Source organism: Vigna angularis, chromosome 2 (genome assembly GCF_016808095.1).
Source record: "Vigna angularis cultivar LongXiaoDou No.4 chromosome 2, ASM1680809v1, whole genome shotgun sequence".
NCBI lineage: Eukaryota > Viridiplantae > Streptophyta > Magnoliopsida > Fabales > Fabaceae > Vigna > Vigna angularis.
Genome location: NC_068971.1, coordinates 32,374,965 through 32,443,633, shown reverse-complemented (window position 1 = coordinate 32,443,633; position 68,669 = coordinate 32,374,965). Strand labels below are relative to the sequence as shown.

At 32.7% G+C, this 68,669-nt stretch overlaps 2 protein-coding genes across 8 annotated transcripts; both read left to right on the top strand.

Moving 5' to 3' along the window:
• The first annotated feature begins 16,709 nt into the window (after positions 1-16,709).
• Positions 16,710-24,727, top strand: LOC108328193 (glycerol-3-phosphate dehydrogenase [NAD(+)]). Of its 3 annotated transcripts, none has more exons than XM_052872141.1 (12): positions 16,710-16,836; positions 22,015-22,091; positions 22,183-22,255; positions 22,387-22,604; positions 22,691-22,798; positions 23,042-23,105; positions 23,196-23,233; positions 23,318-23,438; positions 23,513-23,567; positions 23,652-23,700; positions 24,106-24,251; positions 24,346-24,727. In XM_052872141.1, the coding sequence occupies exons 1-12, from the start codon at positions 16,743-16,745 to the stop codon at positions 24,371-24,373; spliced, it is 1,071 nt and encodes a 356-aa protein (XP_052728101.1). In that variant the 5' UTR covers positions 16,710-16,742; the 3' UTR covers positions 24,374-24,727. The 3 variants fall into 3 exon arrangements, with proteins under 3 accessions (XP_052728101.1, XP_017417504.2, XP_017417503.1); XM_017562015.2 differs by having other exon boundaries at positions 24,327-24,727; XM_017562014.2 differs by lacking the exon at positions 16,710-16,836 and having other exon boundaries at positions 21,933-22,091.
• A 12,555-nt stretch (positions 24,728-37,282) lies between these two features.
• On the top strand, positions 37,283-68,268 carry LOC108329350 (sister chromatid cohesion 1 protein 2). 5 transcript variants are annotated; one of them, XM_017563522.2, is made up of 14 exons: positions 37,283-37,381; positions 37,472-37,634; positions 39,278-39,530; positions 39,625-39,668; positions 39,756-39,802; positions 50,856-50,914; positions 51,040-51,755; positions 51,874-51,988; positions 57,209-57,345; positions 57,418-57,629; positions 66,133-66,166; positions 66,269-66,293; positions 66,381-66,513; positions 67,857-68,268. In XM_017563522.2, the coding sequence occupies exons 2-14, from the start codon at positions 37,517-37,519 to the stop codon at positions 67,950-67,952; spliced, it is 1,989 nt and encodes a 662-aa protein (XP_017419011.1). In that variant the 5' UTR covers positions 37,283-37,381; positions 37,472-37,516; the 3' UTR covers positions 67,953-68,268. The 5 variants fall into 5 exon arrangements, with proteins under 5 accessions (XP_017419011.1, XP_052729054.1, XP_052729053.1 ...); XM_052873094.1 differs by having other exon boundaries at positions 51,874-52,003; positions 66,272-66,293; XM_052873093.1 differs by having other exon boundaries at positions 51,874-52,003.
• Positions 68,269-68,669: the final 401 nt, after the last annotated feature.

The following is a 68,669-nucleotide window of genomic DNA, read 5'->3' as shown; positions in this document are numbered from 1 at the left end:
AATTGAAGATCTTATGATAATGATCAATTATATGATATCAGTTCTTCAATTAGACGATAAAAAAAGGAAGAATTCTTATAAAGAAATCAATGAATGCAATGTTATTTATGATATATAAAATCTAAGTAAACAAATGTTAGGGTATCCATTATACTTTAGATTAATAACAAACAATTTATATTACCATTCCAAGTTTTTCATTATTAATAAATTAAAAATATAAAACATCATGGAGAAATAGAAACTAAAATGATCGATTAAAAAAATAGAAGATGTCAATTTTAAATTTATTATTTAAAATTCTTAATATTCTAATTGAAGAGTAGTTTCAAGCACTTTCATTCAAAATAGTTATTCTAATTTGTGGATAGAAAATAATCTTAAAATGCTAGATCAGTAACACTCTAACTACACTATTTTTGAAAAAAGAAAAAAAGAAAAGAGGAAAGAAATTAAATCTTCTAGCCTGTTAATGTTGAATCATATAAAATAATAGTTTGAAAGCTTTGAAATTTTGTCATGCATTTACACTAGAAATTTCTGCTTTCTAGTAATAACACTAACACCATCAAGTAAACGCGTTCAAGGCACCAAACTGTACTTGTGTTTAGTGTATATTCAATGTTTTATATAAAGTTTACAGTTTTCTATCCAATTTGCATTCATATTGTGAATTTACGACTTATCTCCAACCTAATTGATTTCAAATGTTAAATCATTTTAAATATTTAGCACAATCAATTTTAACATAATTAATTTCGAATTATCTTTAATTAATCATTAATACTTTAAAATTTAATTTTATTAGTCTAAATTTATCTGGTACAATATGGTTCAAAACCCCAAAGTCTTGATTATTTTTTATTCTAAATCTTTCTAAAAGAATGATTCTTCTATTTTGTGTGTAGTGTATGGAATATATTTCATGTGTACCACAAGACATTATTCTAAAGTAATTATTTCATTTTATAATTTTTTTATAAAGTAGTAAAAAATATAAGAATATTTTACATTATTTCTTTAGATTGACCCAGTATGATTGATGACAATTATTTACATTAAAATAAAATAAAAATAAAAAATAAAATTTTCTTAAAACCTAAGACTTATCTAACTCTTTTAAAATCATATAAAATTAGTGTAATACTTTTTTGGTTTAGTTATGTTTTAAATTATTAATGATTGTGAGGGTCGCGTGATTATACCATTACATGAATGTTGATTTAAGGGAAAAAAATTGTATATGAATACTTTACTGAAATTAACACAGAAAACAAAACACCGGTTAATTGTAGATTAGTCAAGTTCAATCTCATTATAAAAAAGTGAATCAAAATACAAAATAAAAATAAATAAATAACTAAAAGTATTTGGATTAAAAAATAGTAACCTGCTTTAACATTTAAAAACAATTTTATCTTATTTTTTATTTTTCTAAAAACTATAATATTTTCATTCATTCTTCTCTTTAACTTTTCGTAACAGCTTAGCATGTATAAAGTTGATTTTTCTTCTTTCATTTATAACTTTTTCAAATTCATTGGCTACCATTTAAGAAATTCAATTTATTTTTTATACTAGCTATTTTTACAATCAATTATAAAATTAATTATATTTTTTTTTGTATTTAATATGAATATTTTTTCTAAATGGTCCTCCTGACTCAGTTTTTTATAAATATTTTTATTCTTTGAGTTTATATAGTAAAATAGGTATAAGAAGATTTACTCAAAAACATTCTCACTCTGTGCTCACGAGACACTATCAAACAACTTCATTGAAAGAGTTTCTAATTATCGTTAACAAAAAAATTTAACCAATGTCGAACTTCTTTAAGAAAAAAATTTGAGACTTTTAAAATAATAGAATTAAAATAACTAAAAACATAATTGGATAAGAAAACTATTACACCTACACATTAATAATTTGGTCTCCTCTTTATAAGGTATCATAAAATGTACAAATCAACAACAACGATATATCTAAGAAGGTTCTCTAAGAAAATGGGAATGGGTTTGAGGTTGGTGGAGCAAGATGAAGATTTCAATGGGAAAATGATAATCATGAGTCTAGAAATGTTAGATTCGTTTTTAACGAGTCAACCCAGTTTTGAAATATGATAAATTAAAATAATTATTTTACTAAGACGAACCTAATTATTTCAAGGTTTAAATTTTCGGATCATCTTCGTATTTATATGGAAATCTCAAATGGGTCATCATATTTTTAACTGTCTCAATTGGGTTCATATATTTGCAAAATATCTCAATTGGATCCAAATATTTGTAAAATTGAACTAATTTTGCCATAACTATTAAGTTGTCACAAACGGTGTTAAAATGTGTTGAGATGGATATACTGAAGTGGATATTTTATTAAAAAAAATATGTTGTCACTGATGACATGAAATTTAATAAATTAAAAAAAAAAGTAGAAAAATTATGCAAGCAGAAAAAAAAGGGGGAAAATAGCCTGCACTCAGAAAAATCACATAGACCCAATTTGAAAAACCCTTCGAACCCTCGCCACTACCCTCATCATCCTCGCCGTCATACTTCTTATCCATCTCAAAACCAGTAGAAAACTGCACAGGAAACACCAATTGACCATCAAATTCATCTTTCTTGTTTCAGTTCTGGATAACCGAAACCGCAGCTCGTGGCTCCAGCAGACGAGTTCAAGGAACTCATCTGCAACTCGAAAGTAGTCCGGAAACTCTGGTACAACTGTCTCGGTGTAGTCATCTGGTAGGCCAAGGTCCCACCGCAAGTGCTCAATGAGTGGCAATGGGATTTTGTGGATTCTTGCAATCATCAAGAGTTTCAAGAGCCTGTCAAATGATTGGTGTTTGAACTGGTGTGATTGGTATACGAGCTGCTCCTCGGTGTCGATGTGTAGGGTTTCTGGTGTGAGGCGGATGTGGGGTTGGAGGATGGTGGGAGTAGGGAGGAACTCTTCGAAGACGGAGGGGTATTTGCGGATGAATTCGGTGGGGCGGAAGGGAAAGTGGAGGGTGCTTTTGATGAGTGAAAGAGGGAGGGATTTGGAGGGTTCGCGTTTGATGAGGGTTTTGAGGGAGATCAAGGGTTTGAGGCTTTTCTCGCGCTCCACCGCATGATCCAGGCCGCGGTCGCGGACGGGCTTGAATGTGCCATCAAAGATGGTTCGGAGGTGGTGGCGCTGCTGGTAGGGAGGAGGAGGATGGTTTTGGGTTGGGGTGCGGCGGGACAGGAGGACGAGGAACCGCGTTGCGCTGGGTTGAGGCATTGGTGGCAATGGGAGTTTGCTGACACAGAGAGGGGAGATGGGGCTTTCTCGGATGTTCACCTGATTCATTTTGGAGGAGGAGCTTGCTTTTGATAAGGCGTAGATACCAATCATTGCCTTCCACCGATGCAAACAGGAAATGCCACCACAAATGCCATTTGGTTGCGCCATCGCGAGCACTTTCCTTGCCCCAGATAGAAGATCAAAACGAAGAAGAAGAGAACGACCAAGGGTTGTCATGTCATAATCTCTTAAATTAAATAAAAATTCCACGTAATAAAATATTTTGACATCAGCGTATTAATTATGCAACACGTCAGCACCAACTAACGTTGTTTGTTACAATTTAACGGTTATGACAAAATTGGTTCAATTTTACAAAAAATATGATCCAATTGAGACACTTGAAAACATTAGGACCTAACTGAGATTACCATAAAAAGACGAGAACCAAGGAATGGTTTAAACTTTATTTCAATATTTTTGGCTTTTTTAACCTATTTTATGAAACTTAGTTTGTTTCTTATATTGTAAAAAGAAAAATTGAGTATAACAGTTTATAGTTATTTTAAATTAATCTTTTATATATTGAGATTTAAATGCCTAGTTTTTCTATAAATTGTTATTTTTAAATTTTATTATTTTATGAATTTATTATTCTGTAAAAACTTATTTTAGTCGCTTCCTCGTCATGCTTAAACACCATCATGGTGTTGACTCGATACCCTGACATGATATTAACGTATCATTATCACGTAATTACATTATTGATACGTTTTCATGTTAAAGATATAACACTTAAAAATGTTAAAAATTAAAGCTATAAAATAAACTGGAGAATCTAAAAGTTTAAAATATTACAAAGACTAAGTTTGTTTTTAACACAACTTATTATAATAATTAGATTATTATTAGAAAAAAGTGTCTTTATTCACAAATGTGCACGCTTATCAAAGTCTCATCAGGTGGCACCCCTTTTCGTGCGATGTATTTATTGAAGGGTGAGTAAAACTAAGAGAGACAAATTTAATTAAATTTATTTGATAAAGAGGAAAAAGAGAGAGAATTAATAAAATAAGTGAATCACACATATGATTTACTGTATTTTTCATTTGTTTGTATACTACATTGGAAAGCTGAATCGAATTCGAAATCAATTTGATCACTTCAATTAAATATACAATATTTAAAAATTTATATTTGATATTCAGTTTGTTTACTTCTAAAATAAATTTGAGAAGAATAAATGAATAAATTTAGAAAAATTTGAAAATAAAATTTGTGTTATTTATTTTAAAGATTTGAAGGTCAAAAGAAAAATATTTAAAAATAAAGTTTATGAATGATTTGATAGATAAAAGTATATTTTAATAAATTAAAATATAAGATTATAATTTTATCTTTATAATTTAAATTAATATATTATTATTATTATTAATATTATATTTATTATTATTATTATTATTATCATTATTATTATTATTATCATTATTATTATTATTATTATTATTATTATTATGGTTAGAAGTTTCACGTCAACTAGAGATAGACCAATTTATAATATATAAGTGAGTACAAACCTCATTTTATAAATCGATTTTAGTAGGATTGAGTTGGACTTTCTTTTCTAATATATTATCAGAACTTGATTGTCACATATAAACGTCATTTGAGTGATATCTCGAAATTGTAACTCTCTAAACAATCAATCAAGTTATCACCAATAAAAATACAGTATCAAGATGTAGATCTCCTATGGGAAGAAAATTCTGTCCATTCAACATGAGAATAACAAACTACTTTTATATACTTACTAAATCATATAACAACTCTTTTCCAAAAAAATCTTTTAAAAATAATAATTCAATTTTACAACTAGTCTTATTATTAAACCATGACTTCAACTTCCTTGAAACTTCCATATTTGCCATTTCAGTTGCCTATCTCCATTTTTCCATGTTCATCCTTGGGCATTCCTGTACCAACATAAGAAAAGCACATGGATACAATTTGGTGAAAACACACAGCTACAATAAATAACATCATATCCCTTTCCATCTCCTCCCCACTCCAAATATCTTCTCTCTCATATATCTCCGAACAGCAAATTTATGGTAGTGACCAACAAATTCGTGAAAATGAACAAAGACTAAATGATCGGTTAGTCAAATTCAAATTATTTCCAGATTAATTTGATTAAATTATTTAGATTACGGATTTATTTAGTTAGTTTCTTTTAAAAAAGTTATTTTCAATCTTAAACTTAAAAATGTAACACATATGCTTTTAATATTAATTATTATAATGAATTATTAATTTTATATACTTTATTATTAAATTTTAGCAAAAAAGAATCATAGCAAAAATAGAATTCAAAAATTTAAATATATTTATGAATTTATAAATATTAAAATATAAATTTAAGTTATATATTTTAACAATTCTAATTTATTATCTAAATTTAGTTTTTGATTTATCTAACATTATTCATCTATTTGATTCGATCTAACTAAATTTTCAAATTTATCTCGAATTTTGTCGTATTAGATAGGACAGGGACTTTTTCTCCACTAAATTTTACATCCTTTAAAAATGGCAATTATTTTTTACTGAATTCTCTTGTTTATTCTTTTCTTACTCTCCAAAGACATCAAACGATAAATTCTCCATTTTTAGTTTGAAATCCACCCACTAACATTAAATATTTGTACCGTATAGCACTGTTGTTATAGTTATATGGACTGGGTCGTCTTTTTTGACTGGGTTTTATAATCATTTGAATTTTTTTTTTCGATGGGTGACAGTTCAATTTCAGTGCTGAAAGGACACTATGAAAGTAACGTTTGCGTTATAAAATAGTCCCACCAACATACAAGACTTATAATTGCGTCTATATATTATCCATTACAAAATTCTTTTTTATAATGGACTAGTTTGTTTGAGACAAGATCCACAATATTCCATTATCCATCCGATCATATTTCAATTAAATGCACTTTATCAATAAACAACAATGAAGTACAAAGGACGCTAAAAACTGGTCCAAAAATTTCTAAAAATTACTACTTACTATTTAACAATTACTACTTACTATTTACCAGTCAATTATATGGTTGTTTGATAGAATACATTCAATATTCTTATCCTATCATATCATAACATTTATAAGGTGTTACTTGAAGACGACAATATTAAGGTTTAATACAAATTTTAGTTCCTAGTTTAGTTAAGTATTTAAAGTGGTCTTATTTTTTTTTCAAATGTTCACGGTTATACCATATTATGTAAAAATGGTTTGAGTTGGTCATTTTTGTTTACGGTAACGCTAACGGCATAATGATGTAACAATTGTGACTTGTCCAATTTTTTATTATGTGATAGTTGTGACCCAATTGATGTGGCAATGTTAATGTAAAAGGAAAGGAGGATACCCAGAAACCAAGGAGCAACACCAACACCAACCATCGTGTCGCTACGGTGAAACTGAAGACGTCGGCGGTGCCGTCGGTAATGCTCCCATCTCGTTCTTCTTCTTTGCGTTGCCGTCAGTGACACTCTCATCTCGTTCTTCTACAATTGTAACAAATGTCCTCTTTTCATTCACCCATCATTGACAACGTAATCTCATTTTACGATAAGGAGCACAAACTCACCAGCTCCCATTCCTCGAAGAAAAATGAAGAACTAGCTTCATGATAATATTAGACCCTCGCTGCATTCGATCTTTTAGGAGTATTGTGAGTGTGTTCAAGTCCAAGATATTGCTCCCATGCGCCATATATATCCCTTCTCTGAACAATGAAAAACAAGATAAATTAATTTTGCACAAAACAAGTATTTTTCAGGATTTCTCACAGTAACAATCATAACCAAAAGGGAAAAGAAAATTGGCATACCTGAAACCGAGTGGAAACAATATCTGAATCTTGAAGATACTCCGAACGACCTTCCTTTTCCTATAACAGTTCCTTGCCTTTTTGTGATGCCTTTACATTGCTCCTTTGGATTGATCTTAGTGTTGGCAGTGAACTTTGGTTCTTATTGATTTGCCAACTATTGTGCTAGATGTCCATTCACTCCACAAAAGGTGCAATGGCCCTTAACGCCCCTTAAAAGGAAGCTCAGGCACCAAATCCCTAGATAGGGGCGCTTAGAGGGCGCTTGAGGGCGCTCGGGAGAGTTCCTCTTAGAAAAAGGATGCTCATGGGGCGCTTAGCGTTGCATCAACTTCTAAAATTCAGCTATTTGGACTTTGGTAACCATCTACACAAGTTTAAATAGTTCCTACAACCTCTTAGGCACTAAGGAATATCTAAGAACAAATCTAACTTGAAATGACCACTCAAAACCCCAAAATACTCATTCTAGACTACTTAAACCCAATTCTACTATTCCATACACCAAAACAGCAAACTCAATTAAGGCCCCAAACTTCCCAAACCTATCCTAATTCTTTAGTTCAGAATTTCACTACTCAAAACTCCAATTTTAACAATAAAAACACCCCTAAAACCCCAATAATGAACTACCTCTAATTACCTATCAAATTTCAATTTAATAATACCTTTAGCAAGTCTCAAATGACTTCATCACAGTTCTATAATAGTGGTTCTCTCACATCAACCCCCGTTTCTCAAACTCACCTATCAAACCCCCCTTTTTAAACTTAAGATCCAAGTCATTGACTCTTCTTCAATCCAAACACTTTGAATCCCATTTTCAACAATCATACAATTTCATCACACACAATCATAAGAGTAGAAACATTGAAACACACCATACAAAGCATTCAACATCATACAATCATTTATCATCATCTAAACACAAAGATTATTAACAACCAACTAGTTATTTCACTGAAATCATTTTATCATTCATAGAGATACTAAATTCAAACCACAAACATAATCTAAAACAAGGTCTAACTTACCTTAACTTACAAGGAACTTCCCAACTCTAAGAACACCTCACTGATTGCTTGAAACACAAGGAAATTCTATAAACACCTATGAAACACCAAATTGAAAGTGAAAAGAGTCCTTAGGACCTCGGTTTACAAAAGAACCAAAGGAGAAACATATTTGTTACATGCAAGAAAGGATTCTTGGACAGAATCACAAATTGAGAATGAACAAAAACAGGGATAGAAACTTACTTGCTCTAGACAAAGAACTGATCGGGTAGATGTGTAAATTATTTTGTCGTGATCTTCTAAGTATCTCCTGATCGTCAAAAAGATTATTTAGGAGTTAAAACTCTTAAAGAGAAAGTAAAGAACTCTAGAAAAGTGATTTTTGGACATATGGTACGTTTTAAAATAATGAAACTCGTTTATAACAAAACTATTTATAAATAACTCATTTAATATTAAAATAATCGAGTTTTATTATTTTTATACTACCACCACTTTTAAAATATTATTTTTTGAGATTTTACAATCATATTATCTATTGAAGAAGAAATATTAAATGAAATTAATTATGATAATTTAATAAATAATTTTTCATCAAACAAAGCTCAAAAAAAGAAATTTTAAATATAAAATAAATTTTAAATAAAAGGTCTCTTGTTTTATGTTTGTTTAAGCCTCTCGAATCGCTCCTTATTCTATAGTTTATACATGTATAAAAAAGTGTTCAATAGTTATTAAAAACATATATACAATTGTTATTGTGTGAATCTAAATTAAAATTATATATATTAAAATTTTTAACACAAAACATTATAAATTATTGTCACCATATAAATATTACTTCTTAAATATTTTATTGTTAAGTATTTTAAAGTATTAGTATCATAAAGTTACAATGTGTGATTCCTTATAATAGTTTATCATAATAAAATAAATAATTAATATATTATTATTAAAATAAAAATAATTTTTGTAATAATAAATACAATATATTTTAAAGTATCAAGCTACCATATTTTTCATCGCCTTTCTATTCCCATCACAATTTACCAATCTAAATAAAGCCTATGATAGTGATATCTCCAAAATAGTTCAAAAAGGGATTGTCATGGACACAATGTAAAAAAACTTTTAAAGGTAGTGTGATTGTTTCTTTGAACTCGAACTTTCAAATAGTTCAAAAAGGGATTTATGGACAATATGTATTTTCGTTATCATACTAAAGCACCTATAAGCATTGAATGTAAAAGTTACTAACTAGCATAACCCTATATTGGTTTGCGGAAATATCTTGAAAAAAAAAGATAAAATATTATATTTATATTTTGTTTTCTTAAAAGAATATTTTCATCTAATGTAAAAAAAATTCCATATTGCAGTAATAGTTTTTGTTCCGATCAAATGTACTTTTTAACCTAAAAAATGAATTGGACGGCATTCATTCCATTTTGTTTTCACATAGATTTTAAAATTTATAATAAAACTTTTCAAATACGTTAAAAAAACATTCTGATACATCTTTTATTTATTTATTTTTATTCTCTTCTATTATTCATTTAAGAAAAGTTTAGAACTTTGAATCATATTTTTTCTTCGTTTTTTATAAAAATAATGTTAATAATATTTTTTTGACAATATTTTAACACTTTTTACATGTCATTTTATAATTAATCTAAAATTATTTTACAATTAAAAATAATAATCATAAAAATCAACATAAACCGATAACAATATAAATCAATATCAAAATGACACATTAATAATATTAGAATGTTGTAAAAAAAATAATGTAAAAATATGATTAAACATTATCATTTTTTCACTCTCCATTCTCTTAACTTTTATAATAATTCTTATTTTCAGTCACGTCAATTCCTAGTGGACCTGATAAGTCCCGTCAATTCCAACCAGTCCTGACTGGCGTTTTAATTACATCATACATACGTTTGGCATACGGTAATGTAAGCAAGCAGAAATTTCCAATACGCTTTCGAACTGTATTGCTCGTGTTCAGTTTCAAACTTTCGCACCTCCATCTTTTCTATGCTTCTAGATGAACGACTCCCACAAAACAAATCGAATTTCCTTTCTCTATTTTTAAATATACAAATGTATTTTCAATAGATATGTAGATAAGAAAAAGATCTGTGTTAAGTAAAATATCTGTTTTATTAAATACATAATAACATCATAACTCAAAACTGAAATAAAATATGAGAAAGAAGGATAAAACTAACCATACATAATAATACATTTTTGTTAAATAAAATAAAATTGAAATATCTTTTTTTTTTTAAATTGAAAAAGAATAATAACGCGCTTTGTTATAAATAAAATATATAACTATTTAGAGAATAAAGAGAAATTATTTTTCTTTCTCTTAATTTTTTTTCTCGTACATTAAAGTGGTAGAAAATAAGATAAAGTGGTTTTCACAATCAGATGTTAATCTTCTAATAAAACAACATTGCAGTAATTTTTCAATGGTATGCACAATGGTCTAGTGTTTTGAATTGAGATGTTTATTGCACATAAAATTAACAAAAAGAATATAGATAGAATTAAAATGACTTAAATAGTCTTCAATTGAATTCAATTGAATATGTAACTTAAAATAAAATATTTTCAATAAATGTTAGAACATAAAAACAATAAAGGAGGATTTTAAAATAGTAAAGACAAAAAGAAATAAACACAAACATATAAAAAAAGTTTGATTCTCCCGCTCTTCTTTAGTTGAATTTTTTATTGGTTATTATAAGATTGTTATTCATTTATGTATTTAGGTAATTAAGTATATAATGTGAAAGATGAGTTTTACCATGATAAGTGATTGTACAAAACATTCTGACAACTTAAGTTACTACAGTACGTTAGATAACAATTAATGTTGTAATTTAATATGACTTTTCTACTTAAATGAATAATTTGAAGAAGATTTGTAATAATTAAAGTTATCGAATTTAGAAATTAAAAAGGCTTAAAAAATAATTTTTAATTGCATAAATTATTTTTAAATAGTTTAATGTTTATTTTTGTAGCTGAAATTAAAGTTTTATTCATTTAAAATATGGAATTAGTTAATCCAAAGTTACAAAATGAGACCCAAAATCATAATTTTGAAAGAAAATTACAAATAGCTAAAGACACCCCTGTTTTTACAAGCATACACCCCTTCTATCATTAACTAGTCAAGTACTCTAAGATATTACCACGTGTCCCAATCGACCACACACAGATCTGACCATTGTGAAGCTACCACATCATTAACCTTGCCACATCAGCCCTGCCACGTCAGCATCATCTTCCATCTCCAGAAAACCCTAATTTTCCCTCCATTAGAACTCTAGCCTTCTTGTACTGCCACCATCGTTGTCAGCCGCTGTTTCCACCACCCCGAGGGCAGATCGTCAACCATGGCAACACCTCCATTCTCGCATTCATCATCATCATCTTCTTCGCGCAATAGAACCACCAACGTCCAATCTCACACCGCAACCATGTTCATCTTCTTTGTACCTCCATTGATCTTCAACCAAGAACCACCATAGGTTCATCTTTTCCGGCCATTCGCATATGAATCTCGCCCAAAAACACCAACAAGCATAAAATTAAAAAAACTTTCCCATCATGTGGTATCATGAGCCTTAGATTTTTGATCTCTTAGGAATTGCATACCTAGAGAGAATATACTAAATGACATTTAAGAGAATGGGAAAGAAATTAAAAATGGAAGAGATTAAGGAAAAGGAAACTTAGGAATTGAAGATGCGCCACTTGAACAAGCTTCCAAGATAAGCATCAAGAGGAGGACCGCCACTTGCTTGAACAAGATAAGGTCTGCCCAAATTTGGGACTTTAGAGACAGAATTCTATCTCAAAGAAGATTGCAAAAGTGCAAATCAACTCAAATTCATTGAATCAAGGTAAGGTGTACAAAAAGGAGACCCCTAAGCCTTCTTATATAACCTTTGGAGTGAGCTAAGATGCAAGATCTAGGAGATGTGGGACTTTTGAGGGTGTAGTCCGTCCAGCAGCTGCTGCAGGTCTTCTAGGGACTTTTGAGTCCCACATTGATCAATTCTCTCCACTCCAAAGGGTTTATAAGGCAACTAGTTCTCCTATAGTTCAAAATATGACAACTAGCTATGCCACTAACTCCTACACGCCTAGAATGCTCACTTTCTCTTCTCTTCTTTTTAAGATCAAGCCATGGATAGTCCCACATTGCTTGCTCTTAAAGAGAAAGAAGAGTTTATAAGCAATTATTCACAAGAACTTAGAGAAAGAAATCAAAAGGCAAATACACGCCTAAAGGAAACCTATTCTACTATTTTTTATGCTTGTTGTCACTTTGAAAGCTCTTCATTGTTGCCCCATTTATGATCATATCAGCAATACCATAGAAATCCTTCCAACACGAGTTTGAGAGCCACCGTGATCACTTTGCGGCGCAAGCTTCCCTTGCCTTGCTTTGAGTTGCTACAACTTCGAGCTTTTCCACCTCGTTTGCATCAGAAACCCTATTATGGAATAACCCAACAAAACCATACATACATTCATAGGGAAAACCCAACACAACTACGATATAAACCCTATCACCATGCATAAACATATTCTCATACATCCACATGCATTAAAACAACATTACCTTTCAAGATAATAAAAAGCAAACCTTATTCATCATACAAAAAAATAAGAAAACAAACAAAGGTAAGCTTTCTCATACCTTGGTCAATACTAGGGTTTAATCTAACTTCAAAAACACCACAAATCCTTCCTTCCACTAAGGTTTTCTGCAACTCTTCCTCCTTTTTCCTAGAAAACGTCTTTTCTCTCCGTTATCTCTCTCAATTTCATTTTAAGATATAGAGAACAATGTACAAACCCTAGTTTCCCCTTCTCCTTTTATCTTCTTTTATTCTATCTATATCTTTTTGGCTTTAATAAAATCTCTCACTTTATTTCTAAAACCTACTAAGATTTTCTCTCATATTTTATCTCAACTACTTTGTAAAATATATCAACAACTATCTCTTCCAAAAAGATTCACGTAATCTTTTAATTTCATATTTGAATTTTATTCTTTTACTTTCTACAACCCCTAACTTAATTTCTGCACCATTTAATGAAGGTGAAAAAAAAACCTTTGCCCCTAGACCAAAAATACACTTAAAATCTAAGTTTCTCATTTTCTTTCTAAAATTGAACCCACACTCATTCAATCTTAAATCATCCTTTTATCAACAAGTCAACACAATACATTGATACTATCACACACACACAATCACCAAAATAACAACATACTAATCATGTGTTCTACTAATCAACAATAACATTAAATAATAAACATAACAATTATAATCATAAAAAGAAACACCTAAGCATTACACACTAATTACCAAAAATTAATACTTAAGTATCATAACCACTTTATTCTCTAACAACTACAATTTCCTCAGTCTTACATATGTAATAAGATACAATGTATTTGTTCTCATCTCTTCACCTTTCATAAAAATTGTAAAACCTTAAATCACCTTCCAAATTAGACAAACACCTTTATCTTGTTATTCACATACACAACAAACAATACAAACAACCCCGCACACGATACGTCCAAAAAATATAATAATAAAACGAAATAATTCACATCCAATGCACACAAAAAGAATCAAACATGTGAGCTTCAATCCATAACAAAGAGCTCTAGCCAATTGTGCTACATTTTACGGTGTAGTTTATCTTTTATTATTTTAACTAATGTCATCCACACCCATACCACTCTTCTAGTTATTTATTTTTCCTGGGTCTTACACAACTCGTTTCAATCCTTAGCCCATTTTGGTTTGTCTCAACCTTTATTTCGACTCAAATCGTCATGACCTTCATCCTAGATCGACCTATGTCGACCTGTGTGTGATGATCCAACCATTCTCGAACTTTTGCATGAGAATGTTATCTTTAACCCAACTAGCATTAAGTCAATCCATTTTTGGTAAGAATAATTTCCAAGTAAGCATGTAACTGATTGTCTGAGATCTATGTCCATGGTTTTTTCCGCCAACTTTGAGACAAAAAAATTGATTTAAAAAAAGGCTCACGGTAAATTTTGTATGTTTCTTTCATTTTTTTTTTATAATTATAAGAGACTTAAAATAAGTTGAAAACTTTATTATTTGACAAAAGAAAATGATTTGTTGACACTAAAAGAGCTACTTGACAACTCACTTATAAAAAGTAGTTATTAAAAAAGTGAACTTTATGTATTTATAAAAAAAAGAATTTGATGAGTAAAATAACAATAATAAAATGAAAGATGGTGTTGTGGTCGAAAATATGAGAAATATTTCAAAATGAATATGTAACTCACTACTTTTTTATATTCAAAATGAATATTTTTTTCTAAAAAAAAATCTATGGTTTGATAGCGTCCTCCTCGAGCTAGGTTGGGCCAAAGCGCGAAGATGAAGCTATGGAGGTGGAATTTAATAACATTCAAATTCATCAAGTGATTTTACAAGGAAGGAGACCCTTCTAAAAACTATCCACTCTTAAAGAGACATGTGACAATCTTCTTTTACAAAGTTTCTCCACTCTTAGAGTGCCATGTGGCAATCTACTTTTTGTAAAGTTCCTCCACTCTTAAAGTGCCATGTGACAATCCACTTTTGCAAAAGCTTTCCACTCTTAGAGTGACATGTGGCAATCCACTTTAGGAAGAGTTTCTTCACTTGGAAAGTGACACATGGCCACTTCCTTTTTAAGAAGTGTCTTCACTAAGAGCTTGCCATGTGGCCATCATGTCCCATGGTGGGACACACTCTTTTAAGCTAATATTACAAACCATACAATACTTGGCCCATTATACAAGGCCTAAAAATATACCCTATACTACTTGACCCTTAATACAAGGTCTAGAAATACTTCATGATAGCCCAAGTAAATAAGAGTTTAGCTCCTTCTTTTGGAAATGATTTTAATCCTTCTTGAATTTGTTTGGCCATGCTTCTTGTGATTGGACCCTTAGCTAGGAGTTTGTCATCATGGTTGGTCCTGACCTACGGGATTTTTGTAGATATTTTTGTTCTATGAACTTTTTCTATTAAGGACTTTTTGGTCATGTGGATTTTTCTAACCCCAACCCATATAGGTCAAGGCCAAACCATGTAAAAGAGGCCAAATTGACGAGTGCAAACTTAACTTGAAGATTGGATTAAGAATTAGGTTTTTCACTCCAAAAAATAAATTGATTACAGTTTTGAAAATAAAATAAATAAAAAATAATTAAATATATTTTTAATCTCTAAATTTAAACATAAAATTAAAATATTTATTTTTATTTCAAACTTCATATTTATGTATTTAAATTTTGAAAATTAATAAATATAATAATTTTAGTTTAATTTTATTAATTTTATTTAGACTTATTAAACACATATTAAAATTATGTTTAAGTTATTTAGACTATTTTCTTACATTTTAATTTAAATTTTATTTAAAATACGGTTTAACAAACTTAAAAAAATTAAAATTAATGTCATTAAATTAATATAATTATATTAATTCACTTTTAAATTTTCAAACCAAAATCTATTAAAATTAGAAAGAAAGACGAATTACAATGCATGAACTAAAATCATACTTAACGTATGAAAAAAATTGACGGAGTTGAAACTTGCAACTTGGAGAGATTCGTCATAAATCTTGTTCTGAACTTGCGAGGATTTGAAACATACAAGTAATGAGATAACTATATAACTTATAATAAAATCATCTTATTTTAATCATGATCCTTATATTATTTTAAAAGAGTTTTTGGAGATTAGAACTTTTTCTTGACCCCTAATAAAAGTCTAAAAGAGAGCTTTATTGAAAGGTGAACCAAAACTAATATACAGAACATCAATTAAATTAAATTTGACAATATTTTTTTGACAACATTTTAACATCATTTACGTATCATTTTGTGATTAATCCAAAATTATTCCACAATCAATAATAATAATCATAAGGATAATGATACTTTGACAATATTTTATTGACAACATTTTAACATCATCTATGTGTCATTCTGTGATTGGTCCATGTTAATTTTTATGATTATTATTATTGATTGTGGAGTAATTTTGGACCAATCACAAAATGACAGGTAAATGATATTAAAATGTTGTCAAAAAAATGTTGTCAAAAGTATCATTATCCTAATCATAAACATCAATATAAACCAATCACAAAATGACACATAAATAATGTTAAAATGTTGTAAAAAAATATTGTTAAAGTATCGTTAACCACTACATTTACAACTCTTATCAGAAACCTATATATATAATGATATTCACGCTGAACCAATAAAAGGTACGCGATAACCGCAATTAACTGCTAGAAAGTTTGTGACAAAACGTGTATGGCAATAATTTCATTTCCCTTCCTTTATATAATGTTTTGTGCAATTGGATGTTCTTTAAACTGCGTTTTGTTGTATTGTTGGCCACAGTTTTGGATTTCCTCTGCTTCTCTCTTGTTTTCCCTACCCCTTGCGCTTAAACCAAACATAGCTATGTATAAAGTCACTGTTATTGGTAGCGGCAATTGGGGCAGTGTTGCGGCAAAGCTTATCGCCTGCAACACCGTGAGACTTGATTCTTTCCATGGTAATTTTCTTTTATATAACTATCTCTTCTTTTTTCTATCTCTTCTTTTTTCTTTAAATGTACCATTTTCTAAAACTTTACTTTTCTTAATCCATACAAATAAGAAAGTTAGTTACTGTTTGATATTTTTTTATAGCTGTTTTATAATGAAATTCGGAATTTAACTTTGTAAAAGAGATCCCTCTTTAATATAAATAATTTAATTACATGATTAAAAAGACAATGTTACCCGTTATTAATAAAAAATTGACACATCTCAATAATTTAATTACATATAAATTGTTAAAGAATATAATTTATACATCTCAATAAAAATATACTTTTAATTTCTTCACTAATATCTTTATGAAGAATACTTCTCAATATTAAATGTTTTTTAAAAATCATATGAAAAACATGACAAACATATTTGTATTTATTTGTATGTATATATTTATAATCCATAATTATATGAAACGATTATATATTTTTAGTATACCCTCTAAATTTAAATTAAGTAAAAATACTTTATTTAGTTTCTTACACTACACAAATATTCAATTTTACCATATATTTAATTTGATGTTACGGGTGAATTTAATTCCATTTAAATACATTTTTTACGATTACAAAAAATCGCCAAAATAAAACAGGTTGATAATTAATTATCGACAGTTCTTTCAAAAAATCGCTGCTATTTTACAACCCAACTACTTTATCTCAGTACCAAAAACATAGTAATTTATAGAGATTAAAAACAACTATAGATGATATTTCTTATAATAAAATAACTGAAATTTTTACTTGGCAAAAATAATTTGTGACAGTATTTTATTAAAATGTTGGTATTTTATCTGTATAAGTCAAATAAGCTCTATATCATCATTTTGTTAGATTATAAAAATCATTCAAAGAACGGTACAATTAGCAGAGTATGTTTATAAAGATATACTTTTTAATAAAAAAATCACTCAAGATCATAATTCTGCAATAATCTTCATGTACATAAAGTATTAATTAATAATTGAAGATAAGATAAGAAAAATAAATTATCTGAATTACAGATACACAAAAACATCTAACTAAATTTATTCATCAAAGCATTATTACACTGCATTAAGAAACAAAATAAATTAAATTGCGGATGGATTTGGAAATAATAGCTTCAGTGATGCACACCAATGTTTCTCTGTGCAAACTTAACTTGAAGGTTGGATTAAGAATTAGGTTTTTCACTAAAAAAACTGTATTGATTACGGTTTTGGAAATAAAATAATAAAAATAGTTAAATATGTAAAATTGAAATATTAATTTTTGTCTCAAACTTTATATTTATGTATCTAAATTTTAAAAATTAACGAATATAATATTTTAACTTAACTATACTAAATTTTTTAATTTGTTAAACACATTTTATAATTATGATTAAGTTATTTAGACTATTTTTTTTACATTTTAGTTTAAATCTCACTTAAATTATGATTTAGCAAACTTAAAAAAATTAAAATTAATGTCATTAGGTTAATATAATTGTATTAATTCACTTTTAAATTTTCAAATCAAAACCTATTAAAATTAGAAAGAAAGACGAATTACAATGCATGAACTAAAATCATACTTGTTCTGAACTTGAGAGGATTTGAAACATAGAAGTAATGAGATAACTATATCTGTAAGAAGCACTATGGTTCAATCAAAATTTAATGGAGCAAGAGCTCCTATTAAAGTGATCCGAATCGATAAGGGAAAAAAAGAAAGGAGAAAGCAAAATATAGCAGAAAAATACGCATATAGCTTCAAATTTTAAGATATGATAAAAGGTTTAAATGTACAAGTAAATTATTTTGATAATTAGATCGATCAAATTATTAAAAAAAGTTTGAAAATGTTAATATATTATGAAAAATATAAAAAATTGTAACGTGTCATTAAATAATATTATTTTTAACGGTTTATTTTGACTATAAAAAAATAAACTACACTAATAAAAATATAATAACTTTTAGTGTCCTCTTATCATGTTCATAACTAATTATCTCTTATTATTTTATTTATTCATTTTTATTACTTTTACGTTTTTAAGTCTATATCCTATTTGTTCTCTCTCTAATTAGTCAGTTTAAATTCTTTGATTTTAAAATTTAAACAAAAAACATAAAAATAAACAAGTTATATAAATAAACATATATTGAATTTATATCTAATCAGAAAATTAATATGTAAAATAAATAAATAAAACACAACAATTAAATCCTAACTCAACAAAAGGAAATAGTATTGACAAACATGCAAACACATCCATTACACTATGTTTTTGCAAGAGCATAACAATGTATAACAATTCCTTAATTAGCATTGGTATATTAAGTTTGGTTTAATTATTTTTTTGTTCAAAAATACTGTGTTTCAGTTTTTTTTGTCTTAATTTGTTTAGATACTTTTAGAACTCATTTAATTTGGGCATTTTATTAGTACTAGAGAAATGGTGTTAAAGTGATAGATAAGGTTGACAATAGGTCGGATTGAACACAAATAATGCTTACTTGTAACTCAACCCGCATGCAAAAATCGTATGAGAGCTTCTTCCTATACCACCACACTCTTCTTCCTACACCACCACATTTCACATTTACTCTTCATTCGAGAGTTAAAGATGGTTGGTAAAAAAATCCACTTTGCACCAATGTCCAACCACCCATTAAGAGGGGTCCCCACTATAAAATGTAACGCATCCCCACTATAAAATATAACGCATCCCCACAATAAAATGTAACGCATCCCCACAATGGAGATCACATTTCCTCTTCACTATGCTATTTCTTTGCTTCTCCACGTTGTGCTATTGCATTCGTGCTTGTTGTTGGAGGTCGTGGTTCTTTGTTGTCTCTTTGGGCAGCAACTTCTTAAAAATAGTGTAAGAAGGTGGTCTGGTAATGGTGGTGGTTGAAGAAGAGGAAAAATAAATAAAGCTTAAAAAGTTAAATCAATTACATACATATAAATATTAAATCAATTACATACATATAAATCTATAAATAAAGCTTAAAAAATTAAACTAATAAAGCAAAAAGAAAAACGAAAGGCCAAAACAAAAATGAAAGATCCGTTTGGCCTTCATCGAATGTTAACATTCGTCAACGGCCAAACGGATCTTCCATTTCCGTTCTGGTCTTCGCGGTTTCACTAATAACAACATAGATCATACCAGAACAACAAACAAAATGGACACAAATCCTTTTGACACAGCACAGATCATACAAAATTACAGTACCATACAAAATGGAGAGAAAACATTAACTAGAAAATGAAAAGGAATAGGAAACCAACTTGAAGAGAGGAAACCAAGCACGAATCACACTCCTTTTCGAAAACCTCAAACACAGTGAAAGCAAGGTAATGGAGGGGAAGGCAAAATAATGGAGGGAGGAAACGAATGTCAAGGAGAGGAAGATGAAGAGAGTAGGAAGAAGAGAGAAAGAAATCTCTGGGATGTGGGGATATGGGGTGTGAGGTAAGCGCAATAGTGAAAGGGAGAGAAGATTAGGGTTTTATATTAAATAGGATAAAGTAAAAGAAAGATTTATTGAAGGTTAATTTTGGAATAAAAAATAATTGAGATAAGGGTGTGGTGGTGTATGGAGAAGAGTGTGATAGTGTAGGGAGAATTCCTTAAATTGTATCCATTTTACACATATACCTGCATAAAAAAAATTACAAATTTTTTACAACCCGCGGATACTTAAAGATATCTGTTTTCAACTCACAAATATTTTAAAAAAATACACTTGTATCTACTTTATAAGTGAATACTCGTATACACGAATTTATTTCTATCTCTGTTTATTGTCATGTGGGAATTTTTGTTTTTTAATTATTTTTATTTTTTTATATATTCTTGTAAAAAAGTTTCATGTGTCACTTCAAATTTGTGTTACCGGATATGACATAGTCTCATTTTAATCTTTAATTTTCTTTTCTGATTCAATGATTCAATTACGATGAGACTGAAACAATGTTATCTTGAGACAAAATTTTTATATTTATAGATCTTATGTTATTATTTTTATTAAAATTGATATTTTTATTAAATATTTTTTAAAATAATTTTAAATTACTTTAAATTTAAATTGAAGTTAACATTAATTAAAATTTGAATGTGATTACTGAATTTAATTTGAAATATAACATAAATTGAGCAACAAAACAAATATATAAGAAAATTAAAATTAATAAATTGAAAAAGTATAATTTCTTGAAATTATTGAATCTAAATACTTTATATATATATATATATATATATATATATATATATATATATATATATATATATATATATATATATATATATAATTTTATTATTTTATAAATTGTTATTCAAAAATTATTTCTTAGTATAAATTTTAAATTTTTTTTAAAATATTTGTTTAAAAATATTTAATAAAAATATTAATTTTAATAAAATATAAACATAAAATTTATATAAAAATAAATTTTATTCGAGTTTAAAAGGGTGCATTTTACTTAAATTGGAATTAAATTGAATAAAAAATAAATTTGAGATCTAAATTGAACGTGACATTGTCATTTCAGGTTACTATATTGTCGCATTAACAACATTATGTAACACAATTTTGAAGTAAAATTCTATAACGAATTAAAGAATTAAAATTCTTTTAAAAAATTACAAAACGTAACAACGATAAAGGCTTAACGAAAAAAACTAATTAATCATTTTTAAAATGACAAGATCAAATTAAGAAGAAGAAAAAGAGACCACCACCACGACGCTTCTCCACAAAAACAAAGACTAAGACTTTGTTTACTTTGAAGACACTGATGGAATGAATTTGAAGATAAACTTTTTATTGTTTATTTGAATGAATTTGAAGAAAAATGAAAGTGTATTTGGAAGTAAATTTTTTTAATCAGTCACATCAATCAAATCTTATACTAATTCTCACAAATTTTATTTCTAAATTCACTCTCACTTACCTTCAAATTCACTTAAATAAACAACAAAAGGTTTATCTTCAAATCCATTGAATCACTCTCTCCCAAATCTATTCTAAGTGAAATAAAGTTTTTACCGGGTAGAATCGGACTCTATACATCTCCCCTCACCATAAACAATATCATTTCAATTCTATTTGTATGTTAGTTTTCGTATTTCGATAAATGAATTCTTGGGTTTTAAATCAGATGAAGTGAGAATGTGGGTATTCGAGGAAAAATTGCCAAGCGGGGAGAAGCTCACAGATGTTATCAACAAAACCAATGTAAGGCCAGTCAAGCGTTTCATTCCCATTTAGCATACATTGTTTGTTTTGTTTAGTCAATATTAAATAATTTACTGTTGTTTTTTGCCAGGAGAATGTTAAGTATCTCCCTGGGATTAAGCTTGGTAAAAATGTTGTTGCAGATCCAGACCTTGAAAATGCAGGTACCAAAAGAGCCAAGATTTTTATTAGAGAGAACCCAAAACTCCATAACTATGTACCTTTGTTCGATTTTGATTTCTAAATTGTGTTTTATGGATAACTTGTATTCTGCTCTGAATGGTTGATTATGCAGTTAAGGGTGCCAACATGCTGGTGTTTGTAACCCCACATCAATTCGTGGAAGGAATATGCAAGAGGCTTGCAGGGAAAATAAGGGCAGATGCAGAGGGAATTTCTCTTATCAAAGGGATGGAGGTCAAGAAAGAAGGGCCAAGCTTGATCTCAAATCTCATTACCAAACAATTAGGAATTAATTGTTCAGTTTTAATGGGGGCCAACATAGCAAATGAGGTACCAAGATACAAGACTGTTTAATCTACATACTTGGGGAAACTTATAAATAACAACTGAGGCTGTGATGTTCACTGTTTGAACAGATAGCAATGGAGAAATTTAGTGAAGCAACAGTTGGATATAATCAAAACAAATCAGCAGCAGATAGATGGGTTCAGTTGTTTTGCACTCCTTATTTCAATGTGACAGCTGTGAGTATATACGTTGATATGCAAACAAAGTAGTGAAAAACTTGGACAATTAGTTTTGAATGGGAAAAAATCTGGCTAAATCCCTAGGAATCTTATGAAATCAGTAATAGCGAAAACTATCCTGATGGAAAAATCATTCAATTATAATGGTTATTCCTACTTGTTTACAAATCTTGAGTAATTTTAAACTTGTAAGTTATGAGACACACTTCAAGCATGTGGTTTTTGCATTATCATTACTAGGTCCAGGATGTTGAAGGCGTCGAACTCTGTGGAACTCTGAAAAATGCTGTGGCCATAGCTGCAGGTATGTAGTACAGTTCATTAGTGTTTGCAATTCATTCTCCCCCTTTGTAGTTAATGTTAATGATCAAGAAATTGGATGCAAATGGGACAGGTTTTGTTGATGGCTTGGAGATGGGGAATAACACAAAAGTAAGGATTTGATGGCTCAGAAAATTTCTTCCCCCTTCCCCCAGCTTCTTGTTGTAGGTTTTCTTATTTTATACATATATGTAGGCTGCAATAATGAGAATTGGCCTGAAAGAGATGATGACATTTTCAAAGATGTGTTTTCCATCTGTTAAGGATAGTACCTTTTTTGAGAGCTGTGGTGTAGCTGATCTTATCACAACATGCAGTAAGGCTTCACCTTATTTTTCAACGTTTATTTATCGCGGTTCGGTTTCATTAAAACTGTATTATTTATTGCAGTGGGAGGGAGAAATAGGAAAGTTGCCGATGCTTATGCCAGAAATGGAGGGAAGAGGTGTGTTTTTTCTTCCTAATCCACGATTCTTGGATGAGTAAAATATAGTTAATTTTGTCCTGTTTTTCATTCTTCTTTCTGCAGGTCTTTTGATGAGCTTGAAGCAGAGATGCTTCAAGGCCAGAAATTGCAGGTACATAGGTGAAACTTGACTTACGAAACTGCTAGATGTATCTACCAAAACAATTTTGATAAATTTGGAAAAGTATCAGGAAGTTTTTATGAACAAAATATATCTTAAATTAAACAATCAAAACCTGGTGTAAATTTCTATATCCCTCAAAGCTCTTTTTGCAAAAAAGTAAAACAACTTAGCATTATACACTAATAATTCATGCATGATGTTGGAAGTCCCACGTAAACTAGAGATAAAGCCAATTTATGATATATAAGTAGATGCAAATCTTACTTTACACGCTGGTTTTGTGGAGTTAAGTTAGATTTTAAATCCATTTTTTAACATGATATCAGAGTTATTAGAGTCTATCCATCGTCTGATATTAATGTGTTACTTATGAATGGATTTTTCTTCGTTAAGGGTGTCTTAACTGCAAAAGAGGTGCATGAGGTTCTAAGTAGTCGCGGATGGCTACACGTTTTTCCTCTCTTCTCAGCAGTGCATGCAATCAGCACAGGTCGTCTTCCACCATCAGCCATAGTTAAAATCAGTGAAGAAAACCTCAGGTATTCTATATATACTTCTCAGAGAAATGATATTTCATGTTAGGAAATAAGTACCTGTGTTAATTATACGTACAGTTACAAACTTAACCTGTAGGCATGTACAATTAGTAAGCTCGCTTTAGATGCATTTTTGTTGTAAACACCTCAACAATGAAGAGCACACTTACAAAGTTAGAAGGACAGCACACACGACAAGGTTCTTCGGGAAGGTTATTCAATTCATATAAAGTAGCACAACCATGCAACAGGCTGAAAAAATACACCAAAAAACATTTGAGTCTATCTATTCTGATTGCAGTTTCCAATTTTGAGGTTGTATTAAATTATTCAAGTGTATTAGTTCCCTAACATAGGGAGAAATTTCTTCCAAATTTTTCATATTGTAATGTCCCCCCATTAATATGTTGTATACAGATTCTTATTTTTGAATTCCGTATACACATTAATACGTTATATATATTATACATTCTCATTCATCAGGGTAATTTACACTAATTTCGTCTGTAATGGGACGTTATAGCCAAGTACAATTAACCTACCGTTTTTGTTGTCAACTACTGAAGGGAACATCGTTTTTTGTTTAGGTTCATAATTTTATAATTTTTAGTACATTAACTTATTTCATTTTTCAAATATTATATTTGGATGAAGTGATTTAAATTAATTAAATTTTTATTTATTTTGATAAAGTATTTTATTTATCACCTAACTAAAATATTATGAACATAGTAAACAATTATTGGAAATTAAAAATATAAATATTGATGACATTTTTTAGTCAATCTTAGTTGATGTTATTTTCAATCAAAGTGTCTTAAAAAAAATTCAATGATATTGGCAAAACTTTTTCTATAGTAATGGCAATTGAGATTATTTTCCATTGGTGTCGACCATAACGGAAATTGGTTAAATTTATTTGTACGATGTCATTAGTAAAATATATTTTTTCCAACTTTTCTATCGATTAAAATTTTCTCCAATCAATATAAAAAAAATCCTAACGATTATTGACAGATAATAAATTAGTGTCATTGACAAGAAAAAAATATCATTGTAGACATGAAAAAATATAATAATGATATTTGTCAATAAACAATTAGATCACATCCGTCCAGAAAAAAATTTCCTAAATTAATAAAAAAAATTAACTAATATCGAACAATGAATAACAATAAGCTAAAACAACAACAAAAATAATCCTACTAATATAAATAAAAATAACTCAGTAATAATATTATTAAGAAAATCCTATTTGACATCAACAAAAAGTATTCCTCTTGTAATTGATAAGGTATTTTCGGAGATTTAGTTTTATCAATTTCTTAGTCGTTTTTTAATAATTAAATCTCTTCGACGTAAGTTTCTCTAGCAAACACTTGGTTTTAAAATCTTAACTGGGGTATTATTTTATGTTTCAATACATTGTAAAGCATTAGTCAGATGAACAAATAATCAATTTGGTGCGTCAATTTCATCCACACGCTTAATGAATTCGATTTTTTGTTTAGGTGGACTTCTACAAAAAAATCTCATGCATAACAAATCAATTATTTAGTGGAGGTTCTTCTTCTTTTTTTTTTCAATTGGTGAAGGTTTTTATTCTTTGCAAATTGATTTAGAGATTTTTTAAACTTCTTCCACAATCAATTTGCAGAAGGTTTTAACCTCTTCTATTAATGACTTATTATGTGAAGATTTAAAACCTCCTTTGTTCTCAATTATTTTAATGCAAAGATTATCTCAATTTTTTCACCTTTTTTTATTAATAGGCTATTTAATTTGACAATTATAGTAAAAGTTTTAACTTGTCTCTTTTGTATTATTTATTCTATCACCATTTTAGGTGCTTATATTTTTATCAATAATAATTAATTGTAACAAGATTCAAATAATGTAATGAAGACTAAAACCATGACAAATTTTTTTACCAAAATGTTCAAATATATATCATCAAAACATTATTCTTAATGTCATCATAATAACATAAAAGTAAGTTCAATTGAAATGTAATTATAACTTCATCCATAATCACTAAAAATCCATAATAGACTAAATAAAATTCTATCATAAAAAAACATCATAAAACACATTAAATGTTGCTAGCATGAGATGATCCTCTTGTACCCAAAGGAGACTAAAACTCATTTGCATCAACAACTTCCTGAAATGATAAAAGAAAAATATTTAAATAAAATAATAAACGATATAAGTGTAATTTGAGAATTTATGGATGCATTCATACACATCCACACTTGCCCAATTTTGCTAATATATAAAAAATCACAAAACATGGAAAATCATAATTTCATTCTAACTACACATAATAGAAACACAAAAAAAAAAACAAACTAAAACCATATTTTAAGGTCCACCACATTAGAGTATATTAAGCATAATGCTTCAACTTGTTTAGTAACTTACTTGTGGTTAATGATCAAAGAAGGTGGTCAATTCGTCAGGAATTTTACCTTCCTTCATTATCATGTATGATTTTAGTCACTCGTGGAAAAATACCTTTCTATAACGAACCTATTATGACGTATAAAAATTATCTGTCATACTAGTTTGACCGGTGGCACCCAAGGTCGTTTGAACTTGGAATTCTAAATTGGTGTACTTTTGTTTCCATTGATGAGAAGATGTTGATGATGTGACAGTGGTAGATGAAGCAAGGCTTAAATCTGAAAGTTGAAGTCTTGTATTTCTAAATGAGTTAGTAGGATCTGTTCCTAAACCTATGCATCGCACTCTCCCATAATGCTCTAGGCCTAAAACTCTACCAACAACATCATTAGGAAAAACCTCTCATTCATCAATATCGCTTTGAGTCAAACCCACTTCAATTTGTTCCTATAGGCATGTAACAATTTCTAGTTAAAACTCTAAATATTGAAGGAAAATGTTAGAAAATAGCATACTATAGTTCAACTAACCAATATATCCTTTGCCGCATCATTTACAAATGATTCATCCTTTCTTTTATGAGTTTCAATGTATACCCTTCCACGACTAGAAAGTTGTCCAGTTTTCACAAAGTAAATAAAAATATATGTTAAAATAAATAGTAAACTTTAAATAATAGTAAAAGTTGTAAGGTTTACTAATATGACTACCATCTCATGGCATCTTCTTGAGATAGGTTTAGAACCACCGGTATAAGGAATTACTTGCTTGTTGCAATTTTCTCTATTTTTTTACACATCTCCTATGAAAAACACAAATGTAAGTTCTTATAACAAACAAAAAAATTATGTACACATATGGTTAAACGAATTGTTGATATGATGATCACTCAAATGTTGATAAAAAGTTTTCTTAAATAGATAATAATGTCATTCCAACTAAGCCTAACATGGCCAGTTGGTCATTAAGTAAAGGGTTAAATATGTTTTTAGTCCCTAAACTATTGGCCGTTTCTGGTTTTCGTCCCTCTTTCAAAATAAGGTACGATTTGGTCCTCAATCTTTAAAAAACGTTCGTTTTAGTCCTCAAAATTTTGTTTTTAGTCCTCGTTTTAGTCCTCAAAACGTTCGTTTTTTCGACTAAAACGAACGTTTTTTAAAGATTGAGGACTAAATCGTACCTTACTTTGAAAAAGAGACGAAAACTAGAAACGGCCAATAGTTTAGGGACTAAAAACATATTTAACCCTTAAGTAAATAAAGTAAAGCAATAAGGGTTTGAGAAAAAGTTAATCATATGTTCATGAAAGTGAAAATCAACATTCCACTGTTGGATGTAATCAAGCATGTTCCCAAAGAGTGTTGTCAAAATGGGTTAGAACCCGTGGGTCAACTCAACTCACCACAGGTTCGGGCCGAGTTAGGTTTGAAAAAATGTAATTTTTTTATACGGGTCAATTTTCAATCCAGTTCACCTGGGTTAAACCCGTGGTAAGCCAGGTTGGCTCACCAACCCACTTAATTTAATTATTTATTACTTTGTAATTCAATATTATTAATTAATCGTATTGTAGATGAGATAAAGAAAAAAATGTTTCGAAAGAGCAAAATATTATAGATTTATCCATTCAAGAATCTAATCTTATAAATGGATAAGTGACCCAAAAATGATCAATATTAGAAACTATTTGTGCTTGCTTTTGGATTACATCTGAATTGTATGGTACTTTTTTATTTTATTTTGAATTGTGTTTTGAGTTTCACATCATTTTAGAGTGAAATTTATTTAGTTTTGAATTACAAAAAAATTATATTTATTTTTTAGATTTGAAAAAAAATTATAATTAAGTGAGTTAGTGAGTCAACCCATTTAACCCACCAACCCGTGGTGGATTGGGCCGGTCGGGTTCAAAAATTTTCAACTCAGTAATAAGTGAGTCCAGTTGGATTGACTCACTAAGTGACCAACCCGTGATGGGTCCGACTGGATTACTTATTTTGACAGCACTATCCCCAGTTATGCTAAATTTTTGAAGGAATTATGCACTTACAAGATAAATCAACAAAAGGACATCTCCAAACAATGTTATCTCTATCCCAGTCTAGTTTGCCACATAAGTGTGAAGATCCATGGCATTTTACTATTCCTTGCACAATAACAAAGCTTACAATAACCAATGTCGTATTGCATATTGGTAACGTAAACAAGTTAATTTTTCCAACTGATTTTTAGTGTAACATACCAATTTCTTTTAACAATTTTAAAGTCGCTTAATTATAAACAATAAATGATTTCTAGTAAAAGCAATTAAAAATATGATTTTTGAAATATCATATTCTTCAAAATTTGAGGCATCTAATTATTAACTATCATCTACAGGTTTAAATCATGTAATTTAATAGTTAAATCTTGAGTTATTTAATATGCTAAAACAAATATCATCTAATAGATCAAATCCTTAACTCATATAATGAGTGCAATGAGTTCAAGTGCTAGTGGTCTAGCGCTTAAGTATGCAATAATTACATCCACAATCTAAAAAAAACATAAATTGAATAACTTAAGACCTTGAATAAAACCGAGAAAAATCCAAATGTTTGACATAAAAAACCTATACATGCTAAAATTAAGCAACATGAATGAAAAAGAAAAATATAATTTGTAAGTTGCTAGCCTAGACTCATCACACTTTCCACTCACTTATTCTTATTTTGCATTCAAACATACTTCATCGTATGCTCCCATGTTATGCACATGATCATTCTCAATCCCCAAAACGGAATGGGCTACAATGAAATTTTTAACTCATCAACCCGTTTTGGTTCGACTAACCTAACTCGTCAAATTGGAGATCCAGAATGGACCAATTCACCCAAACCTGCTAGCCTATTTTATTTTTTTACTTTTAATTTTTTATTTTTAAATTATAATTAAAATGATTTAAAATATTATATATTTGTAAAGATGTAAATGAAATAATATTATAATTTAAATAATTAAGAATTACAAATTAAGTTCTAATTATTAATTATAATAGAGTAATTTAACAGTAAATGTAATAATTATTTTAATTTACTCAACTAAAAATATTAACTAATTAATTAAAAGCTTAGAAAATATTTAAATGATTAAATATGCTTTTATTTTTTTTAAAAATACATATAAACAAATTATAAAAATAAAAAATTAAAAGAAAAAGAAAGTTCCAGCTCACCAGCCTGTTTTTTTATTTTTAATTTTCTATTTTAAAATTATAATTAAAATGATTTAAAATATTATATTTTCTATATTATATTTTTTAAAGATGTAAAAATTAATATTGTAATTTAAATAATTAAGAATTATAAATTAAGTTCTAATTATTAATTATAATAGAGTAATTTAACATGTAAATGTAATAATTATTTTAATTTATTAAATTAAAAATATTAATTATTTAATTACAAGCTTAGAAAATATTTAAATGGTTAAATATGCTTTTAATAATTTTAAAAAAATATATAAACAAATTATAAAAATAAAAATTTTAAAAAAATAAAAAAGAAAGTTCCAGGTCACCAGCCTGCTTTGTGGTGTGACTGGTTACAATTTCTATCTCATTTATTGGTGAGCTCAGTGGTTTTTGGTGGGCCATGGGGCCAGTTCACCAGCCTGCCTTGTTGTGGGACAGTTTACAATTTCGGGCCCATTGTTTCTTCGGCCAACCAGGCCCAATCTATTTTTTGTGAACGAGCTAAAATAGATTAAATTGACCTATTGATACATATACGTAAATGATAATGATAATGGTAAAAGAAAATTAAATGAATTATAAATTGATGTTCCTTTATTATAAGCTTAAATTTTTTAAAATAAGCTGTTTTTACCTTAAAAAATATATTTTTGAGACGTTATTTTAGAAGTACTAGTTAAATAAAATAAAAATTTAAAACTCCAAACAGTTACAAATAAATAGAGTATTCAGTATATAATGTTTTCAACATTTAATATTGTGCATTAAATACTTTATAAACTAATAAATGATTTTAACATTTACCTTAAAAAATATTTTGAAGGTAATGTTTTTACCTTAAAAAAATATTTTTGAGACGTTATTTTAGAAGTACTAGTTAAATAAAAAAATTTCAAAACTCCAAACAGTTACAAATAAATAGAGTATTCAGTATATAATGTTTTCAACATTTAATATTGTGCATTAAATACTTTATAAACTAATAAATGATTTTAATATTTAGTATACGGTAACTTTTTTTCTGTTCACATAATTAAAATTAAATATATTAAATCTTACTCTTATATAAATAAATAATTAAAATTCATATTAAGAAAGAAAGAAAGAATAGTTTAATTTTTATTCTTTTACATAAATGAATATTATTAGACATCATATTAAGAAAGAAAGAATAAGAAGTCAAAAGAGTATATTTGAATTAATAAAATTAGGTTTAATTATATTTTGGTTTCTATTTCGTTCACTATAGTCTTTTTTTCACGTATTCAATTTAGTTTCTATTTTAGTAAATTTTGTTCAATTAGGTTTTTTTTCATAACGTCGTCTAAATTGTTAACGGAAGAATATATATGATAGAAAATTCGTATGACATTGCAATATTTTATCTTAGATGTGTATTATAACATGACCCTTCTCTTCGTATTCACAAATGTTAGGGTTCCATGAACCCATGTCTTTTAAAGATGCAACTGTTGCCATCAACAACCCTAAAAAAAAGCTCGACAACCCTAGAGACAAGCTTGGAAACCCTATAGAAGCTCAACAACTCGAGAGAAGATCGACAACTCAAGAGAGAAGCTAAACAAACTTAGAGAGAAGCTCAACAACCTAGAGAAATATTTTCAATTTATTGTGAAAAATCATGATGAATGAAGAAGAAGAATAAAATCTGTAATGGTGGAAAACAATGGTGATGATGATGACGATTGAGTTTATTATGAAGATGAAAGATGGAATAGATTAAGAGAATGAAGGTAGAAAGTGCAAATTGATGAATGAAACCTGTGTGGGGTCGATGATTTTTTATAATGGAAAGGAATTGAGAAATGATGGTTTTTTTTTTTGTGTGGGTTCTCTGAAAAAAAAAAAGATTGGGGAACATGTTGAAAAAAATTTCAATGTAGGTTTAGAGATTTTTTGTGCACGAGGGTTTTATGTTTCACATTTGTTAAGACAAGGTTGTCTAGAGAGACTAGATTATCTAGCAATTCATGTTTTGAAGTTTAATATATAATACTCAACGAATATTATCTATTGAGTAAAGTGACTAAAGGTTGTATTTCTAAGAATAATGTTGAACAAAATAAGTGTTGAACAAAATAAGCATTTATGACATTTTATGAGTGTAACATTTTTCAAATATATATATATATATATATATATATATATATATATATATATATATATATGTATATATATATATATATGTATGTATATATATATGTATATATATATATATATGTATGTATATATATATATATATATATATATATATATATATATATATATATATATATATATATATATATTGTAATAGATAATGTTCAATAAACCGTGTTTGATAAATGGAAATGTTTAAGAAAACACTTATCAAAACACTAAAGTTTAAGAAAACACTAAAGTACAAAAAAACATATAAGAAACACTTATCAAAACACTAAAGTACAAAAAAACATATAATGAAATGAATCATCTAGGATATGAGTTATATGCGTTGAACGGTATCAAATAATATGTGGATACCTGATATCACAAAAACATCTAAGTATACATAAAAAATGTTAATGTTATAAGAGCCTCTAACAATACTGTTTAATCATCATAAAAAAATTAAAACATATGAACAAAAATTTCGCTAAACATAACCAAATGATGATTCTATTAAACGAGTTAACATGTGTAAATATGTTTTAAACATGCGATATGCCTTAACGTTTGCCACCGTTTAAAACATTTATTCCATGTACGAAAAAATTCTTCTTTTCTTATATGCTTTAATCTCTTTATATGTGTACATTATGAAAGTACAAGACCTTCACTCAAATCTATGCACAAGATGATTAAAGATGTTAAGAGATAGGAAGACATTCCCGGAATGTTTCCTTAAAGCTTTAAGCTCTGAAAAATTATACAAGCCACTTTTGAAAAAGCTCTTATAAAGCACAACAGATCTACATCGTAGACCTAAGTTTGACTACCTACCTAATAAGGTTATGATGTATACATGGAAGGCAACTCTGAGTCTAATAGATCTCTCTTAAGAAGGCTATATATAGAGAGATTGAAATATAGGGAAAACATTAGAAGGGCGGGGGTGTTGAATAGTGTTTTCAAAACTCTTTTGAAAAACAACACTTGTCAACTATAGTAGGGGTTAGACAATCTACTATAGGTATTAGATGATTGTATTTTCGATAAAGCATTTTAAGAAAACATTTCAAATAGAAAAAAATAGTAACACGAGTGTTTTTATACTAGTTCACTCAACCTAAGTTATGTTCAACCTCCCTCAAGAACTCTTGAGAGGTTTCACTAATCTTATCCAAGATTACAATCGAGTACAAATCATTCCTACTATACACCGAGTATTCTAACCACTTTTGGTCCCCTAGTCGATCCTGGCTAGTTCGAGTTTACCCACTCCTGGTTTCCAAGTATTATAACCACTCTTGTTATCCCATGTCAATATTGACTAATCCGACTTTACCCACTCCTGGTTTCCATGTATTATAACCACTCATGGTATCCCTAGTCAATATTGACTGGTTCGAGTTTACCCACTCCTAGTTTCCAAGTATTATAACCACTTTTGGCATACACCGACTATTGTCAACCTCTCTTGATTTCCTAGTAAATCTTGACTACTACATATATCTCAATACAAGTGTTTCAATACAAATACAATCATTATTTGATTACAAATACATATTTGAGTAACTTTGAAGGAGATGATCAATACAATACAATGCAATCTATGAACTTATGAAGTTCTTTCTCTTAGGTTGAAGACCATTAGACGATATAAGCTTTGAGGTAGAGTAAAGCTAGTGTTCAATGATCTTTCTTGTGCATGATCCCTCCCTCTCCTTTTCTCTCTCTTTTATTTTCACCTTTTGAGTATGAGAATTAGAAGCTATGAGCTTGAAGATGAGCCTTTTGAATAGATATTCAATGATAGCTTTCTTGTTCTTTTCTTTGAATGGAAGCTTTTGACATTATAATCTTGAGGATAAAGCAACAAGGTAAGTATGCAATGATAACTCTCTTTTTCTTTTATTTTCCTCTTTTTCTCTTTGCCTCGTCTCTCTTGTTCTTCACATTCTATTTTGCTCTAACTTGTGCACTATTCCATCATTCATATTCTCTTTTGTGAGACATATTTATATAGAATTTCACAAGAGATTATCGTTGGACACAAAGTTGACTTCTGGATAGACTTCATAGCTGTTGAGATTGTTGATAGGGGGAGCACTGGCTTAGCTGAACCCACAATCTCAATAATATCTGAGTTTTTGATGATGACAACGCATAATTAATAACACATGTGCATTGTGTGTTACATGTTCTATGCTTACATGTTATATGCGTATATGAGAACATGATTGTGTTATATATATGTTGTTCATTGCATTTCACTGTGTTATATATGTGATTTTATACATGAATGCATGACACATGTTTCTGGATGAGAAAAACCACAAGCACTAATGTTGAATTTTAATTGTGTAGCAAAACAACAGTTTTAAGTCGATTACCTTATGGGGTGAATCGATTAAAACTCGTGTCTTTGCACAAACTGTTTTCAAGAGTGTTATGAGAGTTTTTCAAAGAGAAAAGTTTTCAAAACTTGACTTAACATTGTTACATAATCGATTGCATGCGATATGTATTCGATTAAGATTGTTACTGTTTTGAAATTTGTTAATGCTTGATATATCTGTCACAATGACTATATTTTTAAATGTGTTGACCAAGCATTAAATGTTATTCGATTGCATTAACTGTGAATTCAATTAATTTCTTTGACTGCTACTATCTGTTATAACTGAATTGGTGTATTCGACTACATTAGTAGCGAAATCGATTATGTTGCATCTGATATGAGTTTATCTATATATTGACGTGAATTTGATTTCTATAAGAGAATTTTTTTATTCGAACATTTTCATATTCTTTTGCAGAAAAGTGTAAAGTTTATAGAAAGAGAATTAGCTGCAAGAAACTAGTTTGACCGTGGTGATCAACTAATTGTGATTTCTTGAAGAACAAGATTGCTGGGTTTTCAAAGTCTGATCTATGTGCACATTTGGGTGTCTACTACAAGATCAGGTTCTACAATCTGCTGACGATTGGGTTGAGTTCCCTGTTGTGATTACAAGAAGAAGGACATGTTGCATTTGTTGACTTTGAGGGTGCCTCAAAGGGGTTGGACTGCAAGAGAGGGGATTCTTGCTGCTAGTATATTTATGTACTGCCTATATTTTGATTATAGGGTTAGAGAGGTGTTTTATATTTTTGACGTGAGGTCTCTAGAAAAACCTTGTTGTAAAAACCTTGTTGTAAAAACCTTGTTGTAAAAACCTTGATCATTATAGTGCATTGGCTTCCTGTGGTTGGAAGGACACTGAATGTAGGCTTGGCCGAACCAGTATATAAACTTAGTGTTTGATCTTTCTTATCCCTACTCTGTTACATTCAATCAATTATACTTTATACGCATTCGATTAAATTTCCGCTGCATTGAAAATCTTTTAACTTGCGTTTCAAGAAAAATATAAAGGCATCTCTTTTGGTGAAAAAGATTTTGAAAGTTTTAAATTTTATACTTCACCAATTCACCCCCCCTCCTCTTGGTGTGAGATATTGAGCCATTCTATTTTAACAATAGCCTTTTTAGGTAGTTGGTCAGACTTAGGTCTATGTTGGGGATTGATATTACTCATTCACACCAATAGCTTGTACGATCTTTTTGAGGAAGAAGCTTTGAAGAAACATTTTACGAATGTCTTCTTATTTCACAACATCATTTTGATCTTTGTTCAAAACTTCTGAATAAAGCTTGGTGTTGTCATTTCCTACATAGAAAAAGAGAACGAGGCATGCAAGCACAAAAGAACTTTTTTGTACATCATTAATTATTTTAACCTTTGATGATCATCAAGCACATTGCATGTTCAAGACATTCTTGCATATGTCTACATAATTTAATTAAAGCATCATTTAATTACTAATCGATGTATATGACTTGTTTTCTAAATGCTTGTTTCATAAAGTGTCTATGTAATGTTACATTGTTTATGTATAAACAAATTTATCATTTAGGCCCTTTTATCATTTGATTAGGTTTATGTTTAATGTTTCAGATAGACGATTATATCGACAAACATTTACTTCATTCAATATTATCTTTTAGTATATGTAATCGCTTAAACGCTACTTTATATAAAAAAATATTTCGTTAAGTATTGTTTGATAAACTTCAAAACATGGGTTAATTGGTATGAGAGCTAACCTTAATGGTTAGTTCTTAACCGGACTTGAGGAAATGATCAAGATAGCAATGAACAATGAAGGATATGCCATTAATCGTCCTCTTCTATTCAAAAGAGATAAGTTCAATCTTTGAAAGCTAAGGATGATTACTTTCTTTGATAGTTGTGATTTGACGAGGTTAATCAAGCAAAAACATTAGAGCAATAATGATATGAATGATGTGAGGTGGTTGTGTGCTCGAGGTAGATTCATGTTACATGGTGGTGTGATGAGGGAGATTTGGCAGGTGTGTGGTGGCTCGAAGATGAAACTGTGACTTTGGAGCATATCTTTTTTTGTCTCAGAGTGGTGGTGGACCATGATGTTTTACAACTTATACATGTCATATAAGTAAAAACCGACATAACTCATTCAAACACTACCAATATCTACACTCTTCGTTAATAATTTAGACGAAAAAAGGACTAAATTTGACAAAATTTACAAAATTGGAGACGAAATTGAATGAAAAAAAATGAGAACCAAAATTAAACAAAATTAAACAAAGTGAACCAAAATAAAGACTAAAATAATAATTGTCTTAAAATTATGTTTTCAGTAGCATTTATTTTTTAAGGGAAATTCAAAACTACACTTTTTAAGAAAATCACTTAACAACTTATATCATTAATTAAATAATTATATTTATACCATAATAATCAATAAAAATAAAATAGAATTACATTAAATTATTAAGGAGTATGTAAAATATATGGAATGTCTACCTACCTATTATTGATTTCTTTTATGGTCTTCAATGTATTGATTCAAAAAAAGACATTTTCTAATTCAATTTTTAACTATTTTATTAATGACATCCCATTATTAAAATTAATAATATCATATTTTATTGTCAATAAAAATTTAAATAACATGTTGCCGTTAAGGTAAAGTAGCAATTCACAAACACTTCCATTTTATCTATATTTATTATACATTTACTTTCTCTTTTTGTCTCTTTCTTTTTATTACATCACATTTTAGACATTTATTGAAATATTTTTATTTATAAAAATTCAACTGAAAGTACTCAAATTATAAGATTATTAAAATTCAATTAATTCTTTTATGTTTATGTATTCGGCGGTGATGTAAGGTGTTTTTCCGTTAGCTAGTAGGTGTTTTTGTGTGAAGACTGAAGAACTTCTTACTGACCATAGTAGTCGACCGTTTTGCAATCAAGGTACACATTCTTCAAGAAACGAGCACTTAGCAGAAGACCATGATAAAACCTTATTCTCATCACATAGTTCCTTTTCATTCTTTGAAACAGGTACACCCACACTTTGCAGGGTGGAGTGGAACCAAAGAGAAATAGATGTTGAAGGCCAAGTTCCTTCTTCGTTTTGGAAGTAATCCTGTGCGGGTTGCGGCTTTCAGCTTCAAGAAACTCAGGAAAATTCAGGTCCTTGATACCGACATTTCTTCTGCTGTTGGTTAGTCTTCTCTCTCTCTCATTCTTTACGTGATAAAATTGCAAATGCTTTCTGTCTTACTTCGAAAAACATCCAAAATTTTGGTTGGCTTGTTTCGTTTTCATTGGTATACATGAAATTCTGTTTTTTCTGTTGTTGTTGCTGTTGTGTTTTTTGTTCCATGAGTGGTTATGGCGGCTTAAATTTTGTATTTGTTTATGTTCTTTTGTATTTGTGAGTAGTTTGGGGAATGGTCCGAAAAGGGGTAGTTTTAGCTGAGGTTAGTTACAAAATTGTGGATGTAGGTTTGCTGGCCACGGAAAATTAGTGGTGGAAAACAGTTTTTGTTTATGGAGTTTTGAATTATTTATTGCTTCCAAGATACCCTTTGGCTTTTGGTTTAGCAGAGTGGTTTTAACCCTGTAGGCAAAACATGTTGCCGTTAAGGTAAATACGATGAAGCTTCTGCGGCTTTAGAGCTTTCTTTAATACACAATTTTAATTATTGTGTGCAATTTCCATGTCTATTATATATATGAAGCGATTATCCTAATCATAATTCCTCTTTGTGTGGAAGTTATTGGCGTTGAATTCAAGTTTAAGGAGAACAACTAGTGACAATGATGAATGTGGTTGCGGTCACATTGATTGAAATTTGAAAAGAAAATCTGTTTTCGTGAAACGAGTCTGATTGTACTGATAGTATGTAATTGTACAGATATATGCGAGAAGTTAACAGTAGCCAAGTAGGGTATCAAATACTAACTGAAAGACAGGTAACAGTGATCTAAACCACAATCATACACGAGCATGGATAGATGTTGCAGAAGTGCTATTTGATACTTGTATCAGCAAACATTGTCAACAACTTATTGAAAGGGGTAATGATTATAGGATGATATGGTATATTTCCTATGGAGTTAAAAATAGGGATGAAAATTTATTAATCAGTTTTTGCTGGTGGGATAGTAGCAGACCAAATTAAATTTCCCCAGCCATTTGGCTATGCAAAATATTGCTTCTAACCTAGTCTCATAAAAGGAAAAAATACAGATATTGACTACATTTTGTCTTTGACATTATTCTTTTAGGACATAAACTACCAGTTTTGTTAACTTCAATGATCAATTCGCTGATACATTAACTAATCTCCTCTGTAGGCCGTGGGTTGATTTTGTATCTTAAGCTTGGTGTCTGTGACATACATGCTCGAGCTTTAGGATGCATAAAATTGATTTTATTTACTCTTAACTTCTTCTAATTCTTTAGTCATTCATGATGGATTTTTTAGTCATGTTGATTATGTGTGGAGTTGTATATTTGCCAAGGGGAAAGGTCTTGGGGCCAAGGACCCCAGTGCACCCAGTGTTCTTGGAGCTACCCATGCAGCAATTATAATATTTAGAATTTTAATTTTTCTTGACTGGGTTAAATATTAAAAATGCTTTCCCTAATAAATTTTATTAAAGCTAATAAACTGGTTAATTGTATTAGAAGTTTGTAAGAACACTTTTTTATGGATTATGTTTGATGGTGGTTGGTCCTGTTACTCCCAAAAACTGTTAAGAATTTTTTTGTTTCTGTTTATAATCCACCTTGTGAAATCCAGATTAACTTTATGCTATTGTTTTGCCATTTTTATTTATTTTATTTTCCCTCTGCAGACAAAATTTTGCAAGAAATGGATGTTGTATCCTATAGAGTGCTAGGCTATCTTCTTCTCGGCATTGTCAGAATATACTCGAGAAAGGTTGAATATGCACTTGATGATTGCAAGGAGATGCTCATTAACGTTAATAAATTTGTGGACAATAGAGAAGACTTTGCCCATGTGGAAACCTTGCGTATATGTGTTAGTATACCTGAGAGATTACAGTTGGATGCTTTTGAGTTGGATGTACTTGAAGATACTGGCAAGTACGGTTTTACTAGATTATAACATACAAATTACATGCTTTCGGAATTTTATTTTGGTTTTGAGCATTTCATTGCTTATCTTTTAATGTTTCAGAGACCATACTGCTCTTCCAGAAGAAATTACTATTAGAGACAAAGGTACTAAAATTCTTTCACTATTTTACTTTTATAGTAAATTTAATGTTATCCTATTTTTTGAGTAATATATGCTGTGAAATGCAACAGAGGTTGTGTGTAAAACTGGGGATTTTGGGCTGTTTTCTCAAGAGAAGGTATGCATTCCATAGTTCTTCATAGGTATCAAATTGTAGTGTCTCAATTCTTTATCTGAATAATGTTTATTCTATTTTATCCACGCAATTATTTTTGTTTCTGTTTGTCTTGGGCTGTTCACTAAGATATTGTCTAATAAATGCTTTTCCGTGAGTATATAGGTCTGTTTCTGTTGGATTCAAGAAATAAATACATTTAATTCTAGATAAATTATAGAATCATCTTACTGTATTTAGTTAAGATTTTAGTATAAACATAAAAAAATACTGGGTTTCCTTAAAATAGATTTCTTTCAAAACACCAAAATCAACAACCTCAACCCGTTATTGCCTTGTGCAAGTGTCAAACTATAACTGGCACACCATTGGATAAAACTGCTTTACTCGAAATTAATGTAAAAATAACTTCCTAATGCAGAGGTATAACTGCCTAATTTTTGTTATGGCTTATCAATGCCTTGTGTTACACAAGAAGCCTTGCACTAAGTACTGAAATAAAGTAATTGTTCCTAGCAACTCAGCTATGAATTTGGTCCCAACAATTCAACCTTTTTATCTTCATCTCTCAAAATAAGCATTCTTAAAGTTTTTTCATGATACCCATGATGTGGCCATAATAATGGTTGGCAACATTGAAAACGATAAACTTCTTTCTAACATTTTCTCAAGTTAAAGAAACAAAATGTTTTGAACAATGAATTTTCTTTCGAATTACCACTAGTATAACATCTTCCCAGTTCCCACTGTATCTCTATCAGCTTTAACCCTTTTTAAAGAAACAAAATGTTGTTCTCGGGTTGAATTAGGATTCAAATCTCACTGGTTATAACAGCCCAGACCCAGTGTTCTGGTGCTAAACCACACCGAACAGAAAGTTGACTATTTCCTTTTTTTTTTCTCTAAGCCTAGCATTATAAATATAAAATTTGTTGTTTATCTGTTTGTCTAAATGAATGACAGTGGGCACAATTTGTGGATCACGAGTCCTCAATTTTCTTCTACATACTAATCACATTCAAATCATTCATAAAACAATCCTAAAGTCAATTCTTCTGTAATCTGGGTAATTGGGCCTATGAACATTATAAATTGCTGCTCAAACTCCAACACACAATTTGTTTGATTGCAAGGCCGGTAATTGTTCATAGGGATTTTCTGTTCCATTACTAGAAAACCTATTCAATGATTCCACCTTGAAAACCTCCAATGTTGATAGAGCCCAGGAACAACGGTCAGCTGGAGGACCAATTGTTGGGTCAACACAGCCCAAGGATTCTGAAACTTTACTCCAGAAAGAAGGAAACCTTGCAATCAGCAGCAGAGGTTGTAGTTGTCACAATGGAGTGCTGATTGTAACAGAGGGAACAAAAAAATGGTGTGGCTCATAGGGTGCAGATAGCAAGATGAATTGAGAGTGAAATGGCTCGGTACCTACAGTTCTAGGAGCTGAGAGGTTTGTTGTGATTTCTAACTATACAAATACTTGTTCTTCCACATTTTCGGCATTCTGGTCTGTGTGAGTTTAATGCTAGTGTTTGGGTGAGTTTGTGTAATTATAGGCTTCCAGATCTAATCCAGTTTACATTAGTCCCTTCCATTCAAATCAAGCCCATGGACAATTTGAGTTCTGGTTTAGTCTTTTGCTTTTCAAAAAGGCCATGTTTATAAATACAATTAATTAAAAAATTTTCAACCCTAGCTTGCTACCTAATACGATCTTTCCCATGAAAATTGGGTAATTTCACTTTCCACTCTCTTTTTAAACGGATTTGAATCCCCATCTTCAAGGATGGATGAGTGACCAATGACATGACCTTGATTATGTAGTTGACTAGTTCTAGAATGGTTAAAACATCCTGCATGGTGTGTCTCCGTTGTTTGATTTTTGTTCTTGTTAGATATTTATATTGTGTCTTATGTCATTTTACATATTTATTTGTATTTGGGCTTAGCTCATATTTTCTTTATTATAAATGCATTATCCTATGTGTATTACCGAAGGGAGATTAACCCTATACCTAGTTTTTACTATATTCAACATGATATTTAGAGCTTACGTTCTCCATTTTTTTCGTCACCACTGACACTGCACCCACCATCGCTGTTACTAGAGCCGCATGCACGATTGTCGGAGCCACCTCCACCGTTGCCAGAGTTGCCATCACCGTTGTTGGAGTTTAAGTTCAGATCGACTACCAAACTGTTTTGCTCGTCATGGCCAAGCGACAACCATGCCATCGAGATTGCCCTGATCGGAGTCCATACGCTAGTTCCACTGCTCTTATTGCACGCACAGGTATATCTTTTGTTGGCCTAACTCGGCCTCCTTCTCTTGGACCTTAGGTTCTCGACTCAAGTGCCATAGATCACTTTACTAGTAACAAATATTGGTCACCATTTTCAGACCAAAGATCTTGGGAAACTCAGATACTTCTTGGGTATTGAGATAGGACAATCCAACAATGCTATTATTATAACTCAAAGGAAGTATCCATTGGATATTTTAGAGAAAACTGGGTTGACGAATTCTAAACCTGTTGACATACCCATGGATCCTAATAGCAAACATCTTCCAAATTAGGGGGAGCCTTTCTCAAATCCTGAGCAATATAGAATATTAGTTGAAAAATTGAATTATCTTAATGTTACTCATCCTGACATTTCCTTTGCAATCAATGTGGTGAGCTAATTCCTCAATTCCCCATGTGAAGATCATTGGAATACAGTTATTCATATATTAAAATACATTAAAGATCTCCTATAAAAGGTTTGTTATATGGTTCCAATAACCATATAAAAGTTCTTTGTTATTAGGTTTAATCATTTCGGAGGTCCCTATTTGTGCATATTTGTGTCAATTAGGTCCTCGTATTTTCAAAGAGCTCAATTAGGTTCCTTTTTATGTAAAATTGAGTCAATTATGGCCTTGCGTTAATTGTTGTGGACGACGTTAAATTTGTTGCCTGGTGGCATGTTGAGCTAGCATTTAATAAGCATGTGACACAGTAAGAAGTCATTACTTGGATTTATTTTAAGGGTGGATTTATTTTAAGTTTTAAATAAAATCCCTGTTACCCCTCTCACTTTCTCTCCGGTGCCATGGAATCGAGTAACCCTATCGCCTCCTCGTCGATCTGACTAGAAGCCCTAGTTTCCAAATCAGAAGGAAGCTCCTGGCGGCACACCTTTCCTAGCCTTCTCCATATCCTGATTTTCACCTTGTCACGGAATTGGCCAAAAGTATCTTGCAACAAACCAACAAAAACATTGCCCCAAGCACCAACACCAACACTCACAATTCTCAAAGGATCACCATCAGCCTTCCCAACAAGGCTGCGAACATCATCAAGCTTCTCCTCTGAACCATTGCAGGCCTTTTGATCAGAGGTTTGTGTTACCGCTAAGATGTAAAATAAACTGCAAAATCATATCTTTCTGGTGGATATGCGTGGATAAACTCATTTTTAGATTTTCGGACAAAAATTCTCCCAAACTTTAGTTCAAATAGAAGACTGAATGAAATATATCATACAATAACCACTAAAAAGATGCCCCTTATGGCTTTCTAGACAGCTCACATGCCCAAAATCCAGAGGCAAAAAAACAAAAATATAAAATGTAAAAACTGTTTTCTCCTTCCAGAGTTGTTTATCTACCCAGCTAAGAACGCATCCACAACCAGTAAAAAACAAAGCAGAATACAAAACACCCTTAACTTTTCTGTGGGGTTAAAGGGTGAGCGGTTGCCAGCGGCATCGCGACGGCGGCAACGGAATCCCTGTCGGCGGAGCGAAAGATGGTTGTCGGGGAAAGGGCTGAGATGGTGGTGTGGCGAGGTGTTGGTGCGAATCTCTTCAACGAAGCCACTCTGGCAGTGGGGGCAGGCGATGGTGGCCTGAACGAAGCGGGAACAGTTGTAGCACCAATACGACTGCAGTCACTTGTGAACTTGTTTGGCTTAAACAATTGCTTAAAGAGTTGCAATTTGTAGATAGATGTCACTCAAATGACACTTATATGTGACAAATAGGCAGTATTTCATATTAGTTCTAATACTTTTTTTCATGAGAGGACCAAACACGTTGAGATTGACTGTCATTTCATTCGAGAAAAGATTGTATCTGAAAACATCAAGACCGAGTTTGTTAACTCAAGTGATCAATTAACAGATATTTTCGCTAAGTCTTTATTAGGACTTAAAATTGATTATGTTGTAATTAGATGAAAATCTTCCTAATTAGAAAAAATATCTATAGAATCTCCCTAATTAGAAAAAATATCTGTAGAATCTTCCTAATTAGAGAAAATATCTGGAGGATTTTCTAGTTTTTATTTAGTATATTGTTTCCTTATTTTCCTTTTTTAGAAGAAGATTAGTGTTAGAATAATTATTGTTATATATCATCATTGAGGCTTGTCTGCTAGACCATTAATGAGTCGTACCTAGTTCTGTACCTAGAGGTCTAGTGCAGACTCTTGATGTTCCATGTACTCTTGTGTTTTCAATATATATAGAAGATAATGAGAGGGATAAGTCAAGCCCTCAAGAATATATTTTATCAGTTTTAATCTCAAGTTGGTAACCTGCTCTGGTTTCTGTCCTGGGTTGTCCACCAGCATTGTCATTGTTGTTCGCATCTGTCCGGTGCCCTTTGCCGTTGTCCGCGGTTGTCTTGTCACTATCTGCAGCTATCAACTGCAGTTTGAAGCTCTTCAACTTGGTTCTCTGCCATCTCGCATCTGTCTGCTGCTGTCCATCGCCGTTCGCCGTCACTGTTCCGTCCGGCGACCACTGGATCTGGTTCGTCTCTTCACGCGACGACCAGCCCCACCGGTGCCGGAGTCTGATTCTCCTCCACGCTCCGCCACGCGCAGCTTTGTTGTGCGCTGCGAATAGGCGCGTACTGTTCACACGTCGCCCTCTGCCCGTCGGAAAGTCACCGTGACACCTCCATAGCTGTCGCCTGAGCCTCCTCTCTCTGTTCTGACCCTCAAAACCTTACTTCAGTGAAGTCCAGAAACTCCCCTTGAAGAAAACCCTAAGAAACCCTCTAGGGTTTTCTGGTTCCTCGCTATCGCGCTTTTCCTTCTCCTATTTTTATCAAGAATGGCGTCTAGAAGTGTTCTTTCTTTCTCTGGAAGTCCCTCAATTACTTCCGAAAAGCTAAACGGAAAGAATTATCTGTCTTGGTCTGCTGCCGTGGAAATGTGGTTCCTCGGTCAAGGACATTATGATCATCTTGAGCAGGATGGAAGCCAAGTGCCTTCTGAAAAAGCTGAACAATGGAAACAAGCAGATTTCCAATTGTGTGCCCTATTGTGGCAATCTGTGGAATCCCGACTTTTGATATCTCTTAGAGCCTTCAAAACATGTCACTCTTTTTGGAAGAAAGCTCAAAGCATTTATGTTAATGATATTCAACGTCTCTATGATACAACAAACAAGCTTGCATGTCTGAAAATGATAGACCATGATATGGTCTCCTTCATGACTGAAGCCCAAGCAGCTGTGGAAGAGTTGAGAATGTTCTTGGAAGTGGAATCTTCGGAAGACATCAAGAAGAAGCTTGACAAGTATTATATGATGATGATCCTCCGTGCTTTACATCCAGATTTGAATCATATCAGAGATCAACTTCTGACAAGTCATGAGGTCTCTTCCTTGGAAGCCTTGACCACACGTCTTCTTCGTGTTCCAGTGCCTCAATCTCAGGAAGCTCATGAAACAATGGAACCATCTGTCATGGTTGCCATGCGAGGAAGAGGAGGACGTGGTACTAGAGGAGGAGGACGTGGAGGTCGTGGAGGTCAGGGACGTCCAGAGTGCACTTACTGTAAGAGAGTGGGTCACACCCAAGAAAACTTCTACTCCTTGCATGGTTTTCCTTCAAAAACAGCCAATATCTCTAAGGCTGAAACTCCCACTTCCAACTCCAAGTTCATTGAGGAAGAGTATCAAGAGTATCTGCGATTAAAGTCTAACAGCTTGGCACAATCATCTCAATCCCCAAGTACATCCACAGCTTGCATTTCTCAATCCATGGAAGGTCAAAATTCATGGGTAATTGACTCGGGTGCTTCTGATCACATCTCTGGTAATACCTCATTGTTCTCAACCCTTTCCCTCCAAGAAAAAACCCATTTCATTGGCCTTGCAAATGGCTCTAAAACTTGTTCAGAGGGAGTCGGTCAAGTCTCCCTGTCTTCCTCTCTAACTCTGAAATCTGTTCTTTTTGTCCCTAACTGTCCATCCAATTTAATTTCCTTAAGTCAGTTAACCAAAATGTTACATTGTTCAATAACTTTTGATTCAAAATCTTTTGTTATACAGGAGTGTGGCTCGGGAGACAGATTGGAGAAGGATATGAAGCTGGAGGTTTATACTATTTTGGATCTCGTCCACGGGTATCCTGTGTTGCAGCTCTTTCCCCTAAAGTGTTACATGACCGATTTGGCCATCCTCACTTGTCAAAGTTAAAAAAGATGTGTCCTGAACTTAGTGGTCTTCAGACTTTAGAATGTGAGTCTTGTCAACTAGGAAAACATGTTAGATCTGTCTTTCCTAAAATGTCTCAATCAATGTGTAATTCTAGTTTTTCTATTATTCATTTTGATGTCTGGGGTCCTAGTCACGTCTCTTCTTTTGGTTTTAGGTATTTTGTTACATTTATTGATGAGTATTCTAGATGTACTTAGGTTTATCTAATGAAAGATCGCTCTGAATTGTTACCCATCTTCACATCCTTTTTGAATGAAATCCAGAATCAATTTGGTCAAGTAATTAAAATCTTAAGAAGTGATAATGCTCAAGAGTATTTCTCATCCACTTTTTCTGCAATCCTTAGCTCCCATGGTATTTTGCATCAGTCCACTTGTCCTCATACACCCCAGCAAAATGGTATAGTTGAAAGAAAAAATAGACACCTGGTTGAAACTGCTCGTACCCTTTTTCTTGGTGTCCATATTCATGTTCATCACTGGGGGATGCCATCTTAACTGCATGTTTTCTTATTAATAGGATGCCCTCCTCTTCTCTCAATAATAAAGTCCCTTTCTCCATTCTCTTTCCCAATGATCCTCTCTTTCACACCCCTCGTTGAGTCTTTGGTTGTGTATGTTTTGTTCACGACATGTCTCCGGGGCTAGACAAGCTCTCCGCTTGTGCGACCAAATGTGTCTTTTTGGGTTATTCTCGGCTTCAAAAAGGGTACCGATGTTACTCTCCTGAAACCAAGAAGTACTACATGTCTGCCAATGTTACATTTTTTGAACAAACACCTTTCTTCTCTTCATCTGTTCAAGATGTTCCTATCCTCCAACAGGTCCTTCCTCTTCTAGTGGTTGAGTCCAATATCTCCAATGTCTTTGTCAATCCAAGTCATGCTCAAGGTCCTCTCGAACCTTCCTCTCCACGTATTGATATCTTCCGACACAGTACCCCGATGGGTAGTCCTCTTCCAGAAAATGGTGGATCTCCTCCTTCAGATTCTTCTCCCTCACTGCCTGCTGCCACGCCTCCCGGTGAAGATGATTCTGGTTGGCCCATTGCTCTCAGAAAAGGTACTTGTTCCACTCGAAACACTCATCCCATTTATAATTTTCTTAGCTATCACAAATTGTCGCCCTCCTTTTATTCCCTTTTATCCTCAGTGTCTTCTGTGGTTATACCCAAAAATGTGAAAGAAGCACTTGATCATCCTGGATGGCGACAAGCCATGATTGCAGAAATGCAGGCTCTTGACCAGAGTAATACTTGGGAGCTTGTGCCACTTCCCCCGGGAAAAAAGGCTGTTGGATGTCAATGGGTATATGCAATTAAAGTCGGCCCTAATGGTGACAATGATAGGCTAAAGGCCCGGCTAGTTGCAAAAGGGTACACTCAGGTTTATGACCTTGATTATTATGACACCTTTTCTCCCGTGACCAAGATCACTACCATTCGTCTTTTCTTTGCAATGGCAGCAATTCGTCATTGGCCACTTCATCAATTGGATATCAAAAATGCCTTTCTCCATGGTTATCTTGAGGAAGAAGTTTATATGGAGCAACCTCCTGGGTTTGTTGCTCAGGGGGAGTCTGGTATGGTTTGCAAATTGCACCGATCTCTATATGGGCTCAAGCAATCACCACGTGCTTGGTTTGGACTAAAACGCAGTGAAGCAGATCATTTAGTCTTTTAGTATCACTTGTCTCTCGGGAAATGTGTTTACTTAATAGTATATGTTGATGATATCGTTATTACAAGAAATGATATTGCTGGAATATCTCAATTGAAGGAGTACTTGTGTAGACATTTCCAAACCAAGGATCTTGGAAGCCTCAAATACTTCTTAGGCATTGAAGTAGCTCAGTCAAAAGATGGAGTTGTAATCTCCCAAAGGAAGTATGCTCTGGATATTTTGCAAGAAACAGGCATGATTGATTGTAGACCGGTTGACAGTCCTATGGACTCAAATCAAAAATTAACAACAGAAGAAGGTGAGTTATTCTCCGACCCAGAGAGATATAGGAGGTTAGTTGGAAAACTAATCTATCTCACTATTACAAGGCCAGATCTATCTTTTGTAGCTGGAGTGGTTAGTCAGTTCATGCAAGCTCCATGTGTTGGCCATTGGAATGCTATCATTCGCATTCTAAGGTATGTGAAAAAGGCTCCCGGACAAGGGCTATTATATGAAGAAAAAGGAAGCCTTCAGGTATCAGGATATTGTGATGCCGATTGGGCAGGTTCTCCTATTGATAGACGATCTACTACTGGATATTGTGTTTTCCTTGAGGAAACATTATCTCATGGAAAAGTAAGAAACATAATGTAGTGGCTCGATCAAGAGCTGAAGCGGAATATAAGGAAATGGCGTTACTAACATGTGAACTTATATGGGTGAAGCAGTTCCTTCAAGAGCTTAGCTTCTGTGACATCCAGAGTATGAAGATGTATTGTGATAACCAAGTTGCTCTTCACATTGCATCAAATCCCGTGTTTCACGAGAGAACTAAACATATAGAAATTGATTGTCATTTTGTTCGGGAAAATTTATTGTCAAAAGAAATATGTACCAAGTTTGTTGGATCAAATGACCAACTCGCAGATGTGTTGACTAAGTCATTAAGGGGACCTCAGATTGAGTTTATTTGTTCCAAGCTTGGTACATACAATCTGTATGCTCCAGCTTGAGGGGGAGTGTTAGAATAATTACTGTTATATACCATCATTAAGGCTTGTCTGTTAGACCATTAATGAGTCGTACCTAGTTCTGTACCTAGAGGTCTAGTGCAGACTCTTGATGATCCATGTACTCTTGTGTTTTCAATATATATAGAAGATAATGAGAGGGATCAGTCAAGCCCTCAAGAATATATTTTATTAGTTTTAATCTCAAGTATTAGATTGTTGCAACTAGATGTAAGGAGAATGTAATAGATATGAATGACAATAATAAAATTCATTCTCTTTTCAAGAGATTATATTTGTAACAAGCTTGATACATATGATATGATTTATATGTACAAGCTTAAGGGAGAGTGTTAGATATTTATATTTTGTCTTATGTTATTTTACATATTTATTTGTATTTGGGTTTAGCCCATATTTTCTTTATTATAAATACATTAGCCTATGTTTATTTTCTACACAAGGGAGATTAACCCTATACCTAGCTTTTACTATATTCAACCGTTCTAAGCCAAAATCTGCCAAATTATTTGGTTAATGTCTCCTATTATTTCCCTTTTCTTGGGTATTAATATTTGTATAGTAAATTATCAAGTCTGTATTTTAATATTTAAAATAGGGGTCATCTGCTTCCTGCTATCATGTCATCTTGCTTGCCATTTTCAGATCTAGCTGCCATTCACCACTGTCAGATATGATAACAATTCAAACATCAACAAATACATGGTTCCTCTAAGCAAAGAGTTTTCACTTTGAAAACTTCAAAATGACAATCTCATGCGCCAATTGCCTTCTTCAAGTCTATCACACAAACCTATATATTGCTATAAGGATCATGTATAAATTCATATAAAAATAGAATCCTAATAACATAATACAACACTATAACTGCCTAATTTAAAATTTGACCTACTATCTTTCATTGATTGGCAATCGCATACTTAAGTACTTTCCCTTATGGAGTACCACTTTAGGGATTTAATTGATTATGTACACGAGTAATGTATAACATAGATACTGTTTTACTTGGGCTTCACCTTAAAGCTTAAAATTATAGGTGAATTATCCCATTACATTCATATGAGAATGTTATCTCGGTTTTTAATTCTATTCAATGTCTTTCTTTTTTTCTTTTGTTTTTTTATCTTTCTTGTTACAGATTTTCTCCAAATAGTATTTAAGTGAAAATCAAGGCAGATAAGGTTTAATGAAAATTTGTTTGGAACATCTATAGAAAAAATATAGGGCATAAATTTGTCCCAAATAACTGGAGTTAATTGGGGAATATGATGCTGAGTGATAAATTGTACAATGATTGTATATTACATAATCATAAATGTTTGAAATAATCTGCAAGTTTGGGTTGGCAGAGGGAGTTGACCTGCCAAAATATGTTTTATTTCGAATGGAATCGGTAATAATTTGTTAGATTCTACTATATATGTGTGTATTTATGTATGTATGGTGTTAATAAATATAAATAATTAAAACTGTAATGTAAATTAAATTGATAATAAAAGGAAATAACATTCTTAAATATTGGTGGATTAAGCAACTTAACCCACTTTGACTTGGTGGATTGGCGTGCTTGTAGGTTGAATCATCTAAGCAACTCCACTAATTTTGATAGATTGACTAGTCTAGTTCTACCGTTTTGTTGCCATCCATGCAAGATGTTTTATGCCAATTTGAATAATTTCATTGACCAAAATGAGCTAGTTAAATTAAATTTCACCTTAATTGTAGCCATAATAAGTTATAGGCGTATTGATGGAAGACATTTTCATATAGTTGATAGTGTTAAATTTACTTAAAACAGAAAAAACAAACCGTTGTGTTATTTATTGATTCTGCACATACTAAATGCCTTTTACTATGCAGTTTGAGGAGTTTGATAACAGTGAAAATACCTGCTCTTCTGATCGCGATAAAGTGGGAAAGTATGTTGACCAAACTTATGAAAATATTATTATATTTCTTCTGCCATAACATGATGCTGATTATAATTTGGATTGTTCCGTGTATTCTTCATTGAACTAATTTGATTTTGCAATATACATGGCAGTGCTCATCTAACTCAACTGTTGAGTATGATGGGTATTAAAGTTGATCCACTTAGTCCAGTTGGTTTACGAGAAGGCAGGGATACATTAGAAAGCGGCATGTTTTCTCTAAAGGAGGCAATGAACATGGAAAGTGTTGTAATGGTAGAAGGACGACTAGAGAACGAATTTGTCAAGTTGTCTGGTCAAGATCAACAAGTTATTGAAGATCAGACAATTAAAGATGTAGTTCCAAGTGAAGATGAAATGCATGAAGATAGTAGTAGAATCTCTCAAGATGAATATATGGATATCAGTATATTTTGTGGGAGAGAGGAGGAACATGTGTCATCTGCGGAAGAATGTACCAAATCTTGTCAAGTTGACACTGTCGAGAGTTCTGTCAAGGAAACATTAAGCTCATTTTGCAACATGAGTGAGGAAATTATTGAAGTTCTTGAAGCCAGAAGTTTGGAAGAAATTATAGAAAAGAGTGAGGATAAGATACACCAAGAAAAAGAATGTGTGCACCATGCCAATTCATCTATTGTCAATGACATCCATGAAGAGCTCATTGAAGGGTTTGCTGAAAAGTGTGATAACAAAGGAAAATTAAGGTTTCAAGAAAAGGTTTCAGTTGAAGATGGAAGGCTTAGTTTTACTCTATCGAAAACAAAAAATCTAGATGTAACTGCTGTGTCTACGTGTCAAGATGATTCCATTGGAAGGCCAAAACGAGGTTCATGAAACCATTATTCTTCGTAGGCATTGAAATTGCAACTGCTGAATAATTTTCTGTCTTTATTTTCAGCATATGGATTCTTCAATTTTTTTTTCTTAAGAATCTATTTTGGCAGGTGCTACTACACCAGAGTCAATGCTTATTTCTACACCAGCTGTGAGAGATCGGTCACATTTTTCAAAGAAAAGAAGAGTTGTTATTGATCAAAAAAGGACTGTCCTACCTAACAAGTATGTGATAATAAGGTCCTTCTAAATTATTCTTTTTTCTATATATTCAAATCTTCAATGCTTATTTACTTTGCTTCCTTGTGCACAAGACTTGTGGTAAAGGATTGTTTCATGTATCTAGTATTTGAAGTTGTTATCTAAATAATAAACTATGATTTTTTTCAAATGTTAGGAACAAGACAATAAAAGAATAGAGAGAAATAAACAACACAAGAATTTAACGTGATTCAGCCTACAATGTGTATGGCTACATCTTCGACTACTCCAGGAAGTATTTGTATTTCAGTGTGTTTCAAGCTTTATAGATGGTTGCTTATATAGCAAAAAGGGAGAACAACATCTTTCAGTACTAAACGATATGAGACTAAATTAAGCTCCATGATACTAATAATTCTCCCACTTGGAGCTTGATTTACATTCTCATCTAGTGTTGTTGCCTTCATCATCAATTATTCTTGAAGGTCCATTTAGGCAATACAAAGCCTCAACTAATTTGTTGTGACAGTCTTGGTCAACATATCAACTGGATTTTTTGCATCTGGAATCTTCAACAGAAAGAAGTCCCCATCATTTATCAGGATTATGATAAAAATGATATTTCAATTCAATGTGCTTGCATCTAGAATGAAGAATTGGATTTTTAGCAAGACATATAACACTCTTACTATCACTAAATAATGGAGGGTCATGTTGCTTTTTCCCTAATTCTTTTAGAAGGTTCTTCAACCATCTCCTTCGCTGTTTTTGAGATAGCTACATACTCATCTTTAATGGTTGGGAGGGAGACTCCTCCTTGAAGTTTAGACTTCCAACTGATAGTTGTACCACCCAACATAAAGATGTAACCTGTTGTGCTTTTTCTACCATCCAAATCTTGTCCCAAGTCTGCATCAGAAAATCCTTATAAAGTGGGATCACTCTTCCAAAAGGCAAATGCATCTTTGAGGTGCCCTTCAAATATCTCAATATCCAATTCACATATTCGCAATGCTCCTTTTGGGATTTGATAAAAACCTACTCACAACTCCTACATGTGCTATGTCAGGTCTGGTGTAAACCATAGCATACATCAAGCTCACTATTGTAGATGCATATAGAATTTTAGGCATGTAACTTTCTTCTTCATCTGTTTAAGAGGATTTCCCTTTTGAAAACTTTAAGTGAGTTACCAAAGGTGTATTCTTGGTTTTAGCTTTTTCAATATTAAATCTGCTAAGCAATTTTTCTATATATTTCTCCTGAGATAAGTTTAGAATCTATCCCTAGATTCTCATACCAAGAATTTGTTTGCCTGAATCAAGATCCTTCATTTCAAAATTTTCTGACAACTGTTTTTTCAATCTGTTAGTTTTTGCCATATTATCTCCTGCAATCAACCTGTCATCAACATATAAAGCAAGCATGATATAGTTGTCAACATATTTCTTTACGTAACAACAATGATCTTCTTCACATTTGTGAAATCTTGAGTTTCTTATAAACTCATTAAACTTCTTGTACTATTGTCTCAATGCTTGTTTCGATCCATACAAGCTTTTATGAAGTCTGCATACAAGATTCTCTATGCCATGTGCTTCAAAACTTTCTAGTTATGCCATAAATCAAGTTTCCTCCTCAAGAGCTCCATGTAGGAATGCAATTTTGACATCTAATTGCTCTAGATGAAGATTTTTTGCCGCTACTATACTCAAAATAACTCTAATGGTAGTCATCTTGACAACAAGAGAGAAAATTTCTATGAAGTCAATTCCTTGTTTATATTGGAACCCTTTTACTACGAGTCTAGCCTTATATCTTCTATTTCCATTTGGTTCGTCTTTTACTCTGTAGACCTACTTGTTTTGCAAAACCTTCTTTCCTTCTAGTAGCTTGGTTAAAGACCATGTTTTATTCTTCTGAAGAGACTTTATCTCATCTTTCATTGCTAGCTCCCACTTAAGATGTTCATCTCCCTACATAGCCTCAACAAAATGCTTTGGCTCACCAACATCAATAAACAACAAGTAGTGTAATGAAGGAGAATAACTATAGCCATAATGTCATATCCATAACCAATGAAATAACATCATTTTGTCATAGGGTCCAACTTATCTCTACTATTAGAGTCACTTGAAAAGAGAATGAATTTTATTATTATCATAATACTCATCTTAGGTCACCAAAGGCTAGAGCATCCCATGTGGTCTCCTCTAGCCACCTTCCTTTAGAGTTGGCCTAATCTCTGTAAGAGCACCATCAAATACCACCCCATCACCATCCAAACACCAAGGTTGTGAGCCTTATTCTCCACATTCCACCAAATTCCGCACCCTTTTGACCCACCTTCACTGTCACCATATCTTCTCTTCTAGTTTTGGCCCAACCTAGTTAAGGAGGTTGCTATCTCAAAGACTTTTAAGTCTGAAAGACTTACCTCATTTCCATATCAGACTTCTTCAGGTAACTGATAATCTAAAGGAATTGATGATCCTCTATTTATAGAATAGGTTGCTATGTTTATTGCATCTGCCCAAAATACCTTGGGTAGTCCTTACTCGATTCTCATACATCTTGCTCTCTCATTTAAGGTACTGTTCATTTTTGTTCTGGTGTTTTTGGAAGTGTCTTGATCATTCTAATCCCATTTTCTGAACAAAACTTTTTGAATTCACTACTGTCATATTCTCTACCATTACCAGACTTCAAACATTTAACCTTTAAACCTGTTTGAGTTTCAACCTCCTTTTTCCACCTTTTAAACACTAAAAAGACATCAGATTTATTTTTAGGAAAATAGACACATACCTTTCTTGTAGAGTCATCAATCAAGGTTAGATAATATTGTGAACTGCCAAGGGATTTCACTGGAGTTGGCCCCCAAACATCTGTATGCACTAGTTTTAGTCTTTCAACTTTAGACATCTTACCTGTTTTGGAAAAGCTAACCATTTTCTGCTTTTCAAAGATACAAAGTTCACATGGTTCAACGTCAACATGCTTCAAGTTCTACCTTTCGAGATCATGAGTTTCATTCCTTTCTCACTCATATGCCCAAGTCTCTAATGTCACAAAGAGGAAGTGTTGTCAAATTCTGCAACTGATATCATATCCTCATCTACAATCATATAAAAAGATCCTTGGTTCTTTCCACGAGCAACAACATCTCCATCTCCAAAATTGGTGTAAGGCCCCTCATCATCCTGCTGCCTTATAAATATTAAGTTTCTCTTTAAGGTAGGAACATGTTTGACATTTTTCAAAGTCCACACTCTTCCATTAGAGTTTCTGATATTAATATCACCTCTTCCTATAATATCAAGAGATTTTCCATCTTTAAGGTGAACTTTCCTAAATTTTACTGAAACGTAGTTAGATAATAGTTCTAAGGAAGGTGTAGTATGAAATGACGCACTTGAGTCTTTAGTCCACGAGTAAATGGAACTATCTAAACTACATATTAGTGCATCTGAAATTTCATCAGTTGTTGCATTTGCTGATTGATGATCATCTTGCTTCTTTTTGTTGTTATCATTGATTTGTAAAGTGATGCTTTTTCTGACAATTCCAACAAGTGATATGATTCTGGAATTAGAACTGGAAGATTCCATCAAACTTTTCCTGCAAATATCTTCGCTTAAGATCAAGTTACGGATGCTATCAAACTTCAATTTGCTATTACTTGCTGAGTTACTAATTGCATTAACAGTTGCACCCCAACTTTCTGAAAGGGATGATAATAAAACTAATGTTTTCACCTCATCATCAAAAGTTATCTGCACTGATGGAACTGTGCAATAATTGTATTAAATTCACTAATATGATGAGTAACTGAGTTACTTTCACCCATTTTGAGGTTGACTAGCCTGCGAATCAAATACACTTTATTGGTTACAGATGACTTCTCATACATATTTGACAACGCTTGCATCAAATCTACGGTTGTTTTCTTGTTCATGATGTTGAACACAACATTCTTGGCTAAAGTCAATCGGATCACACCGAATGTCTGCCAATCTAACAACTCCCAATCTGAATGTTTCATGTTGTCTGGCTTTTGCCCTATTAAGGGTAGATACAACTTCTTCTAATATAGGCAGTCCTCTATCTGCATCTTCCATAACCCAAAGTTACTGCCATCGAACTTCTCAATCTTCACCTTCCCTTCTTCCAATGCTATTGCTCTCGCTGCTTTTGAAGAAAGCTTCGACTACACTAAACTAAAATTCCCAAGAAAAGAAAAAGCCAAATATTTTTGATGTAGAAGATCAAACAAAGCTATCAATTGTTAGGAACAAGACAATAAAAGATGAGAGAGTTTGTATACGTCCACGACTACATCGGGAAGTATTTGTATTTTAGTGTGTTTCAAGCTTTACAGGGCTTGCTTATATAACAAAAAGGAAGAACAACATCTCTCAATACTAAGCGATGGGCAACTAAATTAAGCTCCACAATACTAACAATTGTCCCACTTGGATCTTGATTTACATTATCATCTAGGTAGTTGTCTTCATCATTAATTAATCTTGAAGGCCAATTGAGGCAATACAAAGCCTCAACTTATTTGTTGTGACAGTCTTGCTCAACATATCAGCTGGATTCTCTGTACCTAGAATCTTCAACCAAGACAAGTCTCCATCATTTATCAGGTTTCTATAAAATGATACTTCAATTCAATATACTTGCATCTAGAATGAAGAATTGGATTTTTAGAAAGACATATAGCACTCTTATTGTCACTGAACAATGAAGGGTCATCTTCCTTTTTTCCTAATTCTTTTAGAAGGTTCTTCAACCATATCATTTCTCTTGTTTTAATGTCTTGTTCCTAACACCAAATACTTCGTATAATATGTCCATTCACATTGTAATTAATAAAATATGTCATAAAACTATGAGGGTTGCATTTTACTTAACTGAAAATTTGCTCATTGTTAGAGTGGTGTGGAAAAATCCATTTAGTTATTTAGGAAACATTTTGTATACAGTTGTTACCATAAAATTAGTTATGTAGTTATTTAAGAAATTCATTTACTTGAATTTCTTACTCTTATAGGAAATCCCTCCTATCTTTGGTTTTGTTTCTTTCCTTTAACTATAAATATTTATGAGTAGCTCGTGTTATCTTGTAAATGAATTAACAGTTATTCTACTCACGATAGAATTTTAATTCAATTCTTATTTCAATGTGCAAGTCTTTTCGTTGTTCTCAACTGTGCGTTACATCTTAAACCATTTCAGGGCAATTACAAAGATATTATTTAGTGCAGAAGCCATAGTTCGCAAACGAAGAAAATACAGTCGTACTTCACTTACTTGGAAAAGAGAATCTCTCATTTCCTGTCATCCTGATAGATTCTATGAGCCCTTGCTTCCTTGTAAGTTTGGTTTTATCACTACTCTTTTTGTTTGTAAACTCTTCTATCTGTACTAATCTTGGTTTTCTCCAGGTTGTTCCTCAAAGCTTCAAATCCTATTCTCTAGAAAGAAAATGAAATTACCTGATTCCCTCAAGATTGTGGAAGCTTCAAGGAACCTACACTTGCAAGAGTCCCCAACTATTGCCACTCCGCTAAGCCCTCCTCATAATGATATACCAATTGTTCCAGAGACTCTTTCTTTGAGTACAAATGCAAATGAGTTTCCTAGTCTGTTGGATGAGGTAAAGAATAACTACATAAGAAAATTCTGTTTGACATTCTAACTGGAACGGTGTGATTAGTTTGCAGCACATTCACATCACAATTGTATACACACAGCTCAAATAAAGAAAACCATATTTCTGTTTAATCCAGGAAAAATGAATTAGTATAAACCTTTATTATATGACAAAGGGTGAAGATTGTTAGAATATATGAAAATAGGTAATATTAACTTTGATTATGTCTTGTATATCTTTTACTATTATTTTCCTACAAATTATCTCGTAGAATTTTTTTTTTCCCATTTGTTTAGGATTATGATTAGTAGTCTAGGTTTCATGATTTGCTGTAAAACTGGGTTATGAATCTAGGTTTTAAATTCTATATTATTCTTTAGGATTAGTTTCCTCCATATTATCTCTTAGATTTCTATTTCCTTCCCATTTATTTAGTAATACACCGGGTTTTATTATATCATCAACTTGAGATAAAAATATGTTCTTGAGGGCTTTAAAAGACACCTCTCATGTTCTGTTATTTATATAGATAAAGAGTTGATACAATAGAGAGATAGAAGGTCAAGTCACTGTCCTAGACTGCTAGGTACAATGATTAGAGATAACCCAACACACTACCCCCTATTTTAGTCCTACTGACTACACTAACAAGTAGACTTAGTAATTATTTTAACACTCCCCCTCAAGCTGGAGCATACAGATATTATGTACCAAGCTTGGAACAAATAAACTCGATCCGAGGTTCCCTTAATGACTTAGTCAACACATCTGCGAGTTGGTCATTTGATCCAACAAACTCGGTACATATTTCTTTTGACAATAACTTTTCCCAAACAAAATGACAATCAATTTCTATATGCTTAGTCCTCTCATGAAACACTGGATTTGATGCAATGTAAAGAGCAGCTTGGTTATCACAATACATCTTCATACTCTGGATGTCACAGAAGCTAAGCTCTTGAAGAAACTGTTTCACCCATATAAGTTCACATGTTAGTGACGCCATTGCCTTATATTCAGCTTCCGCTGTTGATCGAGCCACTACATTCTGTTTCTTACTTTTCCATGAGATAATGTTTCCTCCAAGGAAAACACAATATTCAGTAGTAGATCGTCTATCAATAGGAGAACCTGCCCAATCGGCATCACAATATCCTGATACCTGAAGGCTTCCTTTTTATTCATATAACAGCCCTTGCCCGGGAGCCTTTTTCAGATACCTTAGAATGCAAATGATAGCATTTCAATGGCCAACACATGGAGCTTGCATGAATTAACTAACCACCCCAACAACAAAAGATAGATCTGGCCTTGTAATAGTGAGATAGATTAGTTTTCCAACTAGCCTCCTATATCTCTCCGGGTCGGAGAATAACTCACCTTCTTCTGTTGTTAATTTTTTATTTGGGTCCATGGGACTCTCAACCGGTCTACAATCAATCATGCATGTTTCTTGCAAAATATCCAGAGCATACTTCCTTTGGGAGATTACAACTCCATCTTTTGACTGAGCTACTTCAATGCCTAAGAAGTATTTGAGGCTTCCAAGATCCGTGGTTTGGAAATGTCTACACAAGTACTCCTTCAATTGAGATATTCCAGCAATATCATTCCCTGTAATAACGATATCATCAACATATACAATTAAGTAAACACATTTCCCGAGAGACGAGTGATAATAAAAGACTGAATGATCTGCTTCACTGCGTTTTAGCCCAAATTTCTGAACAATGGAGCTGAATTTTCCAAACCAAGCACGTGGTGATTGCTTGAGCCCATATAAAGATCGGTGCAATTTGCAAACCATACCAGACTCCCCCTAAGCAACAAACCTAGGAGGTTGCTCCATATAAGCTTCCTCCTCAAGATCACCATGGAGAATGGCATTCTTGATATCCAATTGATGAAGTGGCCAATGACGAATTGTTGCCATTGCAAAGAACAGACGAATGGTAGTCATCTTGGCCATGGGAGAAAATGTGTCACAATAATCAAGGCCATACACCTGAGTGTACCCTTTTGCAACTAGCCGGACTTTGAGCCGATCAATGTCACCATTAGGGCCAACTTTAATTGCAAAGACCCATCGACAACCAACAGTCTTTTTGCCCAAGGGAAGTGGCACAAGCTCCCAAGTATTACTGTGCATTTCAGCAATCATGGCTTGTCGCCATCCAGGATGATCAAGTGCTTCTTTCACATTTTTGGGTATAACCACAGAGGACACTGAGGATAAAAGGGAATAAAAGGAGGGCGACAATCTGTGATAGCTAAGAAAATTATAAATGGGATGAGGGTTTCGAGTGGAACGAGTACCTTTTCTGAGAGCAATGGGCCAACCAGAATCATCTTCACCAGGAGGCGTGGCAGAGGCGATGAGGGAGAAGAATCTGAAGGAGGAGATCCACCATTTTCTAGAAGAGGACTACCCATCGGGGTACTGTGTCGGAAGATATCAATATGTGGAGAGGAAGGTTCGAGAGGACCTTGAGCATGACTTGGATTGACAGTGACATTAGATATATTAGACTCAACTACGGGAATAGGAAGGACCTGTTGGAGGATATGGACATCTTGAACAGATGGAGAGAAGAAAGGTGTCTGTTCAAAGAATGTAACATTGACAGACATGTAGTACTTCTTGGTTTCAGGAGAGTAACACCGGTACCCTTTTTGAAGCCGAGAATAGCCCAAAAGGACACATTTGATCGCACGAGCGGAGAGCTTGTCTAGCCCCGGAGACATGTCGTGAACAAAACATACATAACCAAAAACTCGAGGAGGGGTGTGAAAGAGAATGGAGAAAGGGACTTTATTATTGAGAGAGGAGGAGGGCATCCTATTAATAAGAAAACAGGCGGTTAAGATGGCATCCCCCAGTGATGGACAGGTATATGGGCACCAAGCAAAAGGGTACGAGCAGTTTCAACTAAGTGTCTATTTTTTCTTTCGGCTATACCATTTTGCTGGGGTGTATGAGGACAAGTGGACTGATGCAAAATACCATGGGAGCTAAGGATTGCAGAAAAATTGAATGAGAAATACTCTCTAGCATTATCACTTCTTAAGATTTTAATCACTTGACCAAATCGGTTCTTGATTTCATTCAAAAAGGATGTGAAGATGGGTAACAATTCAGAGCGATCTTTCATTAGATAAACCCAAGTACATCGAGAATACTCATCAATAAAAGTAACAAAGTACCTAAAACCAAAAGAAGAGACGCGACTAGGTCCCCAGACATCAGAATGAATAATAGAAAAACTAGAATTACACATTGATTGAGACTTTTTAGGAAAGACAGATCTAACATGTTTTCCTAGTTGACAAGACTCACATTCTAAAGTCTGAAGACCACTAAGTTTAGGACACATCTTTTTTAACTTTGACAAGTGAGGGTGGCCAAATCGGTCATGTAACACTTTAGGGGGAAGAGCTGCATCACAGGATACCCGTGGACGAGATCCAAAATGGTATAAACCTCCAGCTTCATATCCTTCTCCAATCTGTCTCCCCGAGCCACGCTCCTGTATAACAAAAGATTTTGAATTGAAAGTTATTGTACAATGTAACATTTTGGTTAACTGACTTAAGGAAATTAAATTGAATGGACAATTAGGGACAAAAAGAACAGATTTCAGAGTTAGAGAGGGAGATAGGGAGACTTGACCGACTCCCTTTGAACAAGTTTTAGAGCCATTTGCAAGAGTAATGAAATGGGGTTTTTCTTGGAGGGAAAGGGTTGAGAACAATGAGGTATTACCAGAGATGTGATCAGAAGCACCCTACCCATGAATTTTGACCTTCCATGGATTGAGAAATGCAAGCTATGGATGTACTTGGGGATTGAGATGATTGCGCCAAGCTGTTAGACTTTAATCGCATATACTCTTGATACTCTTCCTCAGTGAACTTGGAGTTGGAAGTGGGAGTTTCAGCCTTAGAGATATTGGCTGTTTTTGAAGGAAAACCATGCAAGGAGTAGCAGTTTTCTTGGGTGTGACCCATCCTCTTACGGTAAGTGCACTATGGACGTCCCCTACCTCCACGTCCTCATCCTCTAGTGCCCCGTCCTCCTCTTCCCTGCGTAGCAACCATGACAGATGGTTCCATTGTTTCAGGAGCTTCGTGAGATTGAGGCACTGGAACACGAAGAAGACGTGTGGTCAAGGCTTCCAAGGAAGGGACCTCATGACTTGTCAGAAGTTGATCTCTGATATGATTCAATTCAGGGTGTAAAGCACGGAGGATCATCACCATATAATACTTGTCAAGCTTCTTCTTGATGTCTTCCGAAGATTCCACTTCCAAGAACATTCTCAACTCTTCCACAGCTGCTTGGGCTTCGGTCATGAAGGAGACCATATCATGGTCTATCATTTTGAGACATATAAGCTTGTTTGCTGTATCATAGAGACGTTGAATATCATTAGCATAAATGCTTTGAGCTTTCTTCCAAAAAGAGTGACATGTTTTGAAGGCTCTAAGAGATATCAAAAGTCGGGGTTCCACAGATTGCCACATTTCCACGGCAGCAGACCAAGAGAGGTAATTCTTTCCGTTTAGTTTTTCGGAAGTAATTGAGGGACTTCCAGAGAAAGAAAGAACACTTCCAGACGCCATTGTTGATAAAAATAGGAGAGGAACCAGAAAGGAGCAAGAAAACCGAGAGGAACTAGAAAACCCTAGGGGTTTTCTTCAAGGGGAGCTTCTGGACCTCACTGAAGCAGGGTTTTGAGGGACAGAGCAGAGAGAGGAGGTCCAGGCAACGGCTATGGAGGTGTTGCGGTGACTTTCCGGCGGCCAGAGGGCGGCGCGTGAGCTGCACACGCCTGTTTGTAGCGCACAAAGAAGCGGCGCGTGGCGGAGCGTGGGGAAGAATCAGACGCCGGCACCGGTGGGGTTGGTCGTCGCGTGAAGAGGCGAACCAGATCCAGTAGTCGCCGGACGGAACAGTGACGGCGGACGGTGGCGGACGGCGGCAGACGGTGGCGGATAGATGCGAGATGGCAGAGAACCAAGTTGAAGAGCTTCAAACTGTAGTTGACAGCTCCAGACAATGGCAAGACAACCGCGGACGACGGCAATGGGCACTAGACAGATGCAAACAACAATGACAATGCTGGTGGACCACTTAGGACAGAAACCAGAGCAGGATGAACCTGCTCTGATACCAACTTGAGATAAAAATATGTTCTTGAGGGCTTTAAAAGACACCTCTCATGTTCTGTTATTTATATAGATAAAGAGTTGATACAATAGAGAGATAGAAGGTCAAGTCACTGTGCTAGACTGCTAGGTACAATTATTAGAGATAACCCAACACACTACCCCCTATTTTAGTCCTACTGACTACACTAACAAGTAGACTTAGTAATTATTCTAACACATCATATTGTTACGCATCACAATACTTGAGTATATTATTTATAGTTTCTATTCTTTTGTTAAGTTTCCTTACTTTATAACCGTATAATTTCAACATGACATCGTAGCTATTTCATCTTTATGTCCTATCTCACAAGTGCCAACAATCCATTGTTGATGCTGGTATTTTCGTTTATTTGTTTTTCCCCGCTGCAATTTTTTCTTAGAGGATTCTGTTAGGCACCTTGAAACAGAGATGAGAAAACAAGACAAAGAAGAAGCATATATAAACTCAAACTAAATTATTCACTATCAGTTGAAAAAGCCTATGTTTGCAAAGGAAAAGGCTTCCTTTCACATAGGGTATGATAGGATATAAGGTAATAGGATATAATGGGTGTAGGATAGAAGGAAGAGTTAATATCCTAATTGCTTTAGCAATTAGGATGGGCGGGAAGTGACTTGTATAAATAGAGTTCTATTCTTTTGTTAGAGGGGAGTTTTTTGAACCTTGTTTGTATAGACAGACACCTTTGCTCCTGTGGGGGAGGTTAGGCTCCCATTGATTGCTTGTACATTGTATCTTACTAGTTTTGAATACAAGAAACCATTCTTTTGTTATCCGTGTGTGAGTAGTGAGTGTGTGAGTGGCTGTCTGGTTTGGTTTCTTACCCAGAAATCTAACAAATTGGTCCGACCTATCGGATCTGCTTGGGAGAGGCCTGCCGAATATCCTTAGGAGAGGAGTGTTGGATCTTTGGGAGAGAACCATGATGGAAGGAAAAGACAATACCTTGGAGAGGAGGACCAACGAATCGAAAATGAGCATGGCAGAATGGAGAAGAAATATGCAAGAAATGAGAGAAATGCTGCAAGAAATCAAGATTCACATAAAGGGCTTAGAAAGAAGTGAGAAATCTGTCATGAAAGGACAGACAAAGGGTTTAGAAGAAGAGCTGGAGGAAGATAGGGATGAACAGAATTGGAGGCAGCGGGTAGAATTGCCCAGGTTTGAGGGGATGGACCCGTTGGGATGGATCTCTCAGGTTGAGAAGTTTTTTGACACCCAAAATGTCACAGAGAAGGAGAGGCTCAGGTTGGCTTACAACTGCATGGAGGGAGGCACAATTTATTGGTTCAGGGCCTGGAAAAATAAAACCAAGAACCTTTCTTGGAAAGGGCTGAAAGAGGCATTGATAAGGGGGTTCGGAGAAAGAGATGGAGGCTCTGTTTTTGAGAAGTTAGCCCAAACTGCAGGAGTTACAGAAGCTGCTGCTGAGAAAGTTGCAGAAGTTTCTACTGCAAGGGTGGATAGTGTGACAAAGGTTGGTAGGGAAAATACATCAGGTGAAGATCATGATGGGAAGGTTGTGACTCTTGTTTCCCAAGTAAAGTTGCAAAAGTTGTTGTTGGTAGTGGAGATAGAGTGGTAAGTTGTGGTGGGAATGTCAAAACAGTAAAGAAAGGGGAAGAATTGTTGAGGCCTGGGGTTAAAATAGTGGTGTCAAAGAGCAACCCAGTGGAATCTGTTTACAGGGCAAGAGAGGACTTGCTGCAAGATATCAAGAAAGGAAAGAAACACTCAGGTGGAGGAGAAAATTCAAGCAATTGGGAGCAAAAAGAAGAGGATGCCATTGACAATAATGGAGCTAGGAAGGGTGAGGAGACACTAGTTTTTTCGTGGGTGAAAAGAGAAGAGTTGACCACTTATGAAGGGATTGACACCAAAGATCAAACAACAGGGGCAGCCAATGCTTCTACAGTTCAAACACCAAAGGAGCAACAAAAGCACACCCAAACAGCAAAGAAAATGTAGTCCAAGGGTGCAAGACTTGGCATAAAAAACCAACCTTTCTTGGAAAAATCTGGCCACAATTCTACTAAAGATAGTTGAAGGGAACAGAAGAAGCATTGTATGTGAGAGTTGGGCAGCAGTAACACAGATGGGGAGTGTGAAAATTTTTCATGAGAGTTTGCAAGTGGATGGAGCAGCTGCCAAAAGTGTTGTTGCTACAAGAGTCGATAAAGTCAGAGTTGAGATTTTGAGGACTTCACAAAATTGGGCTAAAAGAATCCAGGAGGAGTGGAAGTCATTGGAGGAGGATTTGCCACCACCCAAGCCTCCATACCTGAATTGGAGGGCAGCATCCAGTGGGTTCCCTTCATATGGTAACACGATGATGAAGAGGAGCCATGAAATCAAGCTTTCCGGTTCCAACCTTGAGGACAAGGTTGTTTTGCAGCGGGTGTAATGATAGGGTATAATATGATAGGTTATAATGGGTAATAGGTGTGTAGGAGAGAGAAAACAATTTAGGAATTAATTGTTCAGTTTAGGAATTAATTGTTGTCGGGTAGTTAGAAGTGGGTTGCCTTTATAAGAAGGCAAGGGGGTCTGGTAGAGGAGAGTTTTGGGATATTGATTGTAGACAGGTTCATTAGACCTGTGAAGGGGATTATGCCCCTGGATTGTGATTGTATAGACAATTTCTTACTATGAATAATACAGATTCATTTCATTCTTTCCTATCTACTGTTTTGAGAGAGTGTGAGGGAGTTCTTGGCTAGGTTTCGTTCAGAAACCTAACAGGGTATTTATTGTCACAAAAGTCAAGGACTCTTAGTACAAAAAAGAAGACCCCCTAACACCTCCCAAAGGGAAACTGTTTATAGACTTTCTTAGAAAGTCTCTGCCCTAAAACAACTAACCGCATAACTCCCTTTTATTTCTAAATTTCCTTCTATAATGCACATTCCACTCATTATTTCCCTGCCTAACAGATTCCATTTTCTCTGGTCCTTTAATGAAGTCTTTCTCATCCAATAAAATAACTTTTTTACTGTCATAAAAATATAAAATATGTTAAACGTATGAATCAAATCTAAGTTCCTCTCTCACTGTATAATAAAAAAGTCTCGCTCCATTAACTCTCTTTGCTGAGAAAAAGAAAATAAAAAATTGGCCACTCGGCTTTAGCAGATGTACATGTGAGACTGCATTTCTTGGAATGTTAGGTTCTTCTTGAGTATATCTATTATTTTAATGAAAAAGCCCCACTTTAGTTTTTCTTTTATTTTCTCCATATTTTTATACAATGATCTAATTGATGTATCCTTGCATTTATTATGTTTATCTCAGGAAATAAATTCATTTGGAACAGATAATGTGAAAAGTGAGAACTCTTGCAAATCTCCATCTATAAATTGTTATAATTTTTGTTGAATGCAATGTTTTTCCGAAATGTACATGATGTCTTTATTTATTTTTTCTACAGTAGTTGGGTGGTCTGATCGAACCAGGTGAGATTGTAGTTGGCTTTTGGAATACCAATAGTTCCATTGTTGTTTTGAGATTGACTTATGATGGTGTTCTTTGATGATGTTCAGATATGTAGCAAGTTACTTGCATCAGAGTTTTCTACCTGCAAGGAATCAGAAAGAGGAGACTGTGCTAAACTTCTCAAAAGTTTTTCGAGGCCTAGCCCGAAAAGAAGGGGCAAGGCTATTTTATGAAGTACTGGTATGTTAAACTTTTTGTTTCAAGATTATGTTCATCCATATGAAAAGTTTGGTGACTACTTTTCTTATATCAAACTTCTTTCCCATTTTCTGTGCAGAAATCTGAATTGTGTTTTCTTGTGTTTACTACCCTTCTTGTTCAGTAGATGACATTCTTTTCAACTTTAAAGGATGAAAATATGTTCTTAATATTTGTTAACTCTACTTTTTTGAGTGATGATAATAGGAAAAAGTACATTGTAGTCCATTTGGTTTGTGATAGAATAATCATGTACTTCCAATAACTTTTATTGAGGGTGGCGGCCTTTCATTTAATGGATCAACTATGTTGTCCGATTGGAATATAATTCTAGAATGCAAGTCAATAGGGAATTTATGTCTGTCCTTTTGCTCTATCTTAGAAACCATATTGAACAAATTTATCCTGTCAATAATTTACTTTTTAGTTATTTAGTTTAATCATTTTTTTCCAACATGAAACAGTTAGTTGAAAGTATGTGCCTGCCATAAATCATTACTTGAAAACTCTTTCAGTGTCATAACTTTTATGCGATTGCTCCAATTTGTTATAAAACCAAATAGGGTTCATAAAATATCTGGTTGCTAGTTTAGGATGGAGTCCGCCTTTTGAGGCTATAACCATGGTAGTCCGCCTATGAGACCTAATCTTCAAATATACTCAATCCCGTGCTTCTATCAGTGCTAGGATATCTTACTGTGCTTATTAGCATAAGCATAATGTGTCATTTAATGTTGTGCTCACTCCAAATGAAATTTTAATTGCTTTAGAGATTCATCATAATCCATTAAATCTTGAGCCACAACATCTACCGAAGTTTCTTCTGGTGCAAACTTAGCCCAAGAAGGTCGAAATACCAGTCCATTCTTAGATTAAACTAGGACTGCAACATTTTATTTTGAGTAAATTACACATATTTATCCTGGGTTTCATTACTCCTCTTTTCGCACCTGCGCAACCCGTTTGTTTGAAATATATTACACTGACATTTCTTTTATATATATATATATATATATATATATATATATATATATATATATATATATATATATATATATATATATATATATATATATATGCTTACACACCATGTCTTCCAAGAAAAACATTATACTGTTGTCGATACTGAGTTATGAGCTATGTCAAGAAACCTCATTGGATATATCACTGTAATTTTTTACTGTTTTCTATTTTTAATTTTTTGGCTATTAATGTAAGACCACATTTACTCATGATTCATGAGATGGACCTCCTAACGAACCAAAATATATGTGTATTTTTTATATGAAATTGTTTTCATTTGTTTACTGTGTAATGTTTTTCAGGTTCTTAAAACTACTGGCTATGTAGATGTGGAGCAAAACGAAGCTTATGGAGATATTGCAATCACTAAACTTCCAAAATTAGACCAAACTTGTTGATTTGATGATCTATTAACATATAGATATCAAAGGAGATACAGAAATAGAAAATTGATAGGATTCTGGTGGATTAATATGTTGTATTTTTTTTTTTTTGTAATTTATATCATTGTGTTTAATTGTACAGCATTACTTGCCATTTTATTTTAGTCACACTTTTCGAAAATCTTGTGCATTTCTGTCACTAGTTACATTGTACAGTGATGTCAAAGTTAGCAACTTCAATATGGCAGTGATAAGCCCGAATTTCGACTTAGATCAAACTTCGGCAAATGTTACTGTTTATTTAAATATTCCAAAAAGGGTTTAAAGTTTAGACCTATTTCTTTGCATGGTAGTCTTTTTTGTGGGGAAATCAAGTGTGCCAATTTACGTACGTTTAGTAAGACATTTTTATATTTTCTTTTAACGGGTATCTTGTTTTGTGGAATAGAAAAAAATGGAGAATGCTTTCTCAATCAAGTATGCATAAAGTCGTGCTTAGTCATGCGGAAGTTCAACCTTAGTAAGTAGTTAATTCAATTTTTTTTTTTGGAACAAGGATCGGGTCGATCTTTCAAGATTATAATATCTTCCGATTTTCTGTCCTAGATGACATTTTAGTAATTAGTTCGACACTCCAATTAATTGGGACTTTGAAACAATAATATATTATTATAATTAATGAACAATTCCTATCTTGAACTTATTGTATTTTATAATACAATAAGAAAACTC

What these genes read in the sequence shown, in the direction of transcription:
- LOC108328193 (XM_052872141.1), top strand. Translation starts at nt 16,743, where the DNA reads ATGTATAAAGTCACTGTTATTGGTAGCGGCAATTGGGGCAGTGTTGCG. An exon ending in ATGTTATCAACAAAACCAAT is followed by an intron (nt 22,092 to 22,182) that starts GTAAGGCCAGTC and finishes GTTTTTTGCCAG; the next exon opens with GAGAATGTTAAGTATCTCCC. An exon ending in TGCTGTGGCCATAGCTGCAG is followed by an intron (nt 23,106 to 23,195) that starts GTATGTAGTACA and finishes CAAATGGGACAG; the next exon opens with GTTTTGTTGATGGCTTGGAG.
- LOC108329350 (XM_052873093.1), top strand. Translation starts at nt 37,517, where the DNA reads ATGTTGAAGGCCAAGTTCCTTCTTCGTTTTGGAAGTAATCCTGTGCGG. An exon ending in AATTACTATTAGAGACAAAG is followed by an intron (nt 39,669 to 39,755) that starts GTACTAAAATTC and finishes GAAATGCAACAG; the next exon opens with AGGTTGTGTGTAAAACTGGG. An exon ending in TGGAACAGATAATGTGAAAA is followed by an intron (nt 66,167 to 66,268) that starts GTGAGAACTCTT and finishes TTTTTTCTACAG; the next exon opens with TAGTTGGGTGGTCTGATCGA.